The sequence below is a fragment of the Aegilops tauschii genome, chromosome 7 (genome assembly GCF_002575655.3).
Source record: "Aegilops tauschii subsp. strangulata cultivar AL8/78 chromosome 7, Aet v6.0, whole genome shotgun sequence".
NCBI lineage: Eukaryota > Viridiplantae > Streptophyta > Magnoliopsida > Poales > Poaceae > Aegilops > Aegilops tauschii.
Genome location: NC_053041.3, coordinates 415,224,254 through 415,296,342, shown reverse-complemented (window position 1 = coordinate 415,296,342; position 72,089 = coordinate 415,224,254). Strand labels below are relative to the sequence as shown.

Here is a 72,089-nt window from a genome sequence, read left to right as displayed (position 1 = left end):
TGAGTAGCATTCATATAAGTAGTATCCTCAATAACTTGCGACATATTAGGATTGATAGCATGTGGTGGTGTTGCAAGTCTACTCAAAATAGAAGGTGAATCAAGTGTAGAGCTAGATGGCAGTTCCTTACCTCCCCTCGTCTTAGAGGGAAAAATCTTAGTCTTGGTATCTTTTAGGTTCATAATGATAAATAGATTATAATCCCAAGTGACTCAACAAATATAGCTATGCTCCCCGGCAACGACGCTAGAAAAAGGTCTTGATAACCCACAAGTATAGGGGATCACAACAGTTTTCGAGGGTAGGGTATTCGGCCCAAATTTATTGATTCGACACAAGGGGATCCAAAGAATGTTTGCAAGTATTAGCAGTTGAGTTGTCAATTCAACCACACCTGGAGATTAAATATCTGCAGAAATATGATCAGTAGCACAGTAATATGATAGTTTTGATAGTAATGGTAACAGTGATAACAGTGATTTGTAGCAAGCGGAACAGTAACAACAGTAGTAGTAACTTAGCAAGATCAATATGTAGGAAATTCGTAGGCATTGGATCGGTGGATTCGTTGGATGATATTCATCATATAACAGTCATAACCTAGGGCGATACAAAACTAGCTCCAGTTCATAAATATAATGTAGGCATGTATTCCGTAAATAGTCATACGTGCTTATGGAAAGAACTTGCATTACATCTTTTCTCCTACCCTCCCGTGGCAGCGGGGTCCATATGGAAACTAAGGGATATTGAGGCCTCCTTTTAATAGAGAACCGGAACAAAGCATTAACACATAATGAATATGTGAACTCCTCAAACTACGGTCATCACCAGAAAGTATCCCGACTATTGTCACTCTGGGGTTTCCGGATCATAACACGTAGTAGGTGAATATGACTTATCGGATCTAGAACATAGATATAATGGTGATAACATAAGTTCAGATCTGAAATCATGGCACCCGGGCCCAATGTGACAAGCATTAAGCATGGAAAAGTCATAACAACATCAATCTCAGAACATAATGGATACTAGGGATCAAGCCCTAACAAAACTAACTCGATTACATGATGAATCTCATCTAACTCCTCACCTACCAGCGAGCCTACAAAGGAATTACTCACTCCCGGTGGGGAGCATCATGGAATTGGCGATGGAGAAGGGTTGGTGATGAAGAAGATCGAAGACCCCCCCTCTCCGGAGCCCCCAAACGGACTCCATATCTGGCCTCCCGATGAAGAATAGGAGGTGGTGGCGGCTCCATCTCGTGAAACATGATAATTCTTTCTCCCTGATTTTTTTTTTGGAAAAATAGGTATTTATGGAGTTGGGATCAGGGTCTGCGGGGCCACCAGGTGGGCACAACCCACCTAGGCGCGCCTGGAGGGGGGCGCCCTGGTGCGTTGTGCTCACCCAGGGGCCCCCTCCGGTGGTTCTTGGCTCCAGTATTTTTATTTTATTCTGAAATAAATCTCCAAAAAGTGTCTTCCCAATCTGAGAACTTCTATTTCTGCACAAAAACAACACCATGGCAGTTCTGCTGAAAACAGCGTCAGTCCAGGTTAGTTTCATTCAAATCATGCAAATTAGAGTCCAAAACAAGAGGAAAAGCATTAGGAAAAGTAGATACGGCGGAGACGTATCACGCCGTCACACGATGATTGCCCCGGCGGCATACCGGCGCCACTGGGAGAGAGGGGGAGAGATCCCCCTCCTTCTTATTCTTCCTTGGCGTCCCCCTAGATGGGAGGAGAGTTCCCCCTCTGGTCCATGGTTGCCATGGCGGCGGAGGTGCGGGAGCCCCTCCGAGATTGGATCTCCCTCTCTATTCTCTTCTTTTTTGCATTCCTGTTTTCTGGCCGAAAACCGTTTCTTATATTCCCGGAGATCCGTAACTCCGATTGCGCGAGATTTTAACATGATTTTTTCCGGATATAAGCTTCCTTGCACCCGAAGTAGAGCTCCAACCGACTTACGAGGAGGGCACAATCCACCACCACGCGCCTGGGCTGCCTGGCGTGCCCACGTGTCAGCTGGTGGCTGTGGGCCCCCATTTGCGATAATTCCACCTCCCAAAAATCACAAATATTCCAAAATAATTCTTCGTAAATTTTTATCGCGTTTGGACTTTGTTTGATATGGATATTCTGCGAAACAAAAACATGCAATAAACAGGAACTGGTACTGGGCATTGGATCAATAGGTTAGTCCAATAAATCATATAAAATGTTGCCAAAAATATGTGAAAGCTGTATAATATTGGCATGAAACAATCAAAAATTATAGATATGACGGAGACGTATCAGTCTTCTTCTATTTCTGACTCGGTAGATGAGGATTTATCCTCCTTCTCGGCGTTGGTGGGTGTGCCTTTGGGGCACTTGGCCAAGATTGCGGCTGACTCTGGCATCGTGTTCCATGGCGAGAAAGGTCCCGCCCTGGAACAGATCGCCGCGACTCAAGCTAAGGAAGTGTTAGAGGGGGCTCTTGCGTTAGCCAGGGCTAGGGCCTACGTAGAGGCTGCAGAGGTGGCTCCCAGTACCCCGCGTCCGATGACTCGGGGGATGCCTGACCCTCTTCCCCCCGAGGAGATGCACGGTCGTACTAGATCCCGTACTATCCAACTCCATCGTGCCCTCAGTGCCACCTCCACGTTGGGGTCCAGAGAGGACCCCCTAGATGCCTAGATGTGTGTGCTTTTTTGGAACCTGCGCGGCTTCGAAAATGATGGCCGACGCAGGCAGCTAGTGGAATACATGCGGGAGGAGAACATCGACATTGTGGCGGTTCAGGAAACTATGTGATTGGAATTTCTCTTTCTGAGTTAGAGGGCCTTAGTAGGCACCTTTTCGCTTGGCATTGGCTGCCATCTAGTGGAGTGGCTGGACATTCCGGTGGCATCCTTCTAGGAGTGAAGGGTGCCACCTTTGAGGTGGGGTCGATGGACCGGGCTGAGTTCTATGTGAGCATGGAGGTGTGGGAAAAAGCTGACAACTTTAAATGGGAAGTGATTGTGGTGTATGGTCCAGCTGACCATAGTCGTTCCCAGGCTTTCCTCGATGAAATCCACACAAAGGTGTCCTCCGCCTTGCTTTCGGTCATCATTGGTGGGGACTTTAACCTTATTAGAGCGCCTTCCAACAAGAGTAATGCCCGGATTGAACTACCGGGCATGCAGCGATTCAATGATTGGATTGCTGATCTCGGGCTCCGAGAGTTACACAGGGTGGGAGCCAGGCTCACTTGGACCAATCATCAGTTAGCCCCAACCCGTAGTGTCCTGGACAGGGTTTTCATGTCCCCGGAGTGGGAATTGCGATTTCCCCTTGCATGCATGTAGGCCATCACGATTGGGCCTGACCATGTGCCCTGCTCCTTTCCTCTAGTGATGACCGACCACGTCCGCCTCCTCGGTTCCGCTTCGAATCCTTTTGGTTGCGCCAACCGGGGTTCATTGAAGCGGTGAAGGCCCACTGGGCGGCAGCATGGGTAGAGCCCCACCGACAGATGTCGGCTATTGACGAATGGCATTTCTTGGCCAGGCGTTCGAGGCAATTCATGCGGGGCTGGGGCGCGAATGTTGGCCGCGACCTCAAAATTAGGAAGGGGTCCCTGCTGGCAGATATTCAAGTTTTAGACTTGCAGGCCAATACCGCGGGACTTTCCCCCGAGGAGTGGGCACTCCGCTATAATCTAGAGGATGAATTGTTGGAGATCTACCGAAAGGAACAGGAATATTGGCGCCGGCGTGGATCCCTGAATTGGGTTCTCTTCGGAGACGCCAACACGGCGTATTTCCAAGCTATTGCCAACGGCCGTCGGCGGCTGTGAACTATCCCATTTTTATGGGAACGAGATCGGTTGATCCAGGACCCTGAGGAACTGCAGGAACATGTCGACGGATTCTTAAAACTCTATTTACAGTGCGCCAATGTAGTGGCACGACGTTAGCTGACTCCGTTTGGGAGGAGTCCCAACGGGTCTCACATGACCAAAATAACATGCTCCTGGAGGAGTTCGGCGAGGAGGAGGTTGCGAGCATCATAAAAGGGATGAATCCCTCGTCGGCCCCAGGCTGGACAGGCTCCCAATCCGTTCTTTCAAGTCTTCTCGCAATCGATCAAGGATGACATCCTTGCGCTATTTCTAGAATTTGCATAGGGGTCCTAGACCTTTCTCGGTTGAACTATGGAGTCATATCTGTTGGGGAACGTAGTAATTTCAAAAAAAATCCTACGCACACGCAAGATCCATCTAGGTGATGTATAGCAACAAGAGGGAAGAGTGTTGTCTACGTACCCTCGTAAACCGCAAGCGGAAGCGTTATGACAACGCGGTTGATGTAGTCGTGCGTCTTCACGATTCGACCGATCCTGGTACCAAAAGTACGGCACCTCCACGATCTGCACACGTTCATCTCGGTGACATCCCATGAACTCTCGATCCAGCTGAGTGTCGAGGGAGAGCTTTGTCAGCACGACGGCGTGATGACGGTGATGATGAAACTACCGGCGCAGGGCTTCGCCTAAGCACTACGACGATATGACCGAGGTGGATTATGGTGGAGGGGGGCACTGCACACGGCTAAGACAATGATCAACTTGTGTGTCTATGGGGTGCCCCCTCCCCCGTATATAAAGGTGTGGAGGCGGGGGAGGGCCGGCCCTCTCTATGGCGTAGGATTCCCCCCTTCCAAGTAGGAGTAGGAGAGGAAGGAAGGAGGAGAGAGGGAGGAAGGAAAGGGGGGTCGGCCCCCCTCCCAATTAGGATTGGGCTTGGGGGGCGCGCCCCCTCCTAGGCCGCCTCCTCCTCTCTCCCACTAAGGCCCAATAAGGCCCATACACTCCCCGGAGGGTTCCGGTAACCTCCCGGTACTCCGGTAAATGCCCGAACTCGTCTGGAACCATTCCAATGTCCAAACATAGCCATCCAATATATCGACCTTTATGTCTCGACCATTTCGAGACTCCTCGTCATGTTCGTGATCACATCCGGGACTCCGAACAACCTTCGGTACATCAAAACACATAAAGTCATAATACCGATCATCACAGAACGTTAAGCATGCGGACCCTACGGGTTCGTGAACTATGTAGACATGATCGAGACTCATCTCCGGTCAATAACCAATAGCGGAACCTGGATGCTCATATTGGTTCCTACATATTCTACGAAGATCTTTGTCGGCCAAACTGCATAACAACATACGTTGTTCCCTTTGTCATCAGTATGTTACTTGCCCGAGATTCGATCGTCGGTATCTCAATACCTAGTTCAATCTCGTTACCGGCAAGTCTCTTTACTCGTTCCGTAATGCATCATCCTGCAACTAACTCATTAGTCACATTTCTTGCAAGGCTTATAGTGATGTGCATTACCGAGAGGGCCCAGAGATACCTCTCCGACAATCAGAGTGAAAAATCCTAATCTCGATCTATGCCAACTCAACAAACACTATCGGAGACACCTGTAGAGCATCTTTATAATCACCCAGTTACGTTGTGACGTTTGATAGCACACAATGTGTTCCTCCGGTATTCGGGAGTTGCATAATCTCATAGTCATAGCAACATGTATAAGTCATGAAGAAAGCAATAGCAACATACTAAACGATCAAGTGCTAAGCTAACGGAATGGGTCAAGTCAATCACATCATTCTCTAATGATGTGATCCCGGTAATCAAATGACAACTCATGTCTATGGCTAGGAAACTTAACCATCTTTCAACGAGCTAGTCAAGTAGAGGCATACTAGTGACACTCTGTTTGTCTATGTATTCACACATGTACTAAGTTTCCGGTTAATACAACTCTAGCATGAATAATAAACATTTATCATGATATAAGGAAATATAAATAACAACTTTATTATTGCCTCTAGGGCATATTTCCTTCAGTCTCCCACTTGCACTAGAGTCAATAGTCTAGATTACACAGTAATGATTCTAACACCCATGGAGTCTTGGTGCTGATCATGTTTTGCTCATGAGAGAGGCTTAGTCAACGGGTCTGCAACATTCAAGTCCGTTTGTATCTTGCAAATCTCTATGTCTCCCTCCTTGACTTGATCGCGGATGGAATTGAAGCATCTCTTGATGTGCTTGGTTCTCTTGTGAAATATGGATTCCTTTGCCAAGGCAATTGCACCAGTATTGTCGTAAAAGATTTTCATTAGACCCGATGCACTAGGTATGACACCTAGATCGGATATGAACTCCTTCATCCAGACTCCTTCATTTGCTGCTTCCGAAGCAGCTATGTACTCCGCTTCACACGTAGATCCCGCCACGACGCTTTGCTTAGAACTGCACCAACTGACAGCTCCACCGTTCAATAAATACGTATCCGATTTGTGACTTAGAGTCATCCGGATCAGTGTCAAAGCTTGCATCGACGTAACCATTTACGATGAGCTCTTCGTCACCTCCATAAACGAGAAACATATCCCTAGTCCTTTTTAGGCATTTCAGGATGTTCTTGACCGCTGTCCAGTGATCCACTCCTGGATTACTTTGGTACCTCCCTGCTAAACTAATATTAAGGCACACATCAGGTTTGGTACACAGCATTGCATACATGATAGAACCTATGGTGAAGCATAGGGAATGACCTTCATTTTCTCTCTATCTTCTGCAATGGTCGGGCATTGAGTCTGACTCAACTTCACACCTTGTAACACAGGCAAGAACCCTTTCTTTGCTTGATCGATTTTGAACTTCTTCAAAACTTTATCAAGGTATGTGCTTTGTGAAAGTCCAATTAAGCATCTTGATCTATCTCTATAAATCTTGATGCCCAATATATAAGTAGCTTCACCGAGGTCTTTCATTGAAAAACTCTTGTTCAAGTATCCTTTTATGCTATCCAGAAATTCTATATCATTTCCAATCAACAATATGTCATCCACATGCAATATTAGAAATGCTACAGAGCTCCCACTCACTTTCTTGTAAATACAGGCATCTCCAAAAGTCTGTATAAAACCATATGCTTTGATCACACTATCAAAATGTTTATTCCAACTCCGAGATGCTTGCACCAGTCCATAAATGGATCGATGGAGCTTGCACACTTTGTTAGCATCCTTTGGATCGATAAAACCTTCATGTTGCATCATATACAACTCTTCTTCCAGAAATCCATTCAGGAATGCAGTCTTTACATCCATTTGCCAAATTTCATAATCATAAAATGCAGCAATTGCTAACATGATTCGGACGGGCTTAAGCATCGCTACGGGTGAGAATGTCTCATCGTAGTCAACTCCTTGAACTTGTCGAAAACCTTTCACAACAAGTCGAGCTTTGTAGATAGTAACATTACCGTGAGCGTCAGTCTTCTTCTTGAAGGTCCATTTATTCTCGATGGCTTGCCGATCATCGGGCAAGTCAACCAAAGTCCACAGTTTGTTCTCATACATGGATCCCATCTCAGATTTCATGGCCTCAAGCCATTTCGCGGAATCTGGGCTCATCATCGCTTCCTCATAGTTCGTAGGTTCGTCATGGTCAAGTAACATGACCTCCAGAACTGGATTACCGTACCACTCTGGTGCGGATCTTACTCTGGTTGACCAACGAGGTTCGGTAGTAACTTGATCTGAAGTTACATGATCATCATCATTAGCTTCCTCACTAATTTGTGTAGGAGTCACAGGAACAGATTTCTGTGATGAACTACTTTCCAATAAGGGAGCAGGTATAGTTACCTCATCAATTTCTACTTTCCTTCCACTCATTTCTTTCGAGAGAAACTCCTTCTCTAGAAAGGATCCATTCTTAGCAACGAATGTCTTGCCTTCGGATCTGTGATAGAAGGTGTACCCAACAGTCTCCTTTGGGTATCCTATGAAGACACATTTCTCCGATTTGGGCTCAAGCTTATCAGGCTGAAGCTTTTTCACATAAGCATCGCAGCCTCAAACTTTAAGAAACGACAACTTGGGTTCTTGCCAAACCACAGTTCATAAGGTGTCGTCTCAACGGATTTAGATGCTGCCCTATTTAACGTGAATGCAGCCGTCTCTAAAGCATAACCCCAAAACGATAGCGGTAGATCAGTAAGAGACGTCATAGATCGCACCATATCTAGTAAAGTGCGATTACGACGTTCGGACACACCATTACGTTGTGGTGTTCCGGGTGGCGTGAGTTGCGAAACTATTCCGCATTGGTTCAAATGAAGACCAAACTCGTAACTTAAATATTCTCATCCATGATCAGATCGTAGAAACTTTATTTTCTTGTTACGATTATTTTCCAGTTCACTCTGAAACTCTTTGAACTTTTCAAATGTTTCAGACTTATGTTTCATCAAGTAGATATACCCATATCTGCTCAAATCATCTGTGAAGGTGAGAAAATAACAATACCCACTGCGAGCCTCAATATTCATCGGACCACATACATCAGTATGTATGATTTCCAACAAATCTGTTGCTCGCTCCATTGTTCCGAAGAACGGAGTTTTAGTCATCTTGCCCATGAGGCATGGTTCGCAAGTACCAAGTGATTCATAATCAAGTGATTCCAAAAGTCCATCAGAATGGAGTTTCTTCATGCGCTTTACACCAATATGACCCAAACGGAAGTGCCACAAATAAGTTGCACTATCATTATCAACTCTGCATCTTTTGGCTTCAATATTATGAATATGTGTGTCACTACTATCGAGATTCAACAAAAAGAGACCACTCTTCAAGGGTGCATGACCATAAAAGATATTACTCATATAAATAGGACAACCATTATTCTCAGATTTAAATGAATAACCATCTCACATCAAACAAGATCCAGATATAATGTTCATGCTCAACGCTGGCACCAAATAACAATTATTCAGGTCTAAAACTAATCCCTAAGGTAGATGTAGAGGTAGCATGCCGACTGCGATCACGTCGACTTTGGAACCATTTCCCATGCGCATCGTCACCTCGTCCTTAGCCAATCTTCGCTTAATTCGTAATCCCTGTTTCGAGTTGCAAATATTAGCAACAGAACCAGTATCAAATACCCAGGCACTACTGCGAGCATTAGTAAGGTACACATCAATAACATGTATATCACATATACCTTTGTTCACCTTGCCATCCTTCTTATCCGCGAAATACTTGGGGCAGTTCCGCTTCCAGTGACCAGTCCCTTTGCAGTAGAAGCACTCAGTCTCAGGCTTAGGGCCAGACTTGGGCTTCTTCACTTGAGCAGCAACTTGCTTGCCGTTCTTCTTGAAGTTCCCCTTCTTCCCTTTACCGTTTTTCTTGAAACTGGTGGTCTTATTGACCATCAACACTTGATGCTCCTTCTTGATTTCTACCTCCGCAACCTTTAGCATTGCGAAGAGCTCGGGGATTGTCTTATCCATCCCTTGCATATTATAGTTCATCATGAAGCTCTTGTAGCTTGGTGGCAGTGATTAAAGAATTCTGTCAATGACACTATCATCAAGAAGATTAACTCCCAGTTGAATCAAGTGATTGTTATACCCAGACATTTTGAGTATATGCTCACTGACAGAACTACTCTCCTCCTTTTTGCAGCTGTAGAACTTATTGGAGACTTCATATCTCTCAATCCGGGCACTTGCTTGAAATATTGACTTCAACTCCTGGAACATCTCATATGCTCCACGACATTCAAAACGTCGTTGAAGTCCCGTTTCTAAGCCGTAAAGCATGGCACACTGAACTATCGAGTAGTCATCAGCTTTGCTCTACCAGACATTCATAACATCTGGCGTTGCTCCTGCACCGGGTTTGGCACCTAGCGGTGCTTCCAGGACGTAATTCTTCTGTGCAACAATGAGGATAATCCTCAAGTTACGGACCCAGTCCGTGTAGTTGCTACCATTATCTTTCAACTTAGCTTTCTCTAGGAACGCATTAAAATTCAACGGAACAACAGCACGGGCCATCTATCTATAACAACATAGACATGCAAAATACTATCAGGTACTAAGTAAATGATAAATTAAAGTTCAATTAATCATATTACTTAAGAACTCCCACTTAGATAGGCATCCCTCTAATTATCTAAGTGATCACGTGATCCAAATCAATTAAACCATGTCCGATCATCACGTGAGATGGAGTAGTTTTCAATGGTGAACATCACTATGTTGATCATATCTACTATATGATTCACGCTCGACCTTCCGGTCTTAGTGTTCTGAGGCCATATCTGCATATGCTAGGCTCGTCAAGTTTAACCCGAGTATTCTGCGTGTGCAAAACTGGCTTGCACCCGTTGTATGTGAACGTAGAGCTTATCACACCCGATCATCACGTGGTGTCTCGGAACGAGGAACTTTCGCAACGGTGCATACTCAGGGAGAACACTTGTATCTTGAAATTTAGTGAGAGATCATCTTATAATGCTACCGCCGAACTAAGCAAAATAAGATGCATAAAGGATAAACATCACATGCAATCAATATAAGTGATATGATATGGCCATCATCATCTTGTGCCTTTGATCTCCATCTCCAAAGCACCGTCATGATCACCATCGTCATCGGCTTGACACCTTGATCTCCATCGAAGCATCTTTGTCGTCTCGCCAACTATTGCTTCTACGACTATCGCTACCGCTTAGTGATAAAGTAAAGCAATTACATGGCGATTGCATTTCATACAATAAAGCGACAACCATATGGCTCCTGCCAGTTGCCGATAACTCTGTTACAAAACATGATCATCTCATACAATAAAATTTAGCATCATGTCTTGACCATATCACATCACAACATGCCCTACAAAAACAAGTTAGACGTCCTCTACTTTGTTGCTGCAAGTTTTACATGGCTGCTACGGGCTGAGCAAGAACCGTTCTTACCTACGCATCAAAAACCACAACGATTTTTCGTCAACTATGTTGTTTTAACCTTCAACAAGGACCGGGCGTAGCCACACTCGATTCAACTAAAGTTGGAGAAACTGACACACGCCAGCCACCTGTGTGCGAAGCACGTCGGTAGAACCAGTCTCGCGTACGCGTAGTGTCGGTCCGGGCCGCTTCATCCAACAATACCGCCAAATCAAAGTATGACATGCTGGTAAGCAGTATGACTATTATCGCCCACAACTCTTTGTGTTCTACTCGTGCATATAACATCTACGCATAGACCTGGCTCGGATGCCACTGTTGGGGAACACAGTAATTTCAAAAAAATTCCTACGCACACGCAAGATCCATCTAGGTGATGTATAGCAACGAGAGGGGAGAGTGTTGTCTACGTACCCTCGTAGACCGAAAGCAGAAGCGTTATGACAACGCGGTTGATGTAGTCATACGTCTTCATGATCCGACCGATCCTAGTACCGAAAGTACGGCACCTCCGCGATCTGCACACGTTCAGCTCGGTGACGTCCCACGAACTCTTGATCCAGCTGAGTGTCGAGGGAGAGCTTCGTCAGCACGACGGCGTGATGACGGTAATGATGAAAATACCGGCGCAGGGCTTCGCACATGCACTACGACGATATGACTGAGGTGGATTATGGTGGAGGGGGGCACCGCACACGGCTAAGACAATGATCAACTTGTGTGTCTATTGGTTGCCCCCCTCCCCCGTATATAAAGGAGTGCAGGAGGGGGGCGGCCCTCTCTATGGCGCGCCCTAGGGGAGTCCTACTCCCATCGGGAGTAGGATTCCCCCCCCCTCCTAGTAGGAGTAGGAGAGGAAGGAAGGAGGAGAGAGGGAGGAAGGAAAGGGGGGCCGGCCCCCCTCCCAATTCGGATTGGGCTTGGGGCGCCCCCTCCTAGGACGCCTCATCCTCTCTCCCACTAAGGCCCAATAAGGCCCATACACTCCCCACGGGGGTTCCGGTAACCTCCCGGTACTCCGGTAAATGCCCGAACTCATCCGGAACCATTCCGATGTCCAAACATAGCCATCCAATATATCGATCTTTATGTCTCGACCATTTCAAGACTCCTCATCATGTCCGTGATCACATCCGGGACTCCGAACAACCTTCGGTACACCAAAACACATAAACTCATAATACTGAAAGTCACAGAACGTTAAGCATGCGGACCCTACGGGTTCGTGAACTATGTAGACATGATCGAGACTCATCTCCGGTCAATAACCAATAGCGGAACCTGGATGCTCATATTGGTTCCTACATATTCTACGAAGATCTTTGTCGGTCAAACCGCATAACAACATACGTTGTTCCCTTTGTCATCAGTATGTTACTTGCCAGAGATTCGATCGTCGGTATCTCAATACCTAGTTCAATCTCGTTACCGGCAAGTCTCTTTACTCGTTCCGTAATGTATCATCCCGCAACTAACTCATTAGTCACATTGCTTGCAAGGCTTATAGTGATGTGCATTACCGAGAGGGCCCAGAGATACCTCTCCGACAATCGGAGTGACAAATCCTAATCTCGATCTATGACAACTCAACAAACACCATCAGAGACACCTGTAGAGCATCTTTATAATCACCCAGTTACGTTGTGACGTTTGATAGCACACAAAGTGTTCCTCCGGTATTCAGGAGTTGCATAATCTCATAGTCATAGGAACATGTATAAGTCATGAAGAAAGCAATAGCAACATACTAAACGGTCAAGTGCTAAGCTAACGGAATGGGTCAAGTCAATCACATCATTCTCTAATGATGTGATCCCGTTAATCAAATGACAACTCATGACTATGGCTAGGAAACTTAACCATCTTTGATTCAACGAGCTAGTGAAGTAGAGGCATACTAGTGAAACTCTGTTTGTCTATGTATTCACACATGTACTAAGTTTCCGGTTAATAGAATTCTAGCATGAATAATAAACATTTATCATGATATAAGGAAATATAAATAACAACTTTATTATTGCCTCTAGGGCATATTTCCTTCAATATCTTTGATTCCAAAAGTTCTGGGAGCGTCGGATATCCAGCAATTCTGGCCTATCACAGTGATCAGTGTGATATTTTGGATCCTCGCCAAAGGGTACGCCAATAGGGCGGCCCTGCTCGCTCCCCTTATTACCAATCCCAACCAGACCGCTTTTATTAGGGGCGGTATATCCTGGATGGGATCCTGGTGCTGCATGAGGTAATACATGAGGTCAAGAGAAAGCGTCTCAAAGCGGTCTTCTTCAAGATTGACTTTCACAAGGCTTATGACACGGTGCATTGGTCCTTCCTTCGGGAGGTACTGTACAAGAAAGGTTTTGCTCTGCACTGGATTGCATGGGTGATGCCACTAGTGATGAGCGGCCGGTCGGCCGTGAACATCAATGGGGAGGTAGGCCCCTACTTTCAAACGGTGCAGGGAGTGCGTCAAGGGGACCCCCTGTCCCCCTTCTTGTTTAACCTAGTCGTGGATGCCCTAGCTGCCATGTTAGACTTGGCCAAGCGCGTCAGTCATCATAGGGGCATATGCTCGCATCTCTTGCCAGGTGGAGGTATTACCCACCTCCAATATGCGGATGACACAATTTTGATGGTCGAGGGGTCCGACGCGGACATCCAACACCTCAAATTCCTGTTACTTTGCTTCCAGGAGATGTCCGGTCTAACGATTAACTTCAATAAGAGCGAGGTCATGATTTTGGGTGTGACGCCCCCGATTCAATCGTACACTAATCATACACGCAAACGTGTACGATCAAGATCAGGGACTCACGGGAAGATATCACAACACAACTCTAAAATAAAATAAGTCATACAAGCATCATAATACAAGCCAGGGGCCTCGAGGGCTCAAATACAAGTGCTCGATCATAGACGAGTCAGCGGAAGCAACAATATCTGAGTACAGACTTAAAGTTAAACAAGTTGCCATAAGATGCCTAGCACAAACTGGGATACAGATCGAAAGAGGCGCATGCCTCTTGCCTGGGATCCTCCTAAACTACTCCTGGTCGTCGTCAGCGGCCTGCACGTAGTAGTAGGCACCTCCGGTGTAGTAGGAGTCGTCGTTGACTGTGGCGTCTGGCTCCTGGGCTCCAGCATCTGGTTGCGACAACCGAGAGGAAAGGAAAGGGGGAAAAGAGGGGAAAAGAGGGGGAAAAGCAACCGTGAGTACTCATCCAAAGTACTCGCAAGCAAGGATCTAAACTACATATGCAGGGGTATCTGTGTAAAGGGGCAATATCGGTGGACTGAACTGTAGAATGCCAGGAATAAGAGGGGGATAGCTAGTCCCGTCGAAGACTACGCTTCTGGCAGCCTCCATCTTGCAGCATGTAGAAGAGAGTAGATGGTAAGTTCACCAAGTAGCATCGCATAGCATAATCCTATCCGGCGATCCTCCCCTCATCGCCCTGTGTGAGAGCGATCACCGGGTTATATCTGGCACTTGGAAGGGTGTGTTTTATTAAGTATCCGGTTCTAGTTGTCATAAGGTCAAGGTACAACTCCGGGTCGCCTGTTACCATGGACACGGCTCTTCAAATAGATCAACTTCCCTGCAAGGGTGCACCACATTACTCGACACGCTCGATCCCTCTGGCCGGGCACACTTTCCTGGGTCATGTCCGGCCTCTGGAGATCAACACGTCGCAGCCCTGCCTAGGCTCAATAGAGAGATCAGCATGCCGGTCTAAATCCTATGGCGCAAGGGTCTGGGCCCATCGCCTATTGCACACCTGCATGTTGCGTACGCGGCCGGAAGCAGACCTAGCCCCCTTAATACAAGCGCGGGCTTACGGTCCAATGCAGCGCGCGCCGCTCAGTCGCTGACGTCAAAAAGAGCTTCGGCTGATACCACGACGCCGGTTTCCCATATCTTGTCCCACGTGGCGGTTAGTGCGTATAAGGTCAACGAGCCAACTCAGATCAAATACCAAGATCTCGTTAAGCGTGTTATTATGAGGTAACCGCGGACGCCGACCAGGGCCAGGCCCACCTCTCTCTAGGTGGTCTCAACCTGCCCTATCGCTCCGCCACAAAGTAACAGTCGAGGGCCGTCGGGAACCCAGGCCCACCTCTACCGGGATGGAGCCACCTGTCCTTTCAGCCCCCACATCGGAATCACTTGCGGGTACTCTACGAGCCGACCCGACTTTAGTCACCACATGAGTCATATAATATGTATATAAATATATACCCGTGAACACCTCCCGAGTGATCACGGCCCGATAGTATAGCACGACAGACGGACAAGAATGTAGGGCCACTGATGGAATACTAGCATCCTATACTAAGCATTTAGGATTGCAGGTAAGGTAACAATAGTAGTAACAAAGACAGGCTATGCAATAGAATAGGATTAACCGAAAGCAGTAACATGCTACACTACTCTAATGCAAGCAGTAGAGAGACGGAATAGGCGATATCTAGTGATCAAGGGGGGCCTTGCCTGGTTGCTATGGCAAGAAGGAGGGGTCATCAACACCGTAGTCATACTGGGTAGCAGCGGCGTCGGTCTCGGAGTCTAGCGAGATAAGAGGGGGAAGAAACAATAAATGTAATGCAAACATATGCATCACAATGCACGACAAGACAATGAGCGTTGATAGGTGTGCCCTAACGCGGTAGGAGGTGATACCGGCGAAGGGGGAAAACATCCGGGAAAGTATCCCCGGAGTTTCGCGTTTCGGACAAATAAACCGGAGGGGGAAAGTTACGTGTTTGCTATGCTAGGGATGTGTGGCGGGCGAACGGGCTGCGTATCCGGATTCATCTCGTTGTTCTGAGCAACTTTCATGTATACAGTATTTTCATCCGAGTTACGGATTATTTTATATTAATTTTTCAAGTTTTAATTCAATTTTGGAATTAACAGATTTTAATTAATTAGAAAAGGTAATTATTGGGTCAGCGTGACATCAACATGATGTCAGCAGGTCTACAGGTTGACTAGGTCAACACTGGCACGTGGGGCCCATTCGTCATAGTCTCAGGTTAATTAAACATGGTTAAATAGTTAACTAAATGATTAGGTTAATCTAATACAAAATTAATTAAGTTAATTAATTCTTTAATTAATTAATTAATTAATATTTTTATTTATTATTATTTTTAAAACTCTTTTTTTAACGTTAAGGGGCTGGGCCCCACTTGTCATAGGGCCAGTGGACCTTAGCGGGCGCGGGCGTCGGCCACAGGCGCTAGGCGCTAGCCTAGGCTACCAGGGGGCACCGGCCACGACGGGGTGCCACAGCAGCACAGCGAGGGGGCGGGCACACGCGGCGCAAGGCACGCGCGGCCAAGGCAGCAGGCGCGAGCGGGAGGGGCCGCGGTGGTGCGTGCACGGCGGCTGGAGCGGGCGACTGAAGGTGGGCGTCGGGCAGGGGCCGGCCGGCGCGTGTGGGACAACGTCGGCGGCCTCCGGCAGCAGCAGAGGCTGCCGCGGCAGCGCAGAGCGGCTGCGGGAGGCAGGGACGAGGCGGGGCGCGGGCGTCGGTGCGCGGCGCGTGCGGCCTCGAAGCCAGCAGGGGAGGGGCGCACGGCGAGGACGACTCAGTCGCGGGGAGCACGACGCAGAGGGCGCGCTGGACGCGGTGAGCGCGTGCTCACCGCGGGCGCTCGCGTTGCCGGTCTAGCGTGCGGTGAGCGAGGCGTGAGGCAGAGAAGGGGAGAGGCCCGGGGCCTCACCAGCGTTGATGGGGAGAGGGGGCGCCGAGGCTTGCTGGCAGCCGGCGGGGAAGAGGATGAGGATGCGAGGTCCGGCGAGGAGGTGGTCGAGGTGGAGGGCGACGCGGTTCCAGGCAACGTCGTGGGAGCTCGCCCGAGTGGCTGCTGGTTGCGGCGGCGAGGCGCGGTCGGAGGGCAAAGGGGCACCGGGCTCAGGTGCCGACGTGGACGACGACGGGGAGGGGTTTCTCCGGACGGCGTCGGCGGGGGGGGACGATGGAGTCGAGGCGCCGTGGGGGGTTTCGTTCCCCCGATCCCGATCTGGATCGAGGAAGGGGAGAGAGATGTGGGGATCGTGGGAGGGGGAGTGGGGCGACCGGTAGCTAGGGTTACGACACCAGGGGTTAAGGGAGTGGGGATGGGCCAGCCTGGCATGTGGCTGGACCGAGGCCCAGTGGGGGAAGGCCTTTTCTCTTTTCTGTTTTTATTTCTTTTTTGTTCTATTTTTGTTTATTATTCTTTTACTGTTTCTATTTTATCTCACAATTTATTTTTGTTTGTAAAATATATGATTAACACCCAAATTTGCATTACTAAATATACCTCTGCCACAATAACTTTGGCACCTAAATAAAATAGTTTTGTAATTATTTATTATTTAAAAGTATTTATTAAATAACAGTTTTGCCGCTGTTTTAATTACTATGGTGCATTTAAATACTTTAGAGGAGTGTGGTTTCTACACCAATATTTAGTATGGATTATTTGCCACATCCCGGACATTTTAGTTTTAATGTTTGAAAACTTCTATCGTTTGACATTAATTCAAATTTGAATTTGGATTGGTTCTGAACTAACGCGAGATTAGCAATAGTAATCGAGGTGGCGTGGCATCATTACCAGAGGCTTATTGTAGCTTAATTATCCGGGCGTCACAATTCTCCTCCACTACAAGAAATCTCGTCCCGAGATTTAAGAGGGGGAGTGTAACGCCCACGATGCGGCTATATCTCCCACGTGTCGAGGCACGACTTAGAGGCATAACCGCATTGTGGTATTGTCGCAAGAAGGGTTATCTTTACACAATCCCATGTAATGAACAAGAATGGGATAACGAGAGTTGGCTTACAATCGCCACTTCACCCAATACATAAATTAATTCATACATCATTAAAAATCCACACATAGACAGACTACGGTCAAATCCAAATGAAAATAAGATAACCCCAAATGCTAGATCCCCGATCGTCCCAACTGGGCTCCACTACTGATCATCAGGAAAAGAAACATAGTAACGACCACGTTCCTCATCGAACTCCCACTTGAGCTCGGTTGCGTCATCTGCACTGGCATCGTCGGCACCTGCAACTGTTTTGGTAGAATTTGTGAGTCACGAGGACTCAGCAATCTCACACCCACGAGATCAAGACTATTTAAGCTTATAGGAAAGGGGTGGGGTAATGAGGTGGAGCTGCAGCAGGCACTAAGCATATATGGTGGCTAACATACGCAAATGAGAGCGAAAAGAGAAGCAACGCAACGGTCGCGAAGCTAGAAATGATCAAGAAGTGATCCTGAAACTACTTATGTTCATGCATAACTCAAACCGTGTTCACTTCCCGGACTCCTCTGAGAAGAGACCATCACGGCTACACACACGGTTGATGTATTTTAATTAAGTCAAGTGACAAGTTCTCTACAACCGGACATTAACAAATTCCCATCTGCCTCATAACCGCGGGCACGGCTTTCGAAAGATAATACCCTGCAGGGGTGTCCCAACTTAGCCCATTATAAGCTCTCACGGTCAACGAAGGATAAACCTTCTCCCGGGAAGGCCCGATCAGTCTCGGAATCCCGGTTTACAAGACATTTCGACAATGGTAAAACAAGACCAGCAAAGCCGCCTGATGTGCCGACAAATCCCGATAGGAGCTGCACATATCTCGTCCTCAGGGCACAACGGATGAGACATCCTACGAGTAAAACCAGGCCTCAAGTTTCCCCGAGGTGGCCCCGCAGTCTACTCGTTTCGGACCAACACTCGAAGGAGCACTGGCCCGGGGGGGTTAAAATAAAGATGACCCTCGGGCTCGCGAAAACCCAAGGGAAAAGGCTTAGGTAGGCAAATGGTAAAACCAAGGTTGGGTCTTGCTGGAGGAGTTTTATTCAAGGCGAACTGTCAAGGGGGTCCCATAAATCACCCAACCGCGTAAGGAACGCAAACTCAAGGAACATAATACTGGTATGACGGAAACTAGGGCGGCAAGAGTGGAACAAAACACCAGGCATAAGGCCGAGCCTTCCACCCTTTACCAAATATATAGATGCATTAATTAAATAAGAGATATTGTGATATTCCAAAATTATCCATGTTCCAACATGGAACCAACTTCAACTTCACCTGCAACTAGCAACGCTATAAGAAGGGCTGAGCAAAAGCGGTAACTTAGCCAAACAACGGTTTGCTAGGAAAGGATGGTTAGGGCTTGACATGGCAATATGGGAGGTATGATATAGCAAGTGGTAGGTAGCGCAGCATGGCAATAGAGCAAACAACTAGCAAAGCAAAGATAGAAGTGATTTCGAGGGTATGGTCATCTTGCCTGCAAGGTTCTCGGAGTTGTCGAAAGCTTGATCCTCGTAAGCGTACTCAACAGGTTCCTCGTTCACAAACTCGTCTCCCAGCTCTACCCACAGCAAGAACACAAGCAATGGAACCACAATCAATCACGGGAAATGCACAAGCAACATGATGCAATACATGCATGATATGCAAGATATGATATGCGATGCGTATGCGTGCTCCGGAAGAAAAAGGATAAACAAAGCAGTAACTTAGCAAACCAAGTATGCCACTGGAAATATGAGATAATTTCGGTTGAAATCGATATAAAGATCACCGGAAACGGATGCACGGTTTGCAAATGGCAAGCAAAACAAGAATGACACGATTCTGCGATTAACAGCATGATAGCACATAGAATACATCAAGTAACTATGCTACGGCACTCCAACATAGCAACAAAGCATATGTCAGTGATCTACAGGAGATGCTTCACAAAATATGAACACTGAGCTACGGCTAGATCACACCATAACAGGTTCAAACAAGCATGCCAAAAGTGCAAACGATATCAGGTTCACAGACTTGGTGAAAATACTGAACATGGCTGAAACAGCATCAGGTAGCAATGTTCAGAGCAAGAAAAACACATGCTACAGGAACTTAACATAGTAAAACAAGGCATTTCATGAATCTAATAAATGCATAAAACAAAAGTCTCTTACTGACCATGAGCCAAAAAGGTACAGAAGATATGATGTCACCCATGTAAACATAGCAAGTTTCGTTAACAGGTTTCAGACTTGGCAGAAAACAGAGCATGGCATTAACAGAAATTATGAGGGCATCTTGGTGAGCTTGATTCACTCATTACAAAGCAATGCATGACAAAAAAAGCATACCTAAATATGGCATGTTTATGAAGCTAACCATGGCAAGAGCAAGTTCATAGCATGTATGGATCAACTACTACAACCTGGACAAAATTGAATATCATGTTAACAATCTGCCGGGAATATTTAATAGCAAAAGTAGAGCAAGATTGAGACATGCTAGGGCAATCCATAATTGCAAACAGGGGCATGTATGGATAGAGCACAACTATATCTACAAAACATCCTTACTGAACATAACCAAAAGGAGCATGGATCTCTCTGTAGCATCAAGTTTACATGGCATAAAAATATCAGCAGGTAAAGACTTAGCAAAATTCTAAGTCTCTGAAAACAGAAACATCACGAAGCCTAGTTTGCATGATTGTGCTTGTCACCACATAGATCACAAAAATACATGGCATACACCTCTGTAAAGATAGCATGGCATAGATCAAAACACTTGTAGAGCTCATGCCCATAAGATGCACACATCAAATGCAACAAAAATAACAAAACATCAAGTTCTGGTAAGTGACAGCAGTAAACATCATATAGCACTCTTGCACTAGAGATTTGGACATCAAGATGAACTCAAACGAGCATGGCACAATAGAACAAAATTAAGAGCATCTCGTGAAGAACATTTACACATATCATGCATGCAAAACGGAGCAGTATGCAATGAGATATGATGCGATGAACATGAGCACATAATGTGAAAATACTTCGGGACTTGGAGAATTTCGGGGGGGGAAGTCAACCTTCTCTTGGATCTGGATCGGGGCGCGCAATCCGAGGTGGGCGGCTCGCCGGAGCTTCGGGCGAGGGAGGAGGAGGCGCCGGCGGGGGTGGAGCTCGGGCGCGGGCGAGCGCGGCGCCGGCAGGAGGACGGCGGGCGGCGGCGCGGGGACGGTGACCGGCGGGCGGAGAGGGGAAGGGTAGGGTTTGATCTGCGCGAAAAAATCCGGGGGCTCACTTATTTATAGGTAGAGGGAGCTAGGAGGCTCCAAATGGAGTGCGGTTTTCGCCCACACGATCGTGATCGAATGACCGAGAGCATGGAAGTGACTTAGATGGGTTATTGGGCTGTTAGGAGGGGGGTTTTGCTGCAACACACAAAAGGCCTTTGCAGTTACCCAGTTAACCGTTAGAGCGTCAAACGACCTCCAAATGGAACGAAACTTGACAGGTGGTCTACCGGTGGTATACCAAGGCCACTTGACAAACCTCGGTCTATTCCGAGAACGTTTAACACCCGCTCACGAAAAGAAACAAGAGGGGTGCGCCGATGCATATGGGAGTGTCGGATTGCAAAACGGACAACGGGGAAAATGCTCGGATGCATGAGACGAACACGTATGCAAATGAGATGCACATGAAGACATGATATGAGATGCACGACATGAATAAAATGCAAAACAAAAACAAAACCCGACCACGAAGGGAACATCATAACACATAGCCAAAAATGGCAAGAGTTGGAGTTACAAATATGGAAAGTTACATCCGGGGTGTTACAGGGAGTAAGGGGGGAGGGATTTGGTTACGAAATTGTAACGAGTCTTCTCGGTCTTGGTTGCTCTTCTCGAAGAGGTCAATCCATAACGTTGATGTATTCATACCTCGGCTTCTGGTCATCATGATGAAGTCGTCATCCTTCCTTCGAGTCTTCATTGTACGTATGAAGGACAATGGGTAACTTCGGAAGAACGGACCTCTGAAAGGTTGACTATCTGGTTGATAACATCGGGGATGGTGGCGGAAAGTAACTCTTGAATGGAGACTTAAGACAATATCGAGAGCAAAGTAAGTAGGTACCATGAGAAGTTTTCGAGCGGGTAGGCAACCGTTCGATGCCTGAAACAAAGTGTGAAAGGGGTTAAAGCAACGGGAATAAGTATTGTGTTTGATACCAAAATTGATGATCTCTCGGAAGGTGGCTGGTGGATTATATACGAGGCCACGCGTGAGGAATAACTTTGGGAACAGGGAGGTGTACAGGAGAGTCAGGTTTCGATCCTGTGGAACTGTGGGTTATGTGCCCACCATGTGGATTAAAAGAAGGAAGGGTGTTGACATCTTGCACGGTCATGATAGTAAGGCATGTCAGAGAATAACCGGTCAGTTATGTTAGCTGCATCATTGTACCAAGGGCGAGGGAGGAAGAGAACCATTTTCCTGCTCATTGAAACGAGGCGGACCGGTAGGCAAAGTTCTCGTCCATCGGTGGTTACCGGAATGTCATCAACAAAAGTAACAGGGTCTTACTGACAGAATTCTACACCGAGGGGTTTACATAGGTAGGGAATTAATATTGCTTAGATCATAATGATCACCAGAAAGGTTAAACAAAACAATGGAAAGGAAAAGGTGTTTATCAGATTAACAGAACAATGGAAAGGAAAATGTGTTTAAACACATATTTCAGGGATATATCCTTCCCAAGGATAAGCAGAGCATGATATCCATGATAGGATAGAAAGTAGAAAACCCTTTAGATGACGGGGGAAGGAATTTCATGACATCACCCATACAATGGTGTTTGAATAATTAATAATGAAAATTTAGCATTGTGCCTCAGATGTTCTTATTGAAAATCGGAGTACCACAGACATGCTTTGAGATAGCATTGACATGGTCTTCAAGCAATGTCAGGCTTTGGATACACAAAGGATCCATCGGGAACAACTCATAGAATAAGTCTTACAATTTCCTCATGGAAGAATGGATAACCTTGCTAAAAAGGAAACTATAACAATAGGTCCTCCAGCCAGGTGTGCTAGGCATGACATCACCTTACTGGGCCATATAAAGACCAACGTTTATAACTCTTGGAAATATGTTCCAACCATCATATCCGACCGAGATTCAGATCTGATTGGTGTCAGGATACCTCGGACTCAGGATGCCTGAGAAGAAAAAGGTGAGACACAAATTGACGAGATGATATTGTAGATTCTCGGGAAATGAACCCCGGAAGCGAGTTTCGAAACAAGAGTTCATTAGTAAGCCAAGGAGACTATGAGGAGGCGGCTGATGGACTCAGCGACAATTCAACGAGATTTCCAGAAGATGGATTTCCACAATTATGTGATCAAGGATATAACATTTGTCAGATCAAATGATATAATTATGTATGCTCGAGGAAAACATACACAATTTAAACATTGGTTGAACGGTGCACCCTAAATATGGGCTTAGGTAGCATTACCGATGCTATAATGGTGATTCGATAACCAATGGTCTAAGAATGAAATGTCGAACATTAACTTCAAAGCAATAGGGTTGCTAGGATTACATAATACAAGCAGCACCGTGCACTTGTTGGTATTCCGGTTAGAATCAACATTGGGGCCAAGAAAGAATGGTGATGGTGAGAAGTATCACTATACCAAGAAATTTTAAGAGGCGGAGCAATTCCCACGACCTTCTTGACACAAAAGATGGTAATACTCCAAGGTGAAGAAGAACAGATGCTGGATAACAAGGAACTCAAGATTCAATCCAAAACATGAACATGTTTGTGTTGAGGGAAGACAAGGGTGTGGTCGATGATAACACAAATCATCGAGGGGCAAGGATGGTATTTCTCAACATGAATTCGATCCATATCCTTGAAGATCTCAGAATGTTGATGGTGATCATGACACATTTGTCGAGAGGTTTCATGAAGATATAATCGCTCATCGACGGCATCAAGCAAAAGGAAGGATGGAGCGAAAAGTTATTGAAACCACGGATACGACACAAACTCGGAATCAAGCTTGTTATTTGAGGTGAAACGATAAGATAAGGAAGATCGACGTAAGCTTAGCTCATCATCGAAAGTTGTGCTCTGGGAATAAGGACCGGGTAGCATAGTTTAAGCTCTAACATGACAATGATGATGTAGCCAATCGGTTGGGAATGACATCAGCGAGTACAACTCGTAGGTAATAAGGATTACAAAGAGTAGTTGAACCGTAGAGCGGACTCGATTCAGTTATCGGTGTTTCGAGTGACAAACAACTCAAAACCCGGGGAAAATTGGAATCATCGAGAAATAATAGTTGATGAAGAACTCACAAGAAGTTATGCAGTTGCGTGATAATCTCAAGATACCAGGGGGTAATACTCGGCGACAGATCAAAGTAGAGGCTGGATGGGGTTTTGCTCTGCAGAAGACAAGTGCTTAAACTTGCACGGGAAATGGTATTTAAAGGAGAACATGGTCGGAACAACGATTGCAAAAGCCAGATTCCAGATATAAGATGAACTTATACCAAAGAAACAATTAATTTAAGAGAAGTTTTAATGATAAGATCTACATCGTTTCAATGGGCATGAACACAAGTTCAAGGTCGACTCCCACTACTCCAATGCATGACCATTCATTCACTTCTCTAAATAAAATGATTTCGGTGTCAAAACCTACCTGGTGAATTACCAGAGGAGTATGACCCGTGAAAACTTTCGAGTTCACACAGATTAAGGAAGGCATAGGTTCAACCCATCGGGGCATTTAGAACATATACCATGAACTTTAGGATCAATTAACACATGCTCGAAGCAGAGCATGGTTGAGAAGAGCAGGGGATACAATTTACCAAAGGCATTATGTATCAGGAAGGAACTTCTCGAGGTTTTTGTTTACGAAGGACACTGTCGGATGATATTTCAACAAAGGATCCGACGGTCCATAGCGAAGCTGATGTGAGCACCGGCACACAACCAGAGGAAGAAACAATGCGAAGGCATTGGATTATAGAAGTAACTGGCTAATTCAAAGCTCACATGTAAAGGAATTATGATTTCCAACTAAAAGGGCCAGAAGCAAACACTCTGATTAAGGATGGACAAGTTGAGTAAGCTTAGGGGTAAAATCAACAACAATTTGATTGGTCAAGATTCAACTCATGTTTAAAATGACACCTGAGCCAAAAGGATGAATTCTAGGATTATGACTAAGGATTGCGAGCATTCACCACATATCAAATCAAAGGCTGAAAATGACGATGACAAGGGATACTAATGGATATTGCTAGACATATGAAACGCAACCATAATGCAAGCAGACAAGTATTTGCACAGCAACAGCTGGCAGAGAATTACTGGAAGACTGGATAGTATATCAATGTACCTTGTCGATCATATGATCAACTAGTAATGAACAGTTCCTCGATAAGGGTGAAGAATTATTCGTAGGGGTATTCATGCGGCAAGGAACTGCGGGGTAGTAAGCATAAAGGATGCTTGGAACATCGGAGAGTATTTGAGGGCATCTTGTAATAACAAGGGCAACTGGGGATGAAGGTATGAACGACAAAAGTAGGTAGTTATCCATAAAGATTTATCGGTGGTAGGGATCGCAACGGCGAAGGGCACAAGGGTCTCGCGAAAGCATCAGAGAGTGTCTTCAGAATCTTCTGGTGCAGCAGGCGATCATCTGGCCTGAAGGGGCCCTCCGAGAGGAAGTATTTTCGAGAACCTGGAGTTAGATTTTAGCAAAATCATTTAACCCGAATAGAAGAGAGTTCAGAGTCCCGGAGTAAAGATCGAGGAGTAAAAGATCCTAGTACCACCCAATGGCGACGTGGGCCCATGGGCCGCACAACCAAGTTAGTAAAACAATTTTCATCGACTAGACTCAACTTCGGCCAAGGAGTGTGGAAGGGGGATTCCTACAGGCAGTCGGCTTTGATACCAACTTGTGACATTAATTCAAATTCAAATTTGGATTGGTTCTGAACTAACGCGAGATTAGCAATAGTAATCAAGGTGATGTGGCATCATTACCAGAGGCTTACTGTAGCTTAATTATCCGGGCATCACATTGGGGTACTCCGACGAGGAGCAACGTCGTATAGCTAATCGGCTCAATTCTCGATTAGGCTCCTTTCCGACGACATACTTGGGTATGCCCATTAGTGACTCTCGCATACTAGAGAGGGACCTTCGGTTGTCAGTGTCAAAGCTCCAGTATCAAGTGGAGCCATGGCAAGGGAGATGGCTCTCCAAGGCGACTCGGGTCATCCTCATCAACTCCTCGCTAACTAGCCTGCTGATGTATCTCATGGGATTCTATAGTTTAAATGAATCCCTTCATCATGATATTGCCAAGTACCTGTCCAGGTTTTACTGGGCAGGGAAGAACAATAAGCAGAAGTACATGGTGAAATGGACGGAGATATGCAAGCCCAAGGACCAGGGGGTCTAGGCGTAATCTCATCTAAGCGGATGAACATAGCTCTCCTATCCAAATGGCTATGGAGGATCTCCTCCAGAGAGGGTAGACTTTGGCTTGATATCATCAAGGCAAAGTATTTGCGTGGTCAGGGCCTGGCGTTTGCACAAAGATCTGGGGGGGGTCCCAATTCTGGTAGACAATCGTCCAACTCATGTCGGTCCTTCGTATTGGGTCCTCCATCTCGGTTGGAACCGGCACAACCCCTCTATTCTGGTTAGATAGGTGGTCGGGCATGCAGCCTTTTGCCATACAGTTCCAACCCCTTTTCAACATTTGTGCGAACCCAATTTGTCTGTTGCATCGGCCCTTATGGATTTCGGCAATATCGCATTTCGGCGTACATTTGGTGCCGCTGAGCGGGACCTCTGGGAGGACCACATCGCGTGCACCGCCCTTCACACCCCGGTACTCGGACCGGACACAACGCATTGGTGCCTTGAGTCGTCGGGTCGATTCTCCTCCAAAACACTCTATCGGGCGATTCTACCCACCCCGGGGTCGGTAGAGCTCAATCTCCTTTGGGAGATCAAGCTGCCCCTAAAGATAAGGATCTTCCTATGGCAACTAGTGCGTGGACGCCTTCCTTCTGGCATAGAGGTGCTCAAGCGGAATGGCCCATCCGATGGTCTATGCCCTCTTTGTTCTGTCCCTGAAGACTCGAACCACATCTTCTTTTCTTGCCCCTCCGCGAGATCTTTGTGGAGTTGCTTACGCGGGGTCGCCATACTTATCTCCCGGATATGTCCACGGAAGTACTTACCTTCCCTAGTTCTGCATGTCCCTCCATCTGGGTGTTGGTCGGATCGCTGATGTGAACATTATGGAATGTCCGCAATAAATTGGTGATTGAGCATTACATTCCTCTGCGTGTCACTGACGCCATATACAAACTGTGTGGCTTTTTACAACTTTGGAGGCCGCTTAGCAAGTGCCAAGACCGCCTCTCCATCGACAGGATGATCACCGACCTACGCTCCTCCGCTTCTAGACTAGCCCCTCCGCTCCAGCCCCAGCTCCCTCCGCCTCCGTCGGAGCCAAATTAGTTGATCTTTTATTTGAGGGGTTTGTTACCGAAAAAGGCTTTCGCCCCACTTTATATTATAAAGCATACCGCCCAAGCCAATCATCCAACAAGGTTCAACAAAGCACACACACACGCACACGGAGGTCCACAAGAACACAGAGAAGACATAAGGGTCAATGCTGAGGGCACAGCACAACAAGCCCTAAACACAAAAACACACACGCCACAGAGCCACTAGACGGCCTAGTCCGGCTCTGGGGGAGGGGGCGGCAGCGGGGGTGCCACGCGGAGCGCCATCGAGTAAAGGTCGGTGAGGAGGGTGGTGATGACGTCCCTGTCCTGAGGGCGGCTAAGCGGCCGCCAAAGCTGCAAGTAACCACACATTTTGAAGATTGCGTCAGTCGCACGTCGGAGAGGCACCTTCTGAATAACAAGCTTATTGCGAATGTTCCAAAGCGTCCAGGCGAGAACCCCAATGCACAGCCATCTAATATGAAGGTAGCGGGTAGGGGAAGTGTTGAGCTCCGCAAGTAAGTCGGGGAAGTTGGTATTGCACCACCGTCCACCGACCGTTTCGCGGAAGCAAGCCCACAGGAACTGGGTAGTAGAGCACGAGAAGAAGATGTGGTTAGCATCCTCGATCGTGCCACAGATGGGACACATCCCATTTCCCGGGCCGTTACGCTTGAGGACTTCAACCCCAGAGGGGAGGCGTCCACGGATCCATTGCCACAGGAAAATCCTGATCTTCAGAGGTAGGCGGATGTCCCAGATCAGGCTAAAGGGCTCCGGGGCCGCCGAGGGCGCAATGGAGGCGTACAAGGACTTCATGGAGAAGCGGCCAGACGGCTCAAGGCGCCAGGAAAGGGCATCCAGGTCCTCCTCGACGTTCATCGGCATAAGGGCAATGTCTTGTAGGAGGGAGTCCCAAGCAGCCACCTCGAGGGGGCCGAAGGGGCGTCGGAAAGCGAGACGCCCTAAGTCAATAAGGGTCGTCTCGACAGAGACCCGAGGGCCGGCTGCAATGGCAAAGAGTTCTAGGAATCGCGCAGCCAGGGGGAGTACCCTAACCAACGGTCGAACCAGAACAGGGTCGAGGACCCGGATCCAATTGAGATGGACGTGCCGATGCAAAGGACTGGCAGAAGCTGGATCACGGACTGCCAGAACTGGGATCCACCCATACGCTGGCAAAAGGCAAGAGGCTGGCCCCGAAGATACTTATTACGGATGATGGTAAGCCAGAGGCCTCCCTCCCCATTGGCGATACGCCACAGCCAACGGGTCAGGAGAGCAATGTTCATGCGCCGAGATGACAAGATCCCAAGGCCACCCTGGTCTTTGGGTTTGCAAATGTCGGGCCAGCTCACCATATGGTACTTCTGCTTGTCGCCCTCACCAGCCCAAAAAAACCTCGACTGGTATTTGGCAACCTCCTGATGGAGGGTCTCATGGAGGCCGTAGAAGCTCATGAGAAACCAGAGAAGGCTAGCAAGCAAAGAGTTGATTAGGATTACCCTGGCTGCTTTCGACAGCCACCTCCCCCTCCAGGGTTCAACCCGGTGCTGCATCCTAGTCACCGTTGGGCGGAGATCAGCAACGGTGAGCCTGGAATCACTAATGGGTATCCCCAAGTAAGTTGTGGGGAAGGAACCCAGGCGGCAGTTCAGCCGGTCCACAATGGATAAAGCCTCCTCCGGAGGATAGCCAAGGACCATCACTTCGCTCTTATCGAAGTTGATGGTGAGCCTAGACATCTGTTGGAAACACAGGAGGAGGAACTTCAGGTTGGCGATGTCGGACGCGGAGCCCTCCACCATAACTATGGTGTCATCCGCATATTGGAGGAGGGAGACCCCTCCCCCACCCACTAGGTGGGGGACTACGCCGCGGAGATGGCCACAAGCTTTGGCCTTATCAAGGATGACCGCGAGGGCATCGACAACCATGTTGAACAAAAACAGGGAGAACGGGTCACCCTGGCGGACCCCACATAAGGTGGGGAAGTAAGGCCCGATCTCACCGTTGATGTTGACCGCCGTCCGACTGCAGGTGACGAGTTGCATAATGCAGGTCACCCAGCGGTCGTCGAAGCCCTTTCGAAGCAAAACTTCCCGAAGGAAGGGCCAATGGACAGTGTCGTAGGCTTTGTGAAAGTCGAGCTTTAGGAAGACCGTGCGGTGGTTCTTGGCTCGGACTTCATGGAGGACTTCGTGAAAGACCAGCACCCCATCCAAAATAAACCGGCCTTGGGTGAAGGCGGATTGGTTGGGGTGGGTGACAGAGTCCGCTAGAAGGGTCACCCTATTGGCCTACCCTTTAGCCAAGATCCTGAAGATCACGTTGATCACCATGATCGGGAGGAATTGGCGAATGTCCGAGGCCCCCGGGACCTTGGGGATGAGGGTAATGATCCCATAGTTTAGGCGCCCAAGGTCCATGGTCCCAGAGAAGAACTCGTCGAAGAGGGCCATGACTTCCGGTTTGATGGTTTGCCAGAATGTTTTGAAGAACGAGACTGGCAATCCATCTGGGCCCGGAGCCGAGGAGGGGTCCATTCCTTTGATCGCCACTAGGACCTCCACCGAGAAAGGTGCCACCAGGGCGGCATTGGCCTCGTTGGAAACTAGCTGGGCACCCGACCAGGTGTCGGGGGCCAGCGCAGCCCCACCCCGAGGGGTAGGGGAGAAAAGGACTTTATAGAAGCCGTCTACGTGGACTCGGATGTCCGAGGGGCGAACAAGCTGAGTATCGCCGTCCCACAAGGAGTGAATGGAGTTCCGTCGACGCCGGCCATTGGCGATCACCTGGAAGTAAGCCGTGTTAGCATCACCACGGAGCACCCACCGTTGGGTGCCGCGCAGCCGCCAGTATGCCTCCTCATCCGAGTAGATGGCCGAGAGCTGGTCCTCGAGTCATATCTCAGCATCCACTCGTCCGGGGAGATCCCAGAAGTGTCAGCGCGGGCGTCCAGGACTTGGATGGCACTCAGAAGGGCCTTCTTGCGGTCACGGAGATCACGGCCGAGGTTCGCGCCCCAACCCTTCATAAATTGGCGTGCAAGCTTGGCGCAGAACTGCCAGGAGTCAACGGCGGACATGGCGCGGTGAGGAGAATCGTGCGCGGCGGTCCACTTAGCCGCAACGGCCTCGCGGAATCCGGCCTGGTTGATCCAGAAGAGCTCAAACCGGAACCGAGGAGGGATGGGGGGCGTTCATCTGCGGAGGAGAGGAGGAGGAGGACATGATCGGAACCGATCCGGGTGATAGCCTGTAGCGAGGCCAGGGGACATCTGAGTTCCCACTCCGGAGAGACTAGGACGCGGTCCAGAACGGACTGCGTCGGGTTCGCCTGGCGGTTAGTCTAGGTGAACCGGGCCCCCGTTCGCTCAAGCTCACGGAGGCCAAGCTCTGCGATGCAATCATTGAACATCTGCATCCGGGGGCGGTTAACCCGGTCATTGTTCTTCTCATCCGGGGAGCGGATGAGGTTAAAGTCCCCTCCCACGACCACTGGGAGGGAGGAAGCGGAGATCTTCCGTTGCAGCTCAGCGAGGAAGGTCGGGGAGCAGCGGTGGTCTGCCGGTCCGTATACAATGATGATCTTTCACTTAAAGTTTAGCGCCCGCTCGAAGATCTCCATACTAACGAAGAACTCACCCCGGTCCATACCGCCCACCTCAAAGGTGGCATCCTTCACACCTAACAGGATGCCACCCGAGTGGCCATTGTTCCCACTAGAAGGGAGCCAATGCCAGGCAAACAGGTGGGAGCTAAGGCCGTCAAGTTCGGGGAGACAGAACTCCGTGCGTATGGTTTCTTGAATGGCAATGATGTCGATGTGTTCGTCGTGGATGTACTCAACTAGCTGGCGGCGGCGGCCGTCATGGCCAAAGCCGCGGATGTTCCAGAAGAGGGCGCACATCTAAACCGCCATTGAGGGGCTGCTTGACCCCAGGACGGTGGAAGCATTGTGGGCTCTGAGAGCGGCAGTGTGGGAGCGGGTGCGGCCACGGATTTCCTCGACTGGCATCCCTGCGGGAGGCCGGGGCGCCGGTGTGCGGAGGATACGTGCCCGGCTCTCGGTGAGTTTCCCGTCAAGGATCTCGCGGGCCTGGATAGCCACAATCTGCTCTAAGGGGGGCAACTTTGTTGGGGAACGTAGTAATTTCAAAAAAATTCCTACGCACACGCAAGATCATGGTGATGCATAGCAAACGAGAGGGGAGAGTGTTGTCCACGTACCCTCGTAGACCGACAGCGGAAGCGTTATCACAACGCGGTTGATGTAGTCGTACGTCTTCACGATCTGACCGATCAAGTACCGAACGTACGGCACCTCCAAGTTCTACACACGTTCAGCTCGATGACGTCCCTCGAACTCCGATCCAGTCGAGTGTTGAGGGAGAGTTTCGTCAGCACGACGGCGTGGTGACGATGATGATGTTCCACCGACGCAGGGCTTCGCCTAAGCTCCGCGACGGTATTATCGAGGTGTAATCTGGTGGAGGGGGCACCGCACACGGCTAAAATATCGTATATCAAGTGTGTATCGAGGTGCCCCCCTGCCCCCGTATATAAAGGAGCAAGGGGGAGGCCGGCTGCCTATGGGCGCGCCAAGGAGAGGGGGGGAGTCCTCCTCCTAGTAGGAGTAGGAGTCCCCTTTCCTAGTCCTACTAGGAAAAGAAGGGGGGAAGGAAAGAGAGGGAGAGGGAGAGGGAAAGGGGGCTGCGCCCCCCTCTCCTAGTCCAACTAGGACTCCTCCTGGGAGGGGGCGTACCACCTCCTGGCTGCTGCCCTCTCTCTCCCCTCAAGGCCCACTAAGGCCCAATACTTCCCCGGGGGGTTCCGGTAACCCTCCGGCACTCCGGTTTAATCCGAAACTTCTCCGGAACACTTCCGGTGTCCGAATATAGTCGTCCAATATATCAATCTTTACGTCTCGACCATTTCGAGACTCCTCGTCATGTCCGTGATCACATCCGGGACTCCGAACAACCTTCGGTACATCAAAACATATAAACTCATAATAAAACTGTCATCGTAACTTTAAGCATGCGGACCCTTTGGGTTCGAGAACTATGTAGACATGACCGAGACACCTCTCTGGTCAATAACCAATAGCGGGACCTGGATGCCCATATTGGCTCCCACATATTCTACGAAGATATTTATCGGTCAGACCGCATAACAACATACGTTGTTCCCTTTGTCATCGGTATGTTACTTGCCCGAGATTCGATCGTCGGTATCTCGATACCTAGTTCAATCTCGTTACCGGCAAGTCTCTTTACTCGTTCCGTAATACATCATCCCGCAACTAACTCATTAGTCACAATGCTTGCAAGGCTTATAGTGATGTGCATTACCGAGTGGGCCCAGAGATACCTCTCCGACAATCGGAGTGACAAATCCTAATCTCGAAATATGCCAACCCAACAAGTACCTTTGGAGACACCTGTAGAGCACCTTTATAATCACCCAGTTACGTTGTGACGTTTGGTAGCACACAAAGTGTTCCTCCGGTAAACGGGAGTTGCATAATCTCATAGTCATAGGAACATGTATAAGTCATGAAGAAAGCAATAGCAACATACTAAACGATCGGGTGCTAAGCTAACGTAATGGGTCATGTCAATCACGTCATTCTCCTAATGAGGTGATCCCGTTAATCAAATGACAACTCATGTCTATGGCTAGGAAACATAACCATCTTTGATTAACGAGCTAGTCAAGTAGAGGCATACTAGTGACACTCTGTTTGTCTATGTATTCACACATGTATTATGTTTCCGGTTAATACAATTCTAGCATGAATAATAAACATTTATCATGATATAAGGAAATATATAATACTTTATTATTGCCTCTAGGGCATATTTCCTTCAGTCTCCCACTTGCACTAGAGTCAATAATCTAGTTCACATCGCCATGTGATTTAACATCAATAATTCACATCACCATGTGATTAACACCCATAGTTCACATCTCTATGTGACCAACACTCAAAGGGTTTACTAGAGTCAATAATCTAGTTCACATCGCTATGTGATTAACACCCAAAGAGTACTAAGGTGTGATCATGTTTTGATTGTGAGATAATTTTAGTCAACGGGTCTGTCACATCCAGATCCGTAAGTATTTTGCAAATTTCTATGTCTACAATGCTCTGCACGGAGCTACTCTAGCTAATTGCTCCCACTTTCAATATGTATCTAGACCGAGACTTAGAGTCATCTAGATTTAGTGTCAAAACTTGCATCGACGTAACCCTTTACGACGAACCTTTTGTCACTTCCATAATCGAGAAACATATCCTTATTCCACTAAGGATAATTTTGACCGCTGTCCAGTGATCTACTCCTAGACCACTATTGTACTCCCTTGCCAAAATCAGTGTAGGGTATACAATAGATCTGGTACACAGCAAGGCATACTTTATAGAACCTATGGCCAAGGCATAGGGAATGACTTTCATTCTCTTTCTATCTTCTGTCGTGGTCGGGCTTTGAGTCTTACTCAATTTCACACCTTGTAACACAGGCAAGAACTCTTTCTTTGACTGTTCTATTTTGAACTACTTCAAAATCTTGTTAAGGTATGTACTCATTGAAAAAACTTATCACGCGTTTTGATCTATCTCTATAGATCTTGATGCTCAATATGTAAGCAGCTTCACCGAGGTCTATCTTTGAAAAACTTCTTTCAAACACTCCTTTATGATTTGCAGAATAATTCTACATTATTTCCGATCAACAATATGTCATTCACATATACTTATCAGAAATGCTGTAGTGCTCCCACTCACTTTCTTGTAAATACAAGCTTCACCGCAAGTCTGTATAACACTATATTCTTTGATCAACTTATCAAAGTGTATATTCCAACTCCGAGATGCTTGCACCAGTCCATAGATGGATTGGTGGAGCTTGCATATTTTGTTAGCACCTTTGAAAAAACCTTCTAGTTGCATCATATACAACTCTTCTTTAATAAATCCATTAAGGAATGTAGTTTTGTTTATCCATTTGCCATATTTCATAAAATGCGGCAATTGCTAACATGATTCAGACAGACTTAAGCATAGATACGAGTGAGAAACTCTCATCGTAGTCAACATCTTGAACTTGTCGAAAACCTTTTTGCGACAATTCTAGCTTTGTAGATAGTGACACTACTATCAACATCCATCTTCCTCTTGAAGATCCATTTATTCTCAATGACTCGCCGATCATTGGGCAAGTCAATCAAAGTCCATACTTTGTTCTTATACATGGATCTCATCTCAGATTTCATGGCCTCAAGCCATTTTGCGGAATCTGGGCTCATCATCGCTTCCTCATAGTTCGTAGGTTCGACATGGTCTAGTAACATAACCTCCAGAAGAGGATTACCGTACCACTCTGGTGCGGATCTTACTCTGCTTTACCTACAAGGTTTGGTAGTAACTTGATCTGAAGTTACATGATCATCATCATTAACTTCCTCACTAATTGGTGTAGGAGTCACAGGAACAGATTTCTGTGATGAACTACTTTCCAATAAGGGAGCAGGTACAGTTACCTCATCAAGTTCTACTTTCCTCCCACTCACATCTTTCGAGAAAAACTCTTTCTCTAGAAAGGATCCATACTAAGCAACGAATGTCTTGCCTTCGGATCTGTGATAGAAGGTGTACCCAACTGTCTCCTTTGGGTATCCTATGAAGACACATTTCTCCGATTTAGGTTTGAGCTTATCAGGATGAAACTTTTTCACATAAGCATCGCAACCCCAAATTTTAAGAAACGACAACTTTGGTTTCTTGCCAAACCACAGTTCATAAGGCGTCGTCTCAGCGGATTTTGATGGTGCCCCTTTTTAACGTGAATGTAGCTGTCTCTAATGCATAACCCAAAACGATAGTGGTAAATTGGTAAGAGACATCATAGATTGCACTATATCTAATAAAGTACGGTTATGACGTTCGGACACACCATTACACTGTGGTGTTCCAGGTGGCGTGAGTAGTGAAACTATTTCACATTGTTTTAACTGAAGGCCAAACTCGTAACTCAAATATTTTACCTCTGCGATCATATCGTAGAAACTTTTATTTTCTTGTTACGATGATTCTCCACTTCACTCTGAAATTCTTTGAACTTTTCAAATGTTTCAGACTTTGTGTTTCATCAAGTAGATATACCCATATCTGCTCAAATCATCTGTGAAGATCAAAAAATAACGATATCCGCCACGAGCCTCAATATTCATCGGACCACATACATCTGTTTGTATGATTTCCAACAAATCTGTTGCTCTCTCCATAGTACCGGAGAACGGTGTTTTGGTCATCCTGCCCATAAGGCACGGTTCGCAAGTACCAAGTGATTCCAAAATTCCATCAGTATGGAGTTTCTTCATGCGCTTTACACCGATATGACCTAAACGGCAGTGCCACAAATAAGTTGCACTATCATTATTAACTTTGCATCTTTTTGGCTTCAATATTATGAATATGTGTATCACTACGATCGAGATCCAACAAACCATTTTCGTTGGTGTGTGTGACCATAAAAGGTTTTTATTCATGTAAACAGAACAACAATTGTTCTCTAACTTAAATGAATAACCGTATTGCAATAAACATGATCAAATCATATTCATGCTCAACGCAAACACCAAATAACACTTATTTAGTTTCAACACTAATCCCGAAAGTATAGGGAGTGTGCGATGATGATCATATCAATATTGGAACTACTTCCAACACACATCGTCACCTCGCCTTTTACTAGTCTCTGTTTATTCTGCTACTCCCGTTTTTGAGTTACTACTCTTTAGCAACTGAACCAGTATCAAATACTGAGGGGTTGCTATAAACACTAGTAAGTACACATCAATAACATGTATATCCAATATACCTTTGTTCACTTTGCCATCTTTCTTATCCACCAAATACTTGGGGTAGTTCCGCTTCCAGTGACCAGTCCCTTTGCAGTAGAAGCACTTAGTCTCAGGCTTAGGTACAGACTTAGGCTTCTTCACTTGAGTAGCAACTTGCTTGCCGTTCTTTTGAAGTTCCCCTTCTTCCCTTTGCCCTTTTTCTTGAAACTAGTGGTCTTATCAACCATCAACACTTGAAGTGGTCTCGTCAACCATCAACACTTGATGTTTTTCTTGATTTCTACCTTCGTCGATTTCAGCATCACGAAGAGCTCGGGAATTACTTTCGTCATCCCTTGCATACTATAGTTCATCACGAAGTTCTACTAACTTGGTGATGGTGACTAGAGAATTCTGTCAATCACTATTTTATCTGGAAGATTAACTCCCACTTGATTCAAGCGATTGTAGTACCCAGACAATCTGAGCATATGCTCACTAGTTGAGCGATTCTCTTCCATCTTTTAGCTATAGAACTTGTTGGAGACTTCATATCTCTCAACTCGGGTATTTGCTTGAAATATTAACTTCAACTACTGGAACATCTTATATGGTCCATGACGTTCAAAACGTCTTTGAAGTCCCGATTCTAAGCCGTTAAGCATGGTGCACTAAACTATCAAGTAGTCATCATATTGAGCTAGCCAAACGTTCATAACGTCTGCATCTGCTCCTGCAATAGGTCTGTCACCTAGCGGTGCATCAAGGACATAATTTTTCTGTGCAGCAATGAGGATAATCCTCAGATCACGGATCCAATCCGCATCTTTGCTACTAACATCTTTCAACATAATTTTTCTCTAGGAACATATCAAAAATAAACAGGGAAGCAACAACGCGAGCTATTGATCTACAACATAATTTGCAAAATACTATCAGGACTAAGTTCATGATAAATTTAAGTTCAATTAATCATATTACTTAAGAACTCCCACTTAGATAGACATCCCTCTAATCATCTAAGTGATTACGTGATCCAAAGCAACTAAACCATGTCCGATTAACACGTGAGATGGAATAGTTTCAATGGTGAACATCACTATGTTGATCATATCTACTATATGATTCACGCTCGACCTTTCGGTCTCTGTGTTCCGATGCCATATCTGTACATATGCTAGGCTCGTCAAGTTTAACCTGAGTATTCCGCGTGTGCAACTGTTTTGCACCCGTTGTATTTGAACGTAGAGCCTATCACACCCGATTAACACGTGGTGTCTCAGCACGAAGAACTTTCGCAACGGTGCATACTCAGGGAGAACACTTTTGTCTTGAAATTTTAGTGAGAGATCATCTTATAATGCTACCGTCAAACAAAGCAAGATAAGATGCATAAAGGATTAACATCACATGCAATCAATATAAGTGATATGATATGGCCATCATCATCTTGTGCTTGTGATCTCCATCTCCGAAGCACCGTGCTCGTGATCTCCATCTCCGAAGCACCGTCATGATCACCATCGTCACCGGCTCGACACCTTGATCTCCATCGTAGTATCATTGTCGTCTCGCCAACTTATTGCTTTTATGACTATCGCTACCGCTTAGTGATAAAGTAAAACTATTACATGGCGATTGCATCTCATACAATAAAGCGACAACCATATGGCTCCTGCCAGTTGCCGATAACTCGGTTACAAAACATGATCATCTCATACAACACATTACATCACATCATGTCTTGACCATATCACATCACAACATGCCCTGCAAAAACAAGTTAGACGTCCTCTACTTTGTTGTTGCATGTTTTACGTGGCTGCTACGGGCTTAGCAAGAACCGTTCTTACCTACGCATCAAAACCACAACGATAGTTTGTCAAGTTGGTGCTGTTTTAACCTTCGCAAGGACCGGGCGTAGCCACACTCGGTTCAACTAAAGTGAGAGAGACAGACACCCGCCAGTCACCTTTAAGCAACGAGTGCTCCGAACGGTGAAACCAGTCTCGCGTAAGCGTACGCGTAATGTCGGTCCGGGCCGCTTCATCTCACAATACCGCTGAACCAAAGTATGACATGCTGGTAAGCAGTATGACTTATATCGCCCACAACTCACTTGTGTTCTACTCGTGCATAGCATCAACGCATAAAACCAGGCTCTCATACCACTGTTGGGGAACGTAGTAATTTCAAAAAAATTCCTACGCACACGCAAGATCATGGTGATGCATAGCAAACGAGAGGGGAGAGTGTTGTCCACGTACCCTCGTAGACCGACAGCGGAAGCGTTATCACAACGCGGTTGATGTAGTCGTACGTCTTCACGATCTGACCGATCAAGTACCGAATGTACGGCACCTCCAAGTTCTACACATGTTCAGCTCGATGACGTCCCTCGAACTCCGATCCAGCCGAGTGTTGAGGGAGAGTTTCGTCAGCACGACGGCGTGGTGACGATGATGATGTTCCACCGACGCAGGGCTTCGCCTAAGCTCCGCGACGGTATTATCGAGGTGTAATCTGGTGGAGGGGGGCACCGCACACGGCTAAAATATCGTATATCAAGTGTGTATCGAGGTGCCCCCCTGCCCCCGTATATAAAGGAGCAAGGGGGAGGCCGGCTGCCTATGGGCGCGCCAAGGAGAGGGGGGAGTCCTCCTCCTAGTAGGAGTAGGACTCCCCTTTCCTAGTCCTACTAGGAAAAGAAGGGGGGAAGGAAAGAGAGGGAGAGGGAGAGGGAAAGGGGGCTGCGCCCCCCTCTCCTAGTCCAACTAGGACTCCTCCTGGGAGGGGGCGCACCACCTCCTGGCTGCTGCCCTCCCTCTCCCCTCAAGGCCCACTAAGGCCCAATACTTCCCCGGGGGGTTCCGGTAACCCTCCGGCACTCCGGTTTAATCCGAAACTTCTCCGGAACACTTCCGGTGTCCGAATATAGTCGTCCAATATATCAATCTTTACGTCTCGACCATTTCGAGACTCCTCGTCATGTCCGTGATCACATCCGGGACTCCGAACAACCTTCGGTACATCAAAACATATAAACTCATAATAAAACGGTCATCGTAACTTTAAGCGTGCGGACCCTTTGGGTTCGAGAACTATGTAGACATGACCGAGACACCTCTCTGGTCAATAACCAATAGCGGGACCTGGATGCCCATATTGGCTCCCACATATTCTACGAAGATCTTTATCGGTCAGACCGCATAACAACATACGTTGTTCCCTTTGTCATCGGTATGTTACTTGCCCGAGATTCGATCGTCGGTATCTCGATACCTAGTTCAATCTCGTTATCGGCAAGTCTCTTTACTCGTTCCGTAATACATCATCCCGCAACTAACTCATTAGTCACAATGCTTGCAAGGCTTATAGTGATGTGCATTACCGAGTGGGCCCAGAGATACCTCTTCGACAATCGGAGTGACAAATCCTAATCTCGAAATATGCCAACCCAACAAGTACCTTTGGAGACACCTATAGAGCACCTTTATAATCACCCAGTTACGTTGTGACGTTTGGTAGCACACAAAGTGTTCCTCCGGTAAACGGGAGTTGCATAATCTCATAGTCATAGGAACATGTATAAGTCATGAAGAAAGCAATAGCAACATACTAAACGATCGGGTGCTAAGCTAACGTAATGGGTCATGTCAATCACGTCATTCTCCTAATGAGGTGATCCCGTTAATCAAATGACAACTCATGTCTATGGCTAGGAAACATAACCATCTTTGATTAACGAGCTAGTCAAGTAGAGGCATACTAGTGACACTCTGTTTGTCTATGTATTCACACATGTATTATGTTTCCGGTTAATACAATTCTAGCATGAATAATAAACATTTATCATGATATAAGGAAATATATAATACTTTATTATTGCCTCTAGGGCATATTTCCTTCAAACTTCCCCCCTGAAAACTACAGCCGAGTCTAGGGCCACCTTGGCAAGACGGCCGAGCGGGATCACTTCGAGCGCAAAGAATGAACAGCTGGAAGAACTGGAGGGGATGTCGGTCGCACCTGTCTCGAGGTTCCGGGCCACAGCCCGGATCTCAGCCCGCTTGGAGATGGACGGCGCCGGGAAGCCGGCCGGGCGGTCCGTGTCGAGACGGGCACTGCAGCAGCAGGCAGTCACCAGAGTCGACGAAGCCCGAGCCCGACAGGCGTACGACACCGACCGAGGCGGGTGGGGGCGATGGGGTGACTACCGTGTCGGTGGCCACAAGGAGCAGACGAGTCGGGGACGCAGGCACCGGAGGCTCCAGCAGGGCACCAGACACCGCCGGGCAGGAGAGGGCGGGTCTGGGGCCGGCGCGTCGTCCTCCAGGACGGGAGCAGGAACCGGGGGAGAGGCGGGGGAGGCGGCGCGGCCTCCCCAGGGGGGTCCGCCGGGGGAGACCCGAAGGGGGGAGGCTCCGACGTCAGCGAGGCCGTCAGCAGCGGAGACGGCACCGCCGGGGACGGAGGTGGCGGGACGGCCGCGGAGAAGGAGCAGGGCGAACGCGGCGAAGATGCCGGGAGGACGAGGAGGCTGACGCTGGAGATGTCGCTGGGCTCGGCCGAAGAGGAGGGAGAGGAGACAGGCAGCGCGGCGGGGGCGACCTCGACGGAGGAGGCCAACCCACGCGACCGACCCGCACCCGCACCCCCGCGCCCCGGAGGGGGGGCGGAAGGGTCTCGCGAGGGGGAGCGGATGCGGCCAGAGCACTCATCGTCGTCCTCCAGGTCCTCGTGACGGGAGGGGCGCGGACGGCGGTAGTGGGAGTCGTCGCGGTTGTCCGCGCCGCCCCCGTCAAAGTGGCCATCAGCGAGGTGTCGAGGGCGGCCGATGTGGTTGGGAGGCTCGGGGTAGATCTTGAGGTCGAATCCCTGGTCGTTGAAGAAAACCCGGACGGTGGCACGGAGAGTGGAGGAGTCGAGGCACTTGACCTTGACACGGACCTCCTCCTCTTTATGAAGGGAGAGCTCATCCACCACCACCACCTTGCCCAGGATCTTGGACATACTGCGGATCACCTTCTCAGAGCGGGCGATGTCGGGGAGGCCAGCTATGAGGATCCATGCAGTGTCCAGCACGGCAACTGCCTTAGGGTCCATCAGGAGCTCAGAGATGTTGACGACGAGCTTGTTGAGGGCGAGGGTGATGTCGTCGCTACGGGTGCAGAGGCCCAGGCTTAGGGCGTCGGGGAAGACCACGGTGAAGGAGCTGTCCGAGGTCGGGGTCACCTGCCAATCCCAGACGCGACAGCAGAGGTGGTTGAGTTCCGCCTCGATCATCTCCGGTGAAGCGACCCCGGCCCCCACAATGGTCACGGCCGCAAGGAGCGACGGAGATGGAGGGAGGGCGTCCTCCACCTCGATGTGGAAGAAGCCGAGACCCTCAATGCCGTGGCCGTACATCATGAGCTCCTCCGTCATCGGGCGGTCCGGGCATAGAGCCGCGGGGTGGCCCGACTCCTTGCAGAGGTAGCACATCGGCAGGTTGGGGCACTCGACCTGGTAGTGGCCGGCAAGTCCGCAATTGAAGCACAAAGGCAGATCGCGGGGAGGACGCCCGCGAGCCTTGGCGCCACCATGATCACCTTCTCAGAGCGGTCGAGGACGCGGGGGTCTGAGCCGCGGCAGAGAGGGGTCGGGCGGGACCCCTCTTCTTCTTCTTCTTCTTGGCGCCTTGGCGCCCGCGAGCCCCGGAGCCACCATTGCCCAGAGGCATGCTCGGTTGGTTTTGGGGGGGCTGGTACCGGCGAATGGTGGCGGCGTCGTTGGGAAGGGGCCGAGAGGGCGACGGAGAGCGACCGCGGCGACGCGCGGGGGAGGGGGAGCGGGGGCGGTCGCGGCGGCTCTCCCAAGCGGGGGAGCGCCGGCCATCAGCCCGCACCGGAGAGAGGCGGCCATCCGCGCGGGCCGGCGAGCGTCGCGAGTCCCGCGACGGCGAGCGTCAGGAGTCACGGGGAGGGGAGCGGCGGGAGTCACGGGAGGGGGAGCGGCGAGCCTCGCGAGCAGGAGAGCGGCGGGCGTCGCCGGAGTCCAGCTGGCGGCGGAGGTCGGCCTCGCGGCGCTGGCCCTCAGGCGAGGCGCGGCCAGCCTGCCGGGGCTCATCCAGGGGCCGCTTGGGGCGCCCGGCACCATCGCCCCAGTCGCGGGCCATGGGGAGGGGCGGCGGCGACGGGGTTGGGAGGAGGGGAGCGAGGGAGCCGACGACCAGGACGGGGGGCGTGGCTGGATTGCGGCTGGAGGGGAAACCCTCGTGGAAGCCAAATCCGCCCCCGACCGGGGGCAGCTGGGCCGAGGCCGAGACGTCGCGGCCAGGGGGCTGGGCCGGCCCACACACCACAGGCCGCCCAGATGGGCCGGCCACCTGGGAGGGGGGTGGGGAGCAGGCCCAGAAGTCGCCTCGGGCCCGATACGGGCAGGCCCAGCCCAGAGGTGGAAACCCTGCGCCCGGCTAGGGTTCCTCCGGCCGCCGCCGGCGAGGAGAGCGCGGCGGACAACCAGCTTGGAGGGCATGGCGCGTCAGGACGGCGGGGAGAGGGTGTGCAGCAGAGTCGGACGAACCGAAAAATGCAATGAAGGGGCGGAAAGGGGAGCACTGGGAGAGCAACGGGGCGCCGGCGACCCTCGACGGCGGCGGAGCAGCCGGACGAGCCAGGGCGAGCCTACCGGAGGGCCTCCAGGACGCTTGGGCAGGGCTGAGCTCCGCCCGGCCGGCCACACCCCAACCGTAGAAGCGCCGGCGGCGACGGCCAGCCCCCGCGCCGAAGGCGTCGCCTTTCCCCGCGGCCACCGGAGGGGAACGCGGCAGCCGGCGGAGGAGCCGAGCCCGCACCCGGGCAGCCGAACTCCTACCCCCAGGAGTAAGGCCGCCAGCGGAGCGGGGCAACGGCGGGTGAGTCGGGGCGGGCGGGGGGACGCGGTCGCGGCACTCCACCGGTCGGCCCGCGACGCGGTCATCGTCTTCCGCCAGGTCCGCCCAGACCACCCGACCAGGGGGTCCAGGGGACGGGGGGAGGAGCAGACGGGGAGGGGGGCGGTGGGGTCGCCGGAGGCCTCGGCGAGGAGGGCGGACGGCGGCGAGGCAGGCGCGCGGGGCGTCGCAGTCGCCTGAGTCACCCATCGTCCCCCAACTCCCTCTCAAGCACACCTTTCTTCGAGGGGTTTGTTATGCTGTGCCCCAGTAAGACCTTAGTATCTGTTCGTGTTTGTCTGTTGTTGGATCCGTCTGACGAAACCTTGCTACCATACTTCGTTCTGCGGTTGATGCTTTATCTACTATATCTAAATAGAAACACCCCACTACTTAATTTCTCTTGACAAGGTATCCACATCAACGTGCCATGTCATTAGTTCCCTGCCAATCAAGCCTTCGTGTGACATGCGCTACCGCTAAAAGAAAACGTCTGTCGCTAGACTCTGCATGCTGTTATGATTAATTAATATGTGTTAATTAATGGGTTAATCCCTGCTTTATAGGAACCGGCGGCAGTTGTCTTTTGGCAACAATCGCAACGGTTGCTCGCATCCTCCTGTATGGGCGCCTATTGAGAAGCGTCCCTTGGCTCTGTGTAAATAGCAGCACTCTCATCAATAAAGACATCTATTTCTCATTACTGCTTTGCATCGATCGAGTCTCTCTCATTTTGATCTTCAAACACGTTATCAGCACGCTCGTAACCGAGAGCACCAGGCCTCAAAACTTGCCGCACGGCCGCGCCTCGCGCCCTCGTCGCCGGCCGTGGCCACGCTCGCCCGCGTCGTGGCCGTTCCTGGCCGCGTCAGCGCCGCTCCCCGGCCTTCGCGTGCCGCCCGCGCCAGGCCGTGGCCTGCTCCGCCCGGCCACGCCGCGCCTTGCGCCATCGCCATCTGACCGCGTCGGCCGCCTCGCGCCTCGGCCGCGCTCACGCGCCCGTCCGCACCGCCGGACTTGCGCCCTCCGCGCCGCGCCCCAGACCACGGCCTCCGCGCTGCGACGCGCCCCCGCGCCCGGCCGCCCGGCTGCGCGCCCTCCTGCCCAAGGCCGCTGCCCGGCCGCGCCGCGCTCCCGCGCTCAGCCACGGCCTCCTGGCTTCGTGCCCGTGGCGTTCGCAGAACACGCCGACGCCAACGCGGGCTGGAGCAAGCTCGCGGAGAGGCTTTACGGCCGCACCATGGCCGCCATCGACCGCCGCGCCGGGACTTGAGCACCGGCCGGCCGGACGATGTCGTCATAATCGGCGACAACGACGACGAAACCGCGACGCTGCCGTCTCCAACCCCTGTGGTTGTTGAAGCTGAAGCCAGCGATGTGGTTGTCGACGCGGACCCTGCCGGCCGTCGCGCCTGCCGTCCCCGACGCCCGCCACTCCTCCGCCTGCGCCACGCTCCGGCGCCCGCCGCCGTCTTATCGGCCTTCTCCTAACGACCTCGCCATCGAGCAGCCGCTCCGGCGCACTGGTACATGGAGCCCCTAGAGCGAGAGGATTTCTATGGTAGTCTCCGTGAGTGAGGGATCCAGCGCTGGAGATTTCATCTCTAGTGAGGACTTGTTTCCTTATCTCTTCGGTTGACCAGACCGTGGGCTGCCACACATGCCTTCACGTGGCATACGCGCATGTGGTTGGTAATTAAGCCATGGCCCACGAGCGGCTAAAACATGCCGTCTAGCACATTTCAGCTTTTAGTTCATTTGTGCTTTAACAGTATTTTAAGCGATGGTTAGTTCCCGCTTTAAACTGTTAAAATCAGTACATCTAGTACTGTCTTCTGTTGAATATCAATGTATTCCAGATCCTAAATTGATGTTATATATCTTCACGTTTAACACGTGTCGAGATTAATTACATATATTTGCAATTGAGATTTCCGATCTCTTGCAAAGATAAATTAACACGTGTCGAGATTAATTACAATGTATTCCGGAATATTTCTATGATGTATATATTTCCATGTTCACCACATGTCGAGATTAATACGTCTATTTGTAATTAAGTTTTTCAATTTTTGCAAATAAAGATGCAAAATTCTAAGTGTTGTTTTTCAAATCGATGTGTTGGGATCACAAGGTAGTACTGCTTTGCAGATTATCACCACTACTGTTAAAGCCTATATTTTGTCATTTTGACATTATAATTGCTTTACAAAGTGTTCTCCCTCACATTTTTCTAAGTAATGACATAAGGCATTACGAGTGAGTATCTACTGATTTCATTAGATTATACTCCCTAGTGCTACGAGATCTACTCCATTTTGGATGTTATCTTCAAGGTGTCATACTTAGCAATTTGAGATTCACATTAATGGTTTCAAGATAACTTCTTGAAATACCCATTAATTTTGCTAAGGTCAATACAACATCAACCATGATGGTCTTTAATTTACTGATCATAAATTAACTGTCTCTGGTTTACCCATAGAGGTAACATATGGCTATAGAATTTGAGGCATTCGCCCTCAATGGCCACCACTGCCCTATCTGGGCCATGGACATCATGATCGCTCTTGTGTCTCGTGGGATAATATGTGCAATCCTGGATTCACCTCTTGTCAGGATCACACCGCTAACAGAAAAATGGTGTCTTATATATCATAAGGCATTAGATTCAGATCTCAGCATCTGGTTATTCTGTATCGGCAATTCCTGGGATACAATGAACCTCAAGGGCAAAGGTTTGAATCTTACATCAACCTTCCATCCGACATCACCAGCTGTGACGGGACCCTATGGGCACAGAGAATGTGATGGTTGAATATGCCTCAACCGACATGTTTGGAGACTATGAATAGTCTTTCAATCTCCTGAGTGGTCAATATAATTAATGTCCATTTACGTTGTTGTTACAACAACAACAACATAAGTATTGTTGTCATCATATATTGTATATCACAATATATTGTATCAGCACTTTGGTACAAATACATTTGTATGTATTCTATATATCTGACAGTGATTTTCATATTGAGAATCTTCATGTCTATATATAGATTTCTACGGGAGTCAATCCGATGAAAAATGATATGTGCCTTGTGGACATATGCACCACAAAATCAGGGAAGTCCAATGTTTCCACTCTCATTGAGAGAAAGGAGATATTTTAAAATCGCTAGATGCGATGAGGTATTTGTTGGCTCAACTCGAATCATATTTACTATCCCTGTGGGTATTCGAGTAACGTCGGGATGTTTTATTGCTTCCCAGGTTTAGCTCATACCCTACTAAACTATGGAGGTATCCGTCAAAATAGTTTACATAGCGAAACTTAGGATGACAACAAAGAAAAATAACTTCTCTTTACCATATGCAACGGATATGGCAAGCACATTCTCTGTGTATCATCTGGATTGTACTACACATATGACACAACCCGTAGCACATGTTGCGTACGAGATAGTTTTCCAGAGTGTCTTGTACATGACAAACTTGGCATACTCGCCTTGGTCATCGAGACATTGGGTTGAAACCGAAACTATCAGCAATTTCAATAGTTTATGATTATCATGATGCTAAATTCTAACAACATTTGGATTTTATGTGCACTACAAGTGACACAGGAAAACTAATTTTAAGGCTCGCACACCTTAAAATCTACGCTGAACCACTTAGACTCCTTGAATGCATCAAGTTGAGGTAAGTGGCTCTTCTCATCCATTGACTAGACTATTCAGGTATTCCATGGTTCTAAAAGACATTTCTACATGATGGTCTTAAGTGTGTGCTTTATTCACACGAAACCATTGGCTCATTATCCTGACATCGATTTCAAGCAAATCGAATGGATAGCATTGCAGAATTCTCCTTGAGTGCCTTCTCTATGGCCTTGGATTGAAGTTTAGCAATTTGTCCTAATGTCTAGACTAAAAATGGTTTGGTAGAATCCTATCCAAAGAGTTAAGCTCATTGCATTATCTTTACTTTGGAATTGCAACTTACCAACTTTACGTTGGAGTCATGCAGTTTTACACGCTCATGACAGAACTGCATAATATTATTCCCCTCTATCTTTGATATGTGGATATCTACCAAGTATTCCTATCTGCGGTAATTCGGATGCATACCGATATCACCACCCGGCATACATCATTGGCCCCTCAACATATAGTTGGGATCTATGTGAGGAATAATTGTATTTCCGTCAATACCTCAAGCCCCTTGCATGGGGAGTTATTCAAGGCCAGTATGCTGATTCAACGAGGAACATTTCCAGGCATTAGGGGGAGATTTCAAGTACCATAAAGAATGCGAGGAAATTAGTGGAATGTTCAACACATTTCTGCCTCAAATCCACGTACTCAAAGATCTGAACCATGCGTTCAGAAGATTTGCAACACATTGCAAATAACCTGCCAGATTCATTTACTGACTATAAAGGTGTCATACAATCCTACAATCCTGAAAATATGCCGGAAAGAGTGGAGGTACCAACTAAAACCACTCAACTCCCCGTTCAAAGCAACAGGGGGAGAAGTACGGCAATAGTACATCAGGATTCGCTTCTCGCAAGCAAGGATATCAAGGCCTGTGAATCAGTAAATGCAAGTCAACTTCACGTTGACAGACACCTAATGGGTAGTATACACCCAGTGGACGGGAAACCTCCACCAACCCAGGTCATAGTGCACACATTGACCGGGACATCGGAATACCCGACTCAATCGCATTGGGAAATCGCGAGCAGTCACCATGGGTAACGATATTTCCATCAACTATATATTGATATATAGATTCTGGAGAATCATATAACCGGAAGTCTACAAATTGTCGACATACATTTCTCAACTAGATTGCAAAAACCTTTCAAATGATTCAGATCCAAAGACCATGGCCATGGCAAAGTGCGAACAATACTCGGGCTGAACTCAAGGAAAGGGTATAATCTAGGTAGAAATGATCTTGCTCAATAATGGGAAGGTATTCATAAGCAATGCCTACACCAGTTTTCTTCTGGAAACAGAATTGAGAACAACGAGGTGGTGAAACAAAGAGCAAGTATTGTAGCACAAGGGTTCACGCAGATACCCAACTATTCTCCAGAGTGGAATCTCTTTCCGATAACTTATATCATTGGCAGTACAAAATCATCTATCTCTGCAGTTGATAGATGTAGTGATCGCATATCTATGTGGCTCACTAGATTCAGACATATATGATTGATTTCCAATGGAATCTCAATTCTGAATCGAAATACAAAATGCAACATACACTGTGTAAAAATCAGTAAGTCACCATATGACTTATTGTTGTCGGTACATTTGGTACAACCGACTTAGTGAGTTCCTTTACACAAGGATTACTCCTACAATGATGGTTATCCATGTTTATCTGTCATACACAGTGATTACTCCTGCAATGACGATACATGTAATCATCTAAATGACGGAGTTTAAATGCAGGATTTGGGTAAAACCAAGATACCGCTCGTTACTACAACTTGAGCACCTTCACTCATACATTTTGGTACACTATGTTGCCTATATCCAAAATCTATTGGAGAAATTCATTGTGGACAAGTCTTATACGTCCATAACTCTCATGGTGGTTCATTCTCTAGAGGTAGAGAAAGATCTATTTATACCAAAAGATGATGGAAATGAGATATTGGGACTCAGTGTTCCATAATGCCATTGGATCCACCAAATACAATTGGTTGGCACTCAAGAATATCTATCAATATCTCCAAAGGCATCAAACATCTTGTCCTGGTTTTTCAAAGTTTCAGAGAAATCTGAACACCAATACCATTGGATACATTGATCAGATCCCCGCTATGTCAGATCATAGACAAGCTTAGTGTTCCTGTTAGGTGTGGTAGCCATCCCATGAGAGTCTTCAAAACAGACCTCGTGGCTACATCCACCAACCATTATCTCTAAGATAATGTTGCTTGTGTTGCCCGGATGCAAACAGATTACGTAATAAGCAATATCGCTATATTGCATATCTTGCAAGTCAAATCATGTGAATGATTTGTTCACCAAGTCTTTACCAGCTTCTACATTCCAGAAATAAGTTCATGGAATTGGTATGTGATGGCTTCAGAATTTGCAAGAATCGGGGGGGGGGGGGGGGGGGGTACCTTCCTGAATTGTTCCTGTTCAAAGCATCATATTATACTCTTTTTCCCTTCATGAGTTTACTTTAAAGGTTCTCATAAAGGTTTTTAATGAGGTAATATCAACATAAGATCATATGTCATACTTTCAGTTTTCCCCACCGGGGTTTTTAGGAAAGTATATAAGACATATTTATTGTTCTCCAAACTCTATGGTTCTCATATATTGAGTTAAAGGAGACGATAACTATTGTATGTTGCACCATTTTCTCCTTATACTTTCTCACCGGGTTTGAAGGAGTTTTAGCAACATATCAAACACCTTGCTCCTCACATTTTTCCCACAGGGTTTTTGGAGGAGTCTTTAAGAAGATGGTGATGCTCACAAAGTACAAGCTGTGATTAGGGAGAGTGTTATGATTAATTAATATGTGTTAATTAATGGGTTAATCCCTGCTTTATAGGAACCGGCGGCAGTTGTCTTTTGGCAACAGTCGCAACGGTTGCTCGCATCCTCCTGCATGGGCGCCTATTGAGAAGCGTCCCTTGGCTCTGTATAAATAGCAGCACTCTCATCAATAAAGACATCTATTTCTCATTACTGCTTTGCATCGATCGAGTCTCTCTCGTTTTCATCTTCGAACACATGCAACGTCCATCGCTAGCCATGCCTAAACAACGATTAAATACGTGCATGCAGCCGTAAGCCGTTTCCACGGATAGCCATCAATATAGAATCGCAAAATATATCTAGCGTAGCTATTTACACGGGATGTGAAAAAGGAAACTGCTTTCATTAATAATATCAGACGATTAGGTTCCTTCATCTCAGGAATAAATCTCCACCGGTTTCCTCCAAAAAAAATCCCGATCAAGTCTTCACATCTCCCCTAATATCGTCTCTCCCGACGGACTGTTGCCCCTCCCCACCCAAAAGAAGGACACCAAATTTCTGGCTGGAGGCTGAGACTGATCTTAGCGTCAGGACATTCAAGATTCTCTCGGGCTATGTTCCCTTGCCGGTGTGGTGCCCTGCAACGCTCGAGATGACGGCCGCGGTGCCAGGTATTCATCTCCAGTCTACCTCTTGGTTTCAGTTAGTTTAGTTCCACAGGAATCAGATCGGCCGCTTGGGAGATTGGACTCTGGACACCAGCCTCGCTGGTGCGGCGCCGGGTAAGGCCTCAGATTCGTCGACAAGAGCCTCGCTGGTGCATATGCTTCGGGAGGGTGCCGGCCTAGACGTGCCCAACCCCGTCGTCTGATTTCCCAAAGAACAACAGCTAAAAAAAATGTGAATCAGAAGAAATTGGGGTTGCGTTACAGAGAGAGAACGAGAGGTTGAGAGTTTAGATTTATTTCAGTTCCTTTATTCGGAGATGATCATACGATGTCCTGTTACTCCCTTTTACAGTAGTATACACAGTCGCTTCTACATATGGTTTCCATCTAGCGACCCAGAAGAGCACACAACGAAGAGCTCACGCGACACAAGTGCATCCTGTAGGTTCCTATAGGGCGATGATAGCAGCGCCAAGGCCCAAGGGCATCGCGTAGAGTATTTGACAAAAAAACTACCATATTAGAGGGTTACCCCATAAAACTACCACTTTCAAAAAAATGACCGATAACTACCAATTTTTTTTAATTTTGTGACTAAAAACTACCACTTCTGAAAAATGATCCATTTAGACGATTTAAACACGTTTATGACATGCGGGACCCACCCATCAGGGCTGACGTGGCGGCAAAGTCAATTATGTTTACTTTGACCGTTGCATTGACTGTTATTACAAGTGGGGCCCACCTGTCAGCATCACTCTTCTTCTTCCTCCTCCTCCTTTCTCTCTTTGCCATTTCCTCAAACACCTTGTGTGCACCCGCGAGCTACCTCCGCCGTCCTCCACTGCCGGCGCTCACCCCTCTCCATGCCTCGATCATGTATGGAAAGGGAGAGCCCGAGCTGCCCAACCACTCCGGCGACCACCTCTCCCCCTCGCGTCACTCCGACGAGGTCACCTCCCGGCGACAACCGCCACCGGCACGCACGAACCAACCTAGCTAATACTCGCCTTGGTTCGAGCTCCCACATGAGCTCCTGGGGCGCTTCGTCGCCCGCCTCCTGCTCCTCTGTGCAGGTGCAGCCGGCCCGCACGGCCACGGTGTCGGACGCCGCCGAACTCGTGCGCCTCGTCGAGGAGCTGGAGGAGGCTTTGCCTTGGTCCGAGCTCCCACATGAGCTCCTGGGGCTCCTCGTCGCCCACCTCCCGTACTCCGTGCAGGTGTAGCCGGCGCGCGCCGCCAAGCTTGCGCGCCTCGTCAAGGAGCTGCAGGAGCATGAGTCCCGCCTGCGCACCGAGTTGCTCGAGCACAAGATCCTCAAGGAGGCCGTCATCGAGGAGCTGCGTCCGGTGGTGGCGCCGACGGCCTCGGAGGAAATTCCGTCAGCTTCGGCGGCCGCTTCCATAGTTCCAGCCGCCGTGGTTGCGCCGCCGTTCCAGTCCCCAACCAACGCTAGGGAGGTGCTGCGCCGGGGCGTCGTCATGGAGGAGTTCGGAGCTCAAGCCTGGGTGTACAACAAGTGTTCAACGAAATGCCAAAAAGAGAGGAGGAGGAGGAAGAAGAAGATTGATGCTGACAGGTGGGCCCCACTTGTAATAACAGTCAACGTAACGGTTAAAATAAACGGAGTTGACTTTGCCGCCACATCAGCTCTGACGGGTGGCCCCGCATGTCATAAACGTGTTTAAATCGTCTAAACTGGCCTTTTTTCAAAAGTGGTAGTTTTTAGTCACAAAATTAAAAAAAATTGATAGTTATCAGTCACTTTTTTGAAAGTGATAGTTCTGTGGGACGGTAACCCCTAATGTGATAGTTTTTTGTCAAATACTCCATCACGTATGGACTAGCCTACCTACTCATTTCTGGTGAGGACCGAGGCTTGGTAGTTCTAATGTTGGCTGATTGGATCATATCTATCGAATCAGTGTAAAAATATAATGTCTCCTTGCTCGAGGTTTCTAGCAAATGCATTTTGATGAGTGGCCCATTGGTTTTATTTTGAAGTTAATCATTTGTTCCTGTGGTTCAGTGAGTTTCAAATCCTTAAATTTATTTTTGTTCACTCCTCATGTCACAGATGTGGTGATTGGACAGGGGCATCAGCCTGACATGAACGATGGCACCATCCCTGGCAAGGGCGGCGCAGCACAAGAACAGGCCAGTATCACTTGCTTTCGATCACACTACCGGCAGCCATCAACACAAGTATGAGATCTCGGCGTTCTTGGAAGGTATCGACGATCGAAGAGAACACCCGAGTTTGATATACATGCTGCACATATGCATCTCTATATCCCAACTCCAGGTCTGATCTCAATTTCCATGTTTTATGTCCGCCTACTGCCGTCATGTACATTCTGTTGAATTTAGTAACGTGTTTTCCAGCAAGCCGCTAAAGTCTACCTACTGCCGTCATGTAAGTTCTGATGATGTGTGGCGTCAACCAATTCCCGCAGCAACGCGCGGGGTATCTTCTAGTAATATAAAGCGAGGGAAACCTTTTCTCATCGATTTATGAGAGAGAGCGAGCACGAGACTAAGGCGAGAAGAAAGCGGTTGCTTCATGAAGGCTCGTACTAAGCGGTGACCGCCCGAATTCAACCACAGCGGCGACGCGCACACCAAAACACGTGACAGCACCAGGTAAAAACAAGAAGCCCAAAATTACCACAAAAATCAAAGTGGTTCCGCTTTTGAATTGCAAGTACTATACACTTTCAGGATCCTCAACTTCTGTTCATTCAGTGGACCAGGATACTTGTTTGTTCATCGAACAAGCCATACATGAAGTAGGGACTCAAAAAGCATTCAGAAATGTACACGGTCAGCTCACATGACGTCCCCGTTTTCACGCAGAAAGGAAAGAGCAGTCACTTTGTCTGCACCAGTACTTGCGGTACAAGGATATGACAAGGAATTACACCGCCAAAGAAATCAAATGCATCTAGCAGAAACTTGCAGGATTCACGCTTGTCATCCTGAACTCCCAAACTTATCTTCCTGGGCCGTTTGGTCAAGTCACATGGTATTATCATGGTGTCCCTTCTCCGAAAGGATAACTAACTGCACAAAGAACAACGTCTCAGTTAAGGAAAAAAATTTGTATTACCATACTCATCAAACACAGTGAACTACGAAAGAGAATTTTACATAATTGCGCCCCCCCCCCCCCCCCCCCCCCCCCCCCATATCATATTTTTTGACTCCTTCACATTTGCTATTTGCCAGTACGCCATAACCGCTCGATCAGACCAAAAACAGTACGATCAACGATGTTTATCCAACCTAAGTTCTCCGCTAGCAAAAATACCATCTATAGTATGTTTATGCTGTTCAATAGGAAATGAGAAGAGTACTAAGTTTCCCACTCTAAACTTTGAAGCTAGTGCTAGAATTATTGGTTAAATTACATTTAACATTTCTCTCTCTACTTATTTATTATGTCACATTGTCTTATGTGGCAAACTTTGGCAACAAAAATTTCACAACTAGGGCCATATCTATATATTAACTGAATTTATCGGTAGGTTAACTAGGACCATATCTATATATCCTAGGCTACATAGCAGCATGCAATGTACTAAATGTCTAAATATGCTAATGTACACATTAATGTACTAAATGTGTATATATATATACATATCATCCGAATTTCTTTTCAAAGATGGAGCACTTGCAACAGTAGAAGCCTACACATAGGACAGGACAGAGCAGCAATGCAGATATAGGAAGGAGCGGGCAGTTAGTTCGTTCCAGCAAGGACACACTCCCCCCCCCCCCCCCCCTCCCCCCGCGTCGCCGCTACTTTTCCCTCCCCCGCTGCCACCGGCGGGCTAAGCCCGACCGGCATAGGTGGCGGAGGGGCTCTGACTCCCCTTCGCTCGCGGCGCAGCTGGCGTGGGACAGCTACACGGGCGGGGGAGGTGGGCTGGCGTGGGGCCCTCTGACGCAGCAGCGGGTGAGCGGATCTGCGACTAATGGCGGCCCGGTGGTCAGCTGCTGCTTGGCCGTGGTGCGGCGGCCACGAGGTGGTGTGCTCAGACGGGTGCGTGCGCCTTGCTCCTTGCCCAGGACCGGTCGGATCTAGTGCAGGGTGATTGGGGCGTGGCGTGGGAGGTGGCTGAGGCCATGGGCCTCTATTGGGTGGCGTGCTGCGTCGTCCTGGGAGCGCCAGAGGTTGGCTTGTGGTGGCGGAGGCCGGTTGGCTCTATCCAGATCTGGGTGTTTTGTGCCACGAGGCCTCGTGGTGGCTGCTCGGGAGTAGCGGCGGGCTCGGGGGCGCAGCTGGCGGCTAGTGATGCGGCCTATCCGATTGGGTCGCTTTCGGGTCCCGGTGGATGAATGGGTCGTTGCCGTGTTCGCAGCTACCGTGGCGGTGGTCGTTGCGGCCTTCTCCTGGTTCCAGGCCGGCGGCGTGCGGATTGTCCGTGGGACGGAGGTGGCTACGTCCTAGGGCTCGTGCTTGGGCGGACCAGATTTGGTCCCGAGGTGGGTTAGGGCTCGTGCTTCGGGTAGGCGAGGCTGGCGCGGTCCGGGCGGTGCCCGTGGGCGAGTTTTCTTTTCTCGCGGGCATGGTGGTCGATGGTGGTGGTCAGGACACCACCTTTCTGTCGGCCAGATCGACATTGATAGCGAGTCTACTCGGCGATGGCCATCAGTAGTCACGAGGTTGTGTCCCCCACCCCCCCCCCCCTCCCGCGGACTGACTAGGAATGCGGGTGTGGACGCCTCCTACCGTGGAGGCATCGACCCAGACTTCGTGCCTGATACCGGGCTAGGAGTGAAAGGAGACTCTTTTACTCTTCCTTCCGTGATAGATGCGTCGTGATGTGGATGGTTGGTGGTGTCTCGGACATGGATGCCAGAGCGGCGGCTCCGGGTGGCGGTATGCATGGTTGGCTCTCCAGCGGGCACAATGGCATGCTGGTGGCTTTCCCTCTTGGTCGTGTGGGCGGCGTGAGGTCGTGCTGGTGGCTCTCCGGCAAGACTTACAAAACACCAAATGAAACCCAACACACTAACTAGCATAAAGTTCTAAATGCAAAAATGCAACTATGTGAAATAGGTTCCATACATGGCATAGGAGTGAAATTAATATGAACAGATCCTAAGTGTGGGAAAAGATTATGATAATGGCTCGAAGTGATAGGATTTGGCTAGGGTTCAAAGGTGCAAAAAGATTCAATTTAAAATGATCTACGGTTTAAAAGATATGGCTAAAATAGGGTGGAATTGGAATTTGAAATAATTCAAATTTGAATTTTACTAAAGTTTGAAATAATGGGTGTACTGAATAAAGCTCTCTGAGGCGAACAGTCTACAAAAGGTTTCATCTAATTCAAAGCTATGGTTTAAAAGTTAGAGCTATTTGAAAACCAAGGGCTATTCTATGAAATTTTTAATCGCAAACGAGTCCCTAGGTGATACTGGAGACGACCAAGCCATCAACAACCGAAACCGCCAGAGCACCCGGAGCGCTGCCGCGACGCCCTGCTCCGTTCTAACGACTTCGACGACCACCGTCACAAACGTCCTGACCGCCTCGACGCGCTCATCCTCATCCGAACCGGTGTGGTGAGAACGATCGACCTACGGGCGCAATCAAAGCTTCCCTCATACTTGGACAACCAATCCATGCCTAAGATTACATCCGATCCCTATGACTTAAGTATGATCAGATCCGAAGGAAAGACATGTCCCCCTATGGTCAAAGGCAACTGAAAACACCTCTGGCTAGCCATAGACTCTGCTCCACAAATACCCTTGATATGAATGAATCAGATGCACCAGTGTCAAAAAGAACAAGGGTTGGAAAGGAATAACCAAGAACTTACCAATCACTACATCCAGCTGCTCATAGACTTCCTTCACATTGATATGGTTCACATGCCCCTTTGTGAAAGGGTTGGGCTTCTTGCCTCCAGAACTTCCATTGCCATTTCCATTCTTCAGCTCAGGATATTCGTTGAAGTAGTGCCCTGTGTTCTTGCACTTGAAGCAGGTGATGAGGCTCAGATCTTTCTTTACTGGTGTAGCAAGGTTGGCCACTGTGATTGTGTACATTGCCTCCATGCTGAGAATGACCTCCATGATTATGATGGTTATGCGCTCCAAATTTACCGAGGCCTGACCCAGAATATCCAGAAAAAGTGTGAGCGGGGCTTCTACTGATCTCCAGAATAAAACTTGCCCTGTCCGTATTTCCTCTTACCGTTCTCCACCACCTCAAGAATAATAGTCTTATCAACCAACTCTTGATATTTATCAATAGTCGCAACCATCTGCTGAACTCCCAGTTCGTCTTTCAGTCCCTCCAAAAATTTCTCATGCTTGGGTGCATCTGTGGCCATGTCTCCTGGAGCATAACGGGACAACTTGCTGAACTCATCAACGTATTCAGCCATTGAGCGACCTCCCTGGCATAAGTTACAGAATTCTCTTTTATCGAGACTCATGGCTCCAGCTGAAACATGAGCAGTACAAAACGCCTGCTGAAATTGGTCCTAGGTCACAGTCGCCATGGGGTATGTGGTCATGTAATTCTCCCACCATGAAGTTGTCGGTCCATCCAGTTGATGAGAGACAAACCTCACTTTCTCCGCATCGGTGCATCCTGCTGTGGCCAGCTTACTACTCATATAAGCCAGTCATCTGCGACGATCGGCTCTAGGCTGCTTGAGAAAATCGGTGGGTTCAATATCAGAAAGTGGGTGAGACTATCAACTTGGGGTGGGGCGGTGGAGGTGGGTTGTTGTTCTAGTCCATGTTTTGCATGAGAAGTTGCATCATCTAGTTCTGTGTCTGAAGCAACTGCTTTAAGCCGGGTGGCATATTGTTCTCTGAGCCATTTCCGGAAGGTGCATGTCTTGGTGGCAGCTGATGGGTTAACATAGATGAGATATTAGAGAGAATTAGGCCCGGGGGAAACACTACCCATATGCAAATGATAGAAATTAACTCCAAATCACACCATTCAAATTGCAATCAAGGTTCACACAATCAAGCCTAAAATAAGCCATGCCACAATGGTCTCCAAAATGAATCTAAAACGAACTAATCAAATATTCTAATCGAGTATCAAAATTCCTAATGTTTAATGGTGGTCTGCAAACTCGCTCTCATCTGAAGAAGACTATTATAACGATGTCTGCTCCAGCTTCATCGATCTCCGCTTCATCATCAAGCTCGTCTTCATGATCCTGGTCCCGCTGATGTAACACCCATAGGAGTGGTCGTCCTGGATGTTCTCCCCTTGATCGAGTTTATCTTCGGTTTCTTCCAACTGAAACTTCACGGCTTCATACTTCTCCTGTAGCTCATCGATCTCTGTCTCATGTTCTGCGTGGGCTTCCTGGAGTTCCTCATGCTTGGCTTTGCGGGTCATAAGATTTTTGGCAGTGATCAGGCTGCGATGCATCTCTTCCTCCATCATGCGGATGTGGTCCTCCCAAGTCTTGGATGTGGGATGCTATCGAGTCATCTTCAATGGTACGCACCACCTCTCCTTCGATGTCTCAGCATGCGTACATGGCGAAAGAGGTTCCTCTGAGGTCCGGGCTATACTCATTTCAGATGTGTCCCGGCGCAACATGTGTGGCGATGCCCTTGCTAGCCTCATGATGCTACGTCCAAGTAGAAGTCGATGGCTCGGTGATGACTCCAAAGGTCTACCTTGGGATATGAACGTCGATTCTCCAGCGCGTCTCCTCGAGTATCAAGGCTGCCCGAGGAGACGTGTTGTAGAATCAACGTTCATATCCCAGGACAGACCTTTGGAGTCATCACCGAGCCCATCGACTTCTACTTGGACGTAGCATCATGGGGCTTGGGCAAGGGCATCGCCGCACACGCCACGCTGGGACGCATCCGAAAGGAGTATAGGCCGGACCTCAGAGGAACCTCTTTTGCCATGTACGCATGCCGAGACACCGATGGAGAGGTGGTGCGTACCATTGAAGATGACTCGATAGCATCCCACATCCAGGACTTGGAGGACCACATCCGCATGATGGAGGAAGAGATGCATCGCAGCCTGATCACCGCCAAAAATCTTATGACCCGCAAAGCCGAGCTTGAGGAGGAACTCTAGGAAGCCCACGCAGAACATGAGGCGGAGATCGATGAGCTACAAGAGAAGTATGAAGACGTGAAGTTTCAGTTGGAAGAAGCCGAAGAGAAGCTCGATCAAGGGGAGAACATCCAGGGCGACCACTCCTATGGGTGTTATGTCAGCCAGGACCAGGATCATAATGACAAGCTTGATGATGAAGCGAAGAGCGATGAAGCTGGAGCCGACATCGTTATGATAGTCTTCTTCCGACGAGAGCTAGTTTGCAGGCCACCATTGAACATTAGGAACTTCGATACTCAATTAGAATATCCGAGTTCGTTTTAGATTCATTTGTGAGACCATTGCGGCATAGCTTATCTTAGGCTTGATTGCGTGAACCTTGATTGCAAATTGAATGGTGTGAGTTGGAGTTAATTGCTATCATTTGCATATGGGTAGTGTTTTCCCTTAGGCCTAATTCTCTCTATATCTCATCTATGCTAACCCATCAGATGCCGCCAAGACGTGTCCCTGAAATGGCTCAGGGACAACAACAACAACACAACAACCCACCTCCATCGCCCCCACCCCAAGTTGATAGTCTCTCCCGCTTTCTGAGATTGAACCCCCCAATCAAGCTGCCCAGAGCCGATCTTCACAGATGACTGGCTTCACAATATGAGTAGGAAGCTGGCCACAGCAGGATGCACCGATGCGGAGAAGGTGAGGTTTGTCTCTCATAAACTGGATGGACCGGCAGCTTCATGGTGGGAGAATTACACAACCACATACCCCATGGCGAATGTGACTTGGGACCAGTTCCAGCGGACTTTCCGTACTGCTCATGTTTCAGCGGGAGCTATGAGTCTCAAGAAGAGGGAATTCCATAACTTACGCCAAGGAGGTTGCTCAGTGGCTAAATACATTGATGAGTTCAGCAATATGGCCTGCTATGCTCCAGGAGACGTGGCCACAGATGCAGCCAAATAGGAGAAATTTTCGAAGGAACTGAACGACGAGCTGGGAGTTCAGCTGACGGTAGCGACTTTTGATAACTATCAAGAGTTGGTTGATAAGACTATTATTCATGAGGGCAAGCACCGGTTGATGGAGAACCGCAAGAGTAAATACAGACAGGGCAAGTTTCATTCTGGAGCTCAGTAAAAAGCCCCGCTCCACACCTTTTTTTGGATATTCTGGATCAGTACCCAGTAAGTTTGGAGTGCACAACCATCATAATCATGGAGGTCATTCTTAGCATGGAGGCCATAGACACAATCACAGTGGCCACAGAAATGACAATGGAAATGGAGGAAATGGCAATCAGCATCGTTCCAACCCTGCTACACCGGTAAAGAAGGATCTGAGCCACATCACCTGCTTCAAGTGGAAGAACACAGGGCACTACTGTCCTGAGCTAAAGAATGGAAACGGAAATGGAAGTTCTGGTGGTAAGAAGCCCAACCCTTTCACTAAGGGGCATGTGAACCATGTCGATGTGTAGGAAATCTATGAACAGCCAGATGCAGTGATTGGTAAGTTCTTGGTTAATTCATTTCTAGCCCTTGTTCTTTTTGACAATGGTGCATCTCATTCATTCATATCAAGGTATTTGCGGATAAGCATAAGTTGCCTACCGTAGTTCTTAAGTCACCCATCCTAGTGAGTTCCCCGAGAGCAGAGTCTATGATTAGTCAGGGTGTTTTCAGCTGCCTTTCACCATAGGGGGACATGTCTTTCCTTTGGATCTGATTATACTCAAGTCACAGGGATTGGATGTAACCTTAGGCATGGATTGGTTGTCCAAGTATGAGGGAAGCATTGATTGCGCCCGTAGGTCGATCGTTCTCACCACACCAGTTCGGGTCGCTACAAGATGGTATCAGAGCACATGCTGACAGTAGGACGCAACCCTAGGAAATGAAAAGCCATAGGATGAAAAACCTTATTTTACAACCTTCATATATAATTAACTTGTTCTTATAATCTTCACTGACTCATCACTGATTTCTCCTCCCTTCCAAAAATGTAGATGTCGACCGCCATAATCGAGTTTGCTCAGCCCGACGAGAACATTCCCTTTGGACGGATGAGAATCACAAGGCACCTGAGGATCGCCCTGCCCACTTTCACCGAGTCGGGTCACTACACCCTCCTTGTCCATGCTATTTTCGTCATCACTTCACTTAGGGAACCAGGAAGCAAAGTTGAAGTATAAGCAGCTTATGCAAACAGCATACATGCAATGCTATGGAAATATCAACGTCTCAAACTTTATCCTCCTCTACTAAAGAGGCTTCCTAGGAGACCAAGAAAGAATATAATCCAGGTTTGAATGAAATAGGTGCTAGGTTGGGCCTACAAAGAGGAAATGCAAATGCTGTGGACAGCTTGGCCAGATACAGAAGAATTGTAAAGAGTAAGTTGACCAAGAATTTTCAGAAGATGAACAGACTGGTCCCTCGATTAGTGCAAGCAATGTATGGCACTCTTCCTCCCAAATGCCTTTTTCTTTAGATTTTGTAAAAGTATTGTTCTCATGTAAAACTAATGCATTTATTTAGCTTCAGTAAAATTAGTTAATTCTATAAAACAGATGCATCTCTTTAGCTACAGGAGATTAATGTATTTCCTTTTATTTGTAAAACTGGTACTCTGATGCACCTCCAGGAAGACTGGTAAGAAAGTGGTGGAAAAGGGTCAAAAGGAAAAGATCTGTGATTTGAAGTAACAAAAATGCTGCACCAAAACCAGCCACAAACATCACCACATGATCAGATTGATACAGAAGCTGCAGCAGATACTATTGCCATGTAAATTGTGGTTTCAGACTTGTAATGGCAAGTATGCAGTCCTGCTGTTTCTAAAATTAGCAATTATTATGCATTCCAGGAGCTTTTGAAAAACTTGAGTGACAAGTATGCAGTCCTGGTGCTTTCGGAAGTAAGAACTTGTGAAACTTATTGCTTGTAATGCTGTGTGCAGCCCTGAACCTTCAATGTCGCATGTATGCCACCTAATGTTGCTTATTTTTCAGAATACTTTTCGCTGTTTGATAGCTGCACTTGGATAATTTTGTGTGATAGCTATGCTTGGGGCCTACCTTTTTGTAGAGTAATACAGCTGAGAAATTTCTACTATTTCTGTGAGGTCTAAGATCTTACTACTTGTGAAAATTGCATTTTGAGGAAGTTTCTGCAAGAGTAGCGCAACCTGACATGGAAGAGCTTTAAGTCTGCATGCCTACTGCAAAATACTTGGTAAATTCTCACATCATCAATAGCCCAAAATACTCAATGCTTCCGCTACCCAGCTAATACATAGTGCCCAGCTGAGTCTAACTAGCGCTGACCAATGGCACGGTGGTGAAATCAGAGGATGGTGAGAGAAACTAATAGCAAATGTGTAAAAAAACCTATGACATAGTAGCAAATGTGTGAATAACCATATACAAAACGAAATAATGTAGATCCTCAGATAGAATAGATTTGCAAAGGATACATACCTCCTGTTGCAACAACTTCACCATCATCAGACACTTTTACAGTTAATGTTCTGTCACTCCAGAGAGACTTGCGTATGTGAAATACATCAAGCTAGAAAGGTAACACCATATATTTATCAGTGTCAACATTTTGCTAATATTATTTCCATATAAAAGCATGAATAATATGCATAAAGAAAATCATATAAAAAACTTACTTTGACATTCACTTCAGAATCAAGGCTATTATTTTCATCCTCGCATTTGCTTAGCAACATATTCTCTAACTGACAACAGCAGCAATACGTACGTCAGTTAATAGCATAAAGCAATAGAATTTAACATGAGTGTCTTACTTGTGTATTACTTCAAACATAATATCTACAGTGCATCTACCTCAACTGTTGTAGAGATGCGTTCTCCATTGAAACAATTAATGACGTCACCCACTAGTATTCCAAGTTTCTCAGCAGGAGATCCATATGACACCTAAGACTCGCAATAACCAATCAATATGCATGATAACATAAAAACTCAAGAAAGCTAACATAAATCTAGAATTGAGCAATATAAACATGTGTGCGTATGTGTTCTGCACTCCAGCCACAGTGCACGCTCGATCAGACCAACAACTCGCCGCATTCCTGACTTCTCTGTCGAAATCTTACATAAACACTGAAGTCCTAGTAGTAAAGATGCACAGGGATGTAGTAATGGCAGAAGTCCTACTAGTAAAGATGTACAGTGATGTAGTAATAGAAGATCAAACAGAAAGCCAAACCAGACCAACACTTGTGTGCCTGGTTTCTCAGCCTCCTACTCAACCGTAAAACATGCAGTAAACTATGGTGTACAATACATAGTGAATCCTAGAGACATATTGTAAAAATCTTGCCTCTGCTCTAAAATGGAGACAAGGATGATGAATTGAAGTAGTAAAACTGGGTTAGCAAAGGCACCTGCTAAGCATATCAGTACCAAACAATTTACCATCTAGCAAAAAATACAATTGTGCGCATAGATGACTTGCACATAACTGGTTTTACTACAAACTTACTACATTACTTTATGCTCCAGTGTTACTTCATCACATAGAAACTTTAGTACTTTGCTACATTTACTAGATACCCCCCTATATATTACTCCCTCCGTCCGGAAATACTTGTCAGAGAAATGGATGTATCTAAACGTATTTTAGTTCTAGATACATCCATTCTTATCTATTCCGGCGACAAGTAATTCCGGACGGAGGGAGTACAATCTAACATGACAAGTACTACAACTTCAACCAGACACACTAATAACAGATGAGTACACAGCTGAGTTCAGATAAATAACCACATTATTTAGTTTACGAAAACACTCACATAATTGCACTAAAAAAACACTATACAGGTTATTTGCATGCACGTCGTACCATTTATGACTAAATCACATTAAAACACCAAGCTTTCCATGATTAACGATAGTATAGAGCATTTTTACTATCAAAAGCATATATGTGTGGGTTGCAGGTTGTGTAGTCAGTTGGTTCACCTGGGAGTGGCTCGTGCGGTCTGGCCGGAGCGTAAAATTAGCAATATACAATCGTAGTTTAGTGTGGCTATATTTTGATCTAGAGAGAAAGAGAGGGCGAAAGATACCTCTTTTACAATAAGGCCATCATCAATATTACACTTGCACAATATATTCTCAGCAATATCAACAAACTTGATTGACCAAAATTTCATTCCAAGCTGGGGCCGAGGGATGCACCTGTATCAAAAAGTATCCAATATACATTAATAACTGAGTAAACATAAGCAGCAACCCATCTAAAATGAATCATGTCAATTAAACCAAATTATATTTTATCATCTATATCTATATCTATACCAATATAAAAAGACCGAAAGACACGGATCCAATTAATCTCGGCCATCAAATCGTGTCAATCCAACGACCTAGATTGCTTCAATGGTGAGCGCTCAACATGTTTGGCGTGCAACTAATATTACCAAAATATTAATGTTTGTGCTAAACATATAATTAACATGTACTTGATATCCTACCTAATATCAACATGCAATTAATTTTCTCCCAAATATCAACGTGCATTGCACGTGCACATTTACTAGTATCATAAAAATTCCAATGCTAGACAAAATATTTTTAAAACCATGCTAGACCAAATATTTTGATTAGACGAATTTTGTCTTCCCTGGTCATATGATCATGTTGATCTATAAAGCTATACCATATGAAGGAAATTTGACTAACAGAAGGAAAAGTGGAACAACTCGATCTAAGAGTAATAGACGAAGAACCAAGTTTCTGCAAACTTGGGATTGATCTAGACAAGGCCAGAATCTGCATAGATTTTGATGAAATCCACTTGCTATAGATCACAAACATCATTAAGGTGTTTCATTGCATCCTTACTAGAGAAGATCTTCTTTAAGAAGGGGACATAATGATGCTAAACGCCTTCTTAGTGGCACTAAAAACAGAAGTAAACAAGAACATACCGAAATTTTCTCCACAAATGCAAGCACTTGACTAAAATGGGAGACGGTATAAAAGATCCTATTGTATTGCCATTGACCATTCCCACGATTTTTCCACCAAAGTCAATGAGTGGCCCTCCTAAGCCATACTAGAAAATGCGTTGAAATCAGGAAGACATAATAGCAATAATTTGCAAAATATGCATTAAAATACATTGTCCAGAATAGCAAATGTACAATTCAATTTCAAGATAAGATAACAGTTTATACCTTGGGACGTGGATCTGCACTGTGAACATGCATATAGTGATACCGTTCAAGCAGATTTGGATTCAATAATTTCACCACACCATGGCTTATCCTTAGAAATGACCTTTCATCTCTTCCAAGCTCAAAAACTTGGTCAGAACGCTTCACACCATCATTGAAAGAGAGTATATGAACCGGCCGATCCATTCTAACACTGAAGAAGGCCAAATCATAGTGCTTTTGATGGTACTGCAGGATGGCCTTTTCAGTGGTGCCACCCTGCATGTGAACAAGAACCTACAGCAGGTGCAGAATGCAAGATTTAACTTTTTCCCCATAAAATTACAACATAAAATGTCTAATTTTCAACTAGCATATCATAGCCACAAGTAGAAAGAGGCATTTTGAACTGGAATCAAGCAACTAGAGGTACATCGGGACTAGCTATAGGCATAGCAAATGGATAGAACTCATCAATTCTACTCATGCTTAAGAACTCACCTCGGCATGAGTATCATACTCTTCTTGCCCTAACCAACTGTCCATAGATGCAGACTTAGTACAAATGAGACTTGAAGTTGTCAACTCACCTCGGCCGGAGACACATCTTCACACGCCCACCAACGATGCTAAACGCACCGCCGGAACGGGGCTAAGCAGGAACGCCGCCGCCGTCTCGCCTTCCTGAGTAGGACACAAACCCTAACAAGATTGAAAAAAATGACTAAAAACAGAGCCCCCCGCCGGCCCTTGCCAGGATCCACCGTGCCTCCATGGCCCTAGGGCCACCGGAGACGAGGCAGACCTGCGTCGGCGCCGGCGAGAGGCACGAATCCTAACTTTCTTTCTTGGAGGAGGAGGCGGTGGAGTCCTGGCTCTAGGTCGAACTACCTCTATGAATGCACATACGTATACCATACCTCTATAAGCACCTTCAAAAGACTGAAGATTTGAACTCTGTTGGGCTGAGGATACCACTGTTCTTCTAACCATCCAACTACACGTTGATTTGCGGCTCAGAAGAGCTTTAAAAGTACGAGAGTCCTTTCTATTTATATTTATCTTAACCCATGTAAGGATGTCATATTATCGTACAATTATGGATGCTCACCTCAACATGCAACGGTGCATTAGAAAGACCTGCACGACATGCGCCATGCATGCAAAAATATTTACCATTCTATTATTAAATATTTTACAATATACATAACAAAATATAATAAGTTGTACATATTTTAATTTTATTTCATGTGTTATTAATCTAAATAAAATCTCATCGGATCATGATACGACTCAAGTTCAAACGACTTGGACTAGACTCAGCTCAAATTATACTGAAACTCGAACAAGCTGAAATGGACCAAAGCTAAAGGTGAAATTATAGATAAGAACTGCAAAAAAAGCTCTTGGGTTGCTCGAGATCGACTCGTATTTTAACTTGACTCGAAAATAAATGAGATGAGTACTGCTACTCCCGTAGGAGATATTCGATTCCCTAAAAAGGAAGGTTCATTGTGGTACATAAGCAAAAATATTTCACTCAATTAAAAACCAATGTTTAATTGAACTAGTAGGAGCCAACAGGCTAACAAGATAAACCTCGTAAAAAAAACTAACAATATAAGCAGCATTTGCACACAAACAAATAATAAATACTTGCACCCAACTTGACAAGGGGGCTATAAATTCCACTATCTTGCTAGTTACAAGGTTAAAAGCAAATAGTGGATAGATAATGATAGAGTAAAGCGGCAAAATTGAAAGCAAGTAAATGAGCAATTTTGTAGAAGCAGGTATTAATGAAGAATAGACCCGGGGGCCATAGTTTCACTAGTGTTCTTCCGGTATTCGGGAGTTGCATAATCTCATAGTCATAGGAACATGTATAAGTTACGAAGAAAGCAATAGCAACAAACTAAACGATCATCGTGCTAAGCTAACGGATGGGTCATGTCAATCACATCATTCTCTAATGATGTGATCCCGTTAATCAAATGACAACTCATGTATATGGTTAGGAAACTTAACCATCTTTGATTAACGAGCTAGTCAAGCAGAGGCATACTAGTGACACTCAGTTTGTCTATGTATTCACACATGTACTAAGTTTCCGGTTAATATAATTCTAGCATGAATAATAAACATTTATCATGACATAAGGAAATATAAATAACAACTTTATTATTGCCTCTAGGGCATATTTCCTTCACACACATCATCACGGAGGCAGCAAGCTTGATGAAGAGGCCTCCTCCTTTGGCTTCCTCCTCCGGCAGAACTCCGGAACAGGGCCCTGATGGGATCTCTTCGGAACAGATACTTGCGACGGTGATAAAATTCTCTTGGAGGAACGACGAATGGTTTTGGTATTTATAGGGAATATATGTTGTGGAATTAGGTCAAAACATTGCACATGGGCCCCACAAGCCCAGGTGGTGCGGCCACTCCCCGGCTGCGCCACCTGCCCTTGTGACTGGTTGGTGGGTCCTCTCGACTCTTCCCGAAGTTTTCATTGTTCCTTCTGGTCCACAAAAATCGTCAAAAATTGACATCGTGTTTGGACCTTCCTAAATATTGAGTTCCTGTGAAACCAAAACAAGCAGAAAATAGGAACTAGCACTAAGCACTTAATTAACTAGATAATGCCCCGCACGTTGCTGCGGCACATTTAGTCAACATTAGATATTACTTACAGATGAGCATGTGAAGGAAAAAATTGTGATTTTTTTATTTAAACAACACATATCAGCAAAGATTGAAGTACCAATAACTCATTGCTAAGTTAGTGCTCACTGAAATGTTCGGTAAATGTGACATTGCGTGGATTGTTGCAATGCATTGCGCTATGAACATCCACAATCTACCAGTACAGATAGGTTTCTAAGTCTGTCTCAAATTACTGAAGACACATAGTAGCAGGCAGCTTTTGAAGTCGAGCGAGCATGTGACTGGTAAGGGAATATAATGCAAGAGCGAGACTCCCTTTGACTTGATTGATTTTTCGACCCCGACTAAGAGGCTTACACATAATCATTTTTTCTTGATGTAGTAAACAATGAGACTTAGTATTACTTGCTCCAGTTTATTATAAACCAAAATGTTATATATTCATTAATGAGAAGAACAGTCAAGATTACTAAGGTTATTGACAAAATAATTAACGCAATGTTCAGTAGTCCTGTATGAACAAGAAATTAACACCTCGTTGTATTAGCTATTCATGAAAATTATAAGTGACCTCGCACTCTCTCTGTATCCTTTTCTCATAATTAAATCATTGACAGTTAAGAAACATGATATTTAGTGACTGATGAAAGGAAAAAACTGGAAAAGGTGAAACAGTAAGCAACTGTGAAAAGAATAAATTGTGAGATACTGGAGTAGGAGTACAATTTCAAAAATTGTACAGTACCATGAGATCTGCCTTGGAAATGCATCTAGACAACTCGTACAAAATTATTGCTTATCTGATCCCAAGGTATTTAAACAATATAGACAAAAAATAATGAGATTTCATTTCAGAATCTCACCTTTGGAGCACCTCAACAACAATGGATGGAAGAATATCACGAGGAAAAAGAAACAACCACATTCATGTAGCCCAATGAAGATGCAAGCACTTGCCAAATAGAAGCAATGTGTGGCCTTAAATCCTGGTGATTTACAAATAAGCAATGTTTTGTATACAGATGTAGTTTCAAGATGTTATTTTAACCACCAGTATATATTCAAATTATAAGATTCTTGAAACACTTTTCTAGACTAAACCATACCAAGAAAAAGACTAATCCATACCAAGAATCATTAATATAATTTCAGGTGATTGATTTACGCCAACATCTGCAGGCTAGCAGCACTGCAGCAGTTGAAAAATAGTAGCGTGGCACTAAAAATTTCAGAAAGGAGAAACAGGTCTCTGTAACCAGTGTGATCATCAGCCGTTTATTTTCAATACACATGCTGAACTGAATCATAGATGAAATAATATCCTTCCAATCTCCACAAGTCGGACTATTGTTTATTAGTAATTTCAGAGCTTCAATGTAACCTTTATGAGCAAACCGAGGACATCGAGGAACTGAAAAAGAAATACACTAAAGGGTAGACACAGAGCAACAAAACCAGTAGAAGACTGCAAGTAAATAATTGTTTATAGCGTCACTGAAACTTGCGAGCATGGATAGGAATAGCAGTACCGTATGGACCCAATCCATCAAAGGCAGAATATAGAGTAGATCCCTGCTTGAAAACGCTCAATCCCAAAACGAAGTGGCACAGTCAATCGACAATATGGAAGTCCACCTAAGGATTGAGTCAGATTCCTTGGCATCATCTGAAGGAAGTATGCCCTAGAGGCAATAATAAAGTTGTTATTTATATTTCCTTATATCATGATAAATGTTTATTATTCATGCTAGAATTGTATTAAGCGGAAACTTAGTACATGTGTAAATACATAGACAAACAAAGTGTCCCTAGTATGCCTCTACTTGACTAGCTCGTTGAATCAAAGATGGTTAAGTTTCCTAGCCATAGTCATGAGTTGTCATTTGATTAACGGGATCACATCATTAGAGAATGATGTGATTGACTTGACCCATTCCGTTAGCTTAGCACTTGACCGTTTAGTATGTTGCTATTGCTTTCTTCATGACTTATACATGTTCCTATGACTATGAGATTATGCAACTCCTGATGCTCTACAGGTGTCTCCGATGGTGTTTGTTGAGTTGGCATAGATCGAGATTAGGATTTGTCACTCCGATTGTCGGAGAGGTATCTCTGGGCCCTCTCGGTAATGCACATCACTATAAGCCTTGCAAGCAATGTGACTAATGAGTTAGTTGCGGGATGATGCATTACGGAACGAGTAAAGAGACTTGCTGGTAACTAGATTGAACTAGGTATTGAGATACCGACGATCGAATCTCGGGCAAGTAACATACCGATGACAAAGGGAACAACGTATGTTGTTATGCGGTTTGACCGATAAAGATCTTCGTAGAATATGTGGGAGCCAATATGAACATCCAGGTTCCGCTATTGGTTATTGACCGGAGACGTGTCTCGGTCATGTCTACATAGTTCTCGAACCCGTAGGGTCCGCACGCTTAACGTTCGGTGACGATCGGTATTATGAGTTTATGTGTTTTGATGTACCGAAGGTAGTTCGGGGTCCCGGATGTGATCACGGACATGACGAGGAGTCTCGAAATGGTCGAGACATAAAGATTGATATATTGGACGACTATATTCGGACACCGCAAGTGTTCCGGGTGATTTCGGAGAAAACCGGAGTGCCGGAGGGTTACCGGAACCCCCCGGGGAACTAATGGGCCACATGTGACGCCCCCGATTTGACCGTACACTAATCATGCACGCAAATGTGTACGATCAAGGTCAGGGACTCACGGGAAGATATCACAACACAACTCTAAAACATAAATAAGTCATACAAGCATCATAATACAAGCCAGGGGCCTCGAGGGCTCGAATACAAGTGCTCGATCACAGACGAGTCGGCGGAAGCAACAATATCTGAGTACAGACATAAGTTAAACAAGTTTGCCTTAAGAAGGCTAGCACAAACTGGGATACAGATCGAACGAGGCGCAGGCCTCCTGCCTGGGATCCTCCTAACTACTCCTGGTCGTCGTCAGCGGCCTGCACGTAGTAGTAGGCACCTCCAGTGTCGTAGGAGTCGTCGTCGACGGTGGCGTCCGGCTCCTGGGCTCCAGCATCTGGTTGCGGCAACCAGGTAGAAAGGAAAGGGGGAAAAAGAGGGAGAAAGGCAACCGTGAGTACTCATCCAAAGTACTCGCAAGCAAGGAGCTACACTACATATGCATGGGTATATGTGTAAAGGGGCATATCAGTGGACTGAACTGCAGAATGCCAGAATAAAAGGGGGATAGCTAGTCCTGTCGAAGACTACGCTTCTGGTCATCTCCATCTTGCAGCATGTAGAAGAGAGTAGATTGAAGTCCTCCAAGTAGCATCGCATAGCATAATCCTACCCGGCGATCCCCTCCTCGTCGCCCTGTTAGAGAGCGATCACCGGGTTGTATCTGGCACTTGGAAGGGTGTATTTTATTCAGTATCCAGTTCTAGTTGTCATAAGGTCAAGGTACAACTCCGGGTCGTCCTTTTACCGAGGGACACGGCTATTCGAATAGATAAACTTCCCTGCAGGGGTGCACCACATAACCCAACACGCTCGATCCCATTTGGCCGGACACACTTTTCTGGGTCATGCCCGGCCTCGTAAGATCAACGCGTCGCAGCCCCACCTAGGCTCAACCGAGAGGTCAACACGCCGGTCTAACCCTATGCGCGCAGGGGTCTGGGCCCATCGCCCTATGCACACCTGCACGTTGCGAGGGCGGCCGGAAGCAGACCTAGCCTAGTGGCGTTCTAGTCCAATCCGGCGCGCGCCGCTCCGTCACTGACGTCAAAAGAGCTTCGGCTGATACCACGACGCCGGGATGCCCATAACTACTCCCGCGTAGATGGCTAGTGCGTATAGACCAAATGGCCAGACTCAGATCAAATACCAAGATCTCGTTAAAGCGTGTTAAGTATCCGCGAACGCCGACCAGGGCCCGGCCCACCTCTCACCTAGGCGGTCTCAACCTGCCCTGTCGCTCCGCCACAAAGATCCACTTGCGGGTACTCCTACGAGCCGACCCGACTTTAGTCATCACATGTGTCATGTACATAGTATATAAGTATATACCCGTGATCATCGCCCAGGTGATCACGGCCCGATAGTATAGCACAGCAGACGGACAAGAATGTAGGGCCACTGATGGAAAACTAGCATCCTATACTAAGCATGTAGGATTGCAGGTAAAGGTAACAACAGTAGTAGCAAGGATAGGCTATGCATCAGGATAGGATATCGGAAAGCAGTAACATGCTACACTACTCTAATGCAAGCAGTATAGAGAGGAATAGGCGATATCTGGTGATCAAGGGGGGGCTTGCCTGGTTGCTTTGGCAAGTAGGAGGGGTCGTCAACTCCGTAGTCGAACTGGGCAGCAACAGTGTCGGTCTCGTAGTCTACCGGAGAGAAGAGGGGGAAGAAACAGTAAATACAATGCAAACATAAGCATGACGATGCGTGACATGACAACGAGCGGTACTAGGTGTGTCCTAACGCGACAGTAGGTGGTACCGGCGAAGGGGGGGGGGGACATCCGGGAAAGTATTCCCGATGTTTTGCGTTTTCGGACAGATGGACCGGAGGGGGAAAGTTGCGAGTTCGATAGGTTAGGGAGGTGTGGTGGACGAACGGACTGCGTATCCGGATTCGTCTCGTCGCTCTGAGCAACTTTCATGTTGAAAATATTTTAATCTGAGTTACGGATTAAAAGATATGATTTTCTAAAGATTTTATTAATTTCTAGAATTTAATTAATTATTTAATTTAATTCGAAAATGGATTTATGACATCAGCATGATTTCATGCTGACGTCAGCAGTCAACAGGGGTTGACTGGGTCAAACTGACATGTGGGTCCGATGGGACCCACCTGTCATTCTCTGTTTAGGTTAATTAGGGTTTAGCTAAATAATTACTGTTTAATTAAATTAACTAACTAATTAGATTAATTTAAACAGGATTAATTAACTTAATTAATT

At 47.1% G+C, this 72,089-nt stretch overlaps 1 protein-coding gene and 2 long non-coding RNA genes across 5 annotated transcripts; 2 read left to right on the top strand and 1 right to left on the bottom strand.

Annotated features, from left to right (window-relative positions):
• Window positions 1-49,998: 49,998 nt before the first annotated feature.
• LOC120969347 (uncharacterized) lies at window positions 49,999-52,583 on the top strand. Its single transcript, XR_005763485.1, has 2 exons — window positions 49,999-50,180; window positions 52,255-52,583. It is a non-coding gene; the product is annotated as an uncharacterized lncRNA (long non-coding RNA).
• A 258-nt stretch (window positions 52,584-52,841) lies between these two features.
• Window positions 52,842-65,131, bottom strand: LOC109764990 (uncharacterized). Of its 3 annotated transcripts, none has more exons than XM_040397294.3 (8): window positions 64,948-65,131; window positions 64,468-64,743; window positions 64,219-64,346; window positions 63,355-63,466; window positions 62,108-62,200; window positions 61,930-61,998; window positions 61,733-61,823; window positions 52,842-53,240 (listed from the first exon to the last, which is right to left on the bottom strand). In XM_040397294.3, exons 1-8 carry the CDS (start codon window positions 64,990-64,992, stop codon window positions 53,209-53,211), a joined length of 846 nt encoding a protein of 281 aa, XP_040253228.1. In that variant the 5' UTR covers window positions 64,993-65,131; the 3' UTR covers window positions 52,842-53,208. The 3 variants fall into 3 exon arrangements, 2 of the variants coding, with proteins under 2 accessions (XP_040253228.1, XP_045086503.1); XM_045230568.2 differs by lacking the exon at window positions 52,842-53,240 and adding an exon at window positions 60,276-60,412; XR_005764531.3 differs by lacking the exons at window positions 61,733-61,823; window positions 61,930-61,998; window positions 62,108-62,200; ... (2 more) ...; window positions 64,468-64,743; window positions 64,948-65,131 and adding an exon at window positions 53,871-54,896.
• On the top strand, window positions 54,074-60,820 carry LOC120969938 (uncharacterized). Its single transcript, XR_006665861.1, has 2 exons — window positions 54,074-54,222; window positions 60,260-60,820. It is a non-coding gene; the product is annotated as an uncharacterized lncRNA (long non-coding RNA).
• Window positions 65,132-72,089: the final 6,958 nt, after the last annotated feature.

Coding starts and splice junctions, on each gene's coding strand:
- LOC109764990 (XM_040397294.3), bottom strand. CDS start 64,992: ATGGACAGTTGGTTAGGGCAAGAAGAGTATGATACTCATGCCGAG. Junction 62,201..63,354: donor ATGGCCTTATTGTAAAAGAG/GTATCTTTCGCC, acceptor TGCGAGTCTTAG/GTGTCATATGGATCTCCTGC. Junction 61,999..62,107: donor GCATCTCTACAACAGTTGAG/GTAGATGCACTG, acceptor TGCTGTTGTCAG/TTAGAGAATATGTTGCTAAG.